The sequence below is a fragment of the Triticum aestivum genome, chromosome 2A, assembly GCF_018294505.1.
Source record: "Triticum aestivum cultivar Chinese Spring chromosome 2A, IWGSC CS RefSeq v2.1, whole genome shotgun sequence".
Taxonomy (NCBI): domain Eukaryota; kingdom Viridiplantae; phylum Streptophyta; class Magnoliopsida; order Poales; family Poaceae; genus Triticum; species Triticum aestivum.
The window spans coordinates 338995432-339067520 of NC_057797.1; the positions used below are offsets into that span (position 1 = coordinate 338995432).

The following is a 72089-nucleotide window of genomic DNA, read 5'->3' on the forward strand; positions in this document are numbered from 1 at the left end:
TTAGCGATTTTGCCGAGGATGTTGTAGTTGATCCGTGCATGCCATGTTATTGTTCTTGCCATGTCTAGCTTGTGTAATGTGTATTCTCGTTGGGTGTATGCTTAGATTGTCATGCCTTGCTCTGTAGTGAGTGCATCGAGCTCGTTAACATGCCTACTTGATATCTGTTTCAGCATGCTCCAGTTTTCACTAAGTCTGAGAACTGATTATGCTTTGTCATGTTCACATGCTTGCAAATGTATTTTCTGATCCCTTTTGGCTCAAGGTCACTAAGGGACTTTTGTTAAGCTCTTTTAGTAGCTCCATGCCATGCTTTACTTTGCCATGTTCAGGTCCTGTAGCATGTAGTTTTCATGCTCCAAAGAGTGCTATCTGATCTGAAATTCCAGACAAGTGTTAATTTCACTAAGTCTGAAATCTGTTTACCATATGCATTTTTGCCATGCTTGTTTGAACCTGTTAATGGATGAATTGGCCATAGCTCAGTGCTAGACTTTTGTTAAGCATCTTGAATGGATCCCTTCCATGTATTTTGTTGCCATGTTTGAGTGTTGTAGCATGTTCATCTTGTTGCATTTAGTTGGCTACTTGTTGTATATCGCAGAACGTGGTCATATTTGAATTGCTTGCCATTTCCAAACTGTAACTCCGATTCCGGTGTTCTTTATATCGTCTTCAAGCGATTTCATCTCATCTTTCCAGTGGCACACTTGGATTTCCCAGTTGAGGCCAGGTTCATGCATTCCCTGTCACATCATGCATATGCATCGCATACCGCATCCCGCATATCATACCATGTTCATGTGTTGGTTGTTTACTATGTTGTGTGCTTCTTTTCCGGTGTTTGCTTCTTCGGGTTGGTTCCGATAACGTCGCGTTGTGAGGACTCGTTTGTCTATGTTCCATTTGTCTTCTTCATGGACTTGTTCTTCTTCCTTGCGGGATTTCAGGCAAGATGACCATACCCTCGAAATCACTTCTATCTTTGCTTGATTAGTTGCTCGCTCTTTTGCTATGCCTATGCTGCGATACCTACCACTTGCTTTTCATGCCTCCCATATTGTTGAACCAAGCCTCTAACCCACCTTGTCCTAGCAAACCGTTGTTTGGCTATGTTACCGCTTTGCTCAGCCCCTCTTATAGCGTTGTTAGTTGCAGGTGAAGATTGAAGTTTGTTCCTTGTTGGAACATGGAGATGTTGTTCCTTGTTGGAACATGTTTACTTGTCGGGATATCACATTATATCTTATTTAATTAATGCATCTATATACTTGGTAAAGGGTGGAAGGCTCGGCCTTATGCCTGGTGTTTTGTTCCACTCTTACCGCCCTAGTTTCCGTCATATCGGTGTTATGTTCCCGGATTTTGCGTTCCTTACGCGGTTGGGTTATAATGGGAACCCCTTGACAGTTCGCTTTGAATAAAACTCCTCCAGCAAGGCCCAACCTTGGTTTTACCATTTGCCACCTAGCCTTTTTCCCTTGGGAGTCGCGCATCCCGAGGGTCATCTTTATTTTAACCCCCCCCCCCCCGGGCCAGTGCTTGTCTAAGTGTTGGTCCGAACTAGAGTCCTTTGCAACGAACGCCACCTCGGGGAAACTTGAGGGCTGGTTTTAGTTGTACGGAGCGCTCATCCGGTGTTGCCCTGAGAATGAGATATGTGCAGCTCCTATCAGGATGTCGGCGCATCGGGCGGTCTTGCTGGTCTTGTTTTACCATTGTCGAGGATGTCTTGTTGTACCGGCATACCGAGTCTGATCGGAATGTCTCGGGAGGAGGTCTATTCCTTCGTTGACCGTGAGAGCTTGTGATGGGCTAAATTGGGACACCCCTGCAGGGATTTGAACTTTCGAAAGCCATGCCCGCGGTTATGGGCAGATGGGAATTTGTTAATGTCCGGTTGTAGATAACTTGAACCTTAACTTAATTAAAATGAGTCAACTGCGTGTGTAACCGTGATGGTCTCTTTCCGGCGGAGTCCGGGAAGCGAACACGGTGTTGGAGTTATGTTTGACGTAGGTTGTTCTAGGATCACTTCTTGATCATAGTTTATCGATCGTGCTTTGCCTTCTCTTCTCGCTCTCTTTTGCGTATGTTAGCCACCATATATGCTAGTCGCTTGCTGCAGCTCCACCTCATACCTTTTACCTTACCCATAAGCGTAAATAGTCTTGATCGCAAGGGTGCGAGATTGCTGAGTCCCCGTGGCTCACAGATACTTCCAAAAACCAGCTTGCAGGTGCCGATGAGTCCGTGCAGATGACGCAACCAAGCTCAGGAGGAGCTCGTTGAAGATCTTGCCCTTTGTGTTGTTTTCCTCTAGTTGATCAGTAGTGGAGCCCAGTTGGGGTCGATCGGGGACCTTTGTCGCATTTGGGGTTCTTCTTTTATTTTGGTTCCGTAGTCGGACCTTGATTGTATCTGGATGATGTAATGATTTATTCATGTAATTGTGTGAAGTGGCGATTGTAAGCCAACTATGTATCTCTTTCCCTTATGTATTACATGGGTTGTGTGAAGATTACCTCACTTGCGACATTGCTTTCAATGCGGTTATGCCTCTAAGTCGTGCTTCGACACGTGGGAGATATAGCCGCATCGAGGGCGTTACAATAGATGTGCAAAAAACTATCAGGGCTAAGTTCATGATAAATTTAAGTCCAATTAATCATATTACTAAAGAACTCCCACTTAGATAGACATCCCTCTAGTCATCTAAATGATCACGTGATCCATATCAACTAAACCATGTCCGATCATCACGTGAGATGGAGTAGTTTTCAATGGTGAACATCTCTGTGTTGATCATATCTACTATATGATTCACGTTCGACCTTTCGGTCTCAGTGTTCCGAGGCCATATCTGCATATGCTAGGCTCATCAAGTTCAACCTGAGTATTCTGCACGCGCAAAACTGTCTTACACCCATTGTATGTGAATGTAGAGCTTATCACACCCGATCATCGCGTGGTGTCTCAGCACGACGAACTGTAGCAACGGTGCATACTCAGGGAGAACACTTATACCTTGAAATTTAGTGAGGAATCATCTTATAATGCTACCATCGTACTAAGAAAAATAAGATGCATAAAAAGATAAACATCACATGCAATCAAAATATGTGACATGATATGGCCATCATCATTTTGTGCCTTGGATCTCCATCTCCAAAGCACCGTCATGATCTCCATCGTCACCGGCTTGACACCTTGCTCTCCATCGTAGCGTCGTTGTCTTCTTGCCAACTATTGCTTCTACGACTATCGCTACCGCTTAGTGATAAAGTAAAGCAATTACATAGCGATTGAATGTCATACAATAAAGCGACAACCATAAGGCTCCTGCCAATTGCCGATAACTTTTAAAAAACATGATCATCTCATACAACAACTTATATCTCATCACGTCTTGACCATATCAAACCACAACATGCCCTGCAAAAACAAGTTAGATGTCATCTACTTTATTGTTGCAAGTTTTACGTGGCTGCTACGGGCTTCTAGCAAGAACCGTTCTTACCTACGCATCAAAACCACAACGATTTTTCGTTAAGTGTGATGTTTTAACCTTCAACAAGGACCAGTCATAGTCAAATTTGATTCAACTAAAGTTGGAGAATCAGACACCCGCCAGCCACCTTTATGGAAAACAAGTTGCATGTCTGTCGGTGGAACCGGTCTCATGAACATGGTCATGTAAGGTTGGTCCGGGCCACTTCATCTAACAATACCGCCGAATCAAAATAAGATGTTGGTGGTAAGCAGTATGACTATTATCACCCACAGCTATTTGTGTTCTACTCATGCATATCATCTACGCATAGACCTGGCTCTGATACCACTGTTGAGGAACGTAGCATGCAATTTCAAAAAAAATCCTACAGTCACGCAAGATCTATCTAGGAGATGCATAGCAATAAGAGGGGGAGAGTGTGTCCATGTACCCTCGTAGATCGAAAGCGTTAGGTTAACGCGGTTGATATAGTCGAACATCTTCGTGATCCAACCGATCAAGTACCGAACGTACGACACCTCCGAGTTCAACACACGTTCAGCTTGATGACGTCCCTCAAACTCTTGATCCAGCAGAGGGTGGAGGGAGAGTTCCGTCAGCACGACGGCGTGGTGATGGTGATGCGATCCGTGCAGGGCTTCGCCTAAGCACTACGACGCTATGATCAGAGGAATAAACTGTGGAGGGGGGCACCACACACGGCTAACAGACCAATTGATGTGCTATGGGGTGCCCCCTGCTCCCGTATATAAAGGAGGGGAGGAGGAGGCGGCCGGCCAGGAGGGGCGCGTCATAGGGGGAGTCCTACTAGGACTCCAATCCTAGTAGGATTCGCACCCCCCCCCTTTTTCCTTTCATGCCGGAGGGGAAAAGGAAGGAGAGGGAGAGGGAAAGGGGGAACCGCCCCCTCCCCTAATCCAATTTGGACTCCATGGGGGGGCGTCCACCCCTTGCAGCCTCCCCTCTCTCTCCACTAAGGCCCATGTAGGCCCAATAATTCCCTCGGGGGTTTCCCATAACCCCTCGGTACTCCGGTAAAATACCCGAACCACTTGAAACCATTCCAATGTCTGAATACTACCTTCCAATATATGAATCTTTACCTCTCTACCATTTGAGACTCCTCGTCTTGTCCGTGCTCTCATCCGGGAATCCGAACAAACTTCGGTCACCAAAACACATAACTCATAATACAAATCGTCATCGAACGTTTAAGCGTGCCGGCCCTACGGGTTCGAGAACTATGTAGACATGACCGAGACACATCTCCGGTAAATAACCAACAGCGGAACCTGGATGCCCATGTTGGTTCCTACATATTCTACACAGATCTTATCGGTCAAACCGCAATAACAACATATGGTATTCCCTTTGTCATCGGTATGTTACTTGCCCGAGATTCGACCGTCGGTATCATCATACCTAGTTCAATCTCGTTACCGGCAAGTCTCTTATCTCGTTCTGTAATGCATCATCCTGCAACTAACTCATTAGTCACATTGCTTGCAAGGCTTATAGTGATGTGCATTACCGAGAGGGCCCAGAGATACCTCTCCGATACTCGAAGTGACAAATCCTAATTTTGATCTATACCAACCCAACAAACACCTTCGGAGACACCTGTAGATCACATTTATAATCACCCGATTATGTTGTGACATTTGATAGCACACAAGGTGTTCCTCCGGTATTCGGAAGTTGCATAATCTCAGAGTCAGATGAATATGTATAAGTCATGAAGAAAGAAATAGCAGTAAAACTTAACGATCATTATGCTAAGCTAACGGATGGGTCTTGTCCATCAAATCATTCTCTAATGACGTGATCTCCTTCATCAAATGACAACACATGTCTACGGTCAGGAAACTTGACTATCTTTGATTAACGAGCTAGTCAAGTAGAGGCATACTAGGGACACTCTGTTTTGCCTATGTATTCACACATGTACTAAGTTTTCGGTTAATACAATTCTAGCATGTATAATAAACATTTATCATGATATAAGGAAATATAAATAACAACTTTATTATTGCCTCTAGGGCATATTTCCTTCACTGTTCTTAGAGTTCTTCAATACAATCTTCTCCTCGATGTTCTTGGAGTTCTATTCGATGTAATCTTCTTTTGCGGTGCGTTTTTTGAGATCTGATGAATTGTGATTTATGATCAGATTATTTATGAATATTATTTGAGTCTTCTCTGAACTCTTTTATGCATAATTAAGATAGCTTTGTATTTCTCTCCGATCTATTGATTTGGTTTAGCCAACTTGATTGATCTATTTTGCAATGGGGGGTGCTTTGTGATGGGCTCAATCTTGCGGTGTCCTCACCCAATGACAGTAGGGGTAGCGAGGCACGTATTGTATTGTTGCCATTAAGGGTAAAAATATGGGATTTTTACCATATTGATTGGATCTATCCCTCTACATCATGTCATCTAGCTTAAGGCGTTACTCCGTTCTTGTTAACTTAATACACTAGATGCTTGCTAGATAGCGGTCGATGTGTGGAGTAATAGTAGTAGATGCAGGCAGGAGTCGGTCTATTTGTCATGGATGTGATGCCTATATTCATGATCATTGCCTTAGATATTGTCATAACTTTGCACTTTTCTATCAGTTGCTCAACAGTAATTTGTTTACCCATCGTATGTGTTCTTTCAAGAGAGAAACCTCTAGCGAAAACTATGGCCCCGGTCTATTTCTCATTAGAGGTAATATCATTAGGAGTCATAGAACTTGCGCTGCATGTTCTGTTTGGTGCTAGAACTTTCAAAATACGATTTTATAGTCATCTAACTTGACTCAAGCGTGCAGATACAGTCACAATACACAATGCAGGCGTATTCATGTGTTTGGCCTCACTTGTGAGTGAAAGAAGGGCCATGTGTGATGTTTTGCACAAAATACCCTCATAAAATATTTATTTACAGACACAGTCAACCACAGCTATGAATTCTTGCACAAAACTACCTCACTTTTTTATTCACAAAAAAACTAGACAGCAGTTCTGAATATATATGCAAAAAAAATTAACAGCCAAGAAGAGGGTCCGTCAAGATTCAGACCCTCCCCTCTACCACCTACTGTAACATGAGACGCTCCGGCCAACTCAACAATTCAGCGAAGGATGTATAATATGAACTTACCTACACGTTTAAACGCGGACCCATGTGGAAATTAAATGGCTGCGGATACTGCGGCTCATTTGGCAGGCGCTATTTCTTTTAGATCTTTGTTAGACGTAGGTAGACTAAAAGAAATGTAAAACATAAGTAATAAAGTTTTGTCCACATATTTGTGTGTTAAGAAATTATGCATACTCTCGCAAAAAAACATATTATACATATATACGATGACTAGTAATAAAAAAATTCATAATAAACCTATGTATTATATATAATATTTAGTAAAACGTAAATAATAGTTTTATGGTCAATTATTTGTGTGTTAAAAATATTACACATACATACGATGATTAGTAAATAAATATAAACATGTGTATTATATGAAAAATATTTGGTAAACTACTTTATAAACCTGAGTAATATATAAATATATGTGTTTTATAAATGTGGGTACTACATATTTTTTCAAAATTAAAATTCAAAAATATTAATTTAATTATACAAGCATTTCAATAATTATACGCACATTTGTAGTACAATGTTTGTATAATCTAAAATTCAAACTGTTAATATGATAAATCATTGCTAAGTTTTAAATTATATAATTGTTTTGAATATAAGTGATGAGTAATAATTATACACAACTGAATATTCATATATATATATATATTTAGTACATGTTTGTATTCATCATTCTGTATAATTTAAATTTAAACACAAGTGTTTTTTTATTCAATAATCATGTTTATTTAATATAAAAAATTGGTGTCCGTATTAACTAAATATTTTTATATAATACGCATGTTTTTTTACTACTCATCGTTTGTATGTATAGTATACTTAACGCAAAAATATTTGCATAAGTTTATTACTTATGTTTTACCAAATATTTTATATATAATACACAGGTTTATATTACTTACGTTGTACTAAATGTTTTATATATAATACACTGATTTATATTTTAATATTTTTATTTATTAATAATTATCTGTATATGTAATATTGTTAACACACAAATATTTGAGCATAACTATATTACTTATATTGTACAGATATCTTTAAACAATAGGTCACGCAAAACGGGCCGCAGTATCCGCCGCCCAATTAAGCTCCACATGAGTCCTTCTTCAGTACACATACGTTCGTTATCTCTTCTAAAAAAGTATAAATTTGTTATCAATATTTTTCATCTAGAGGTCAAACATCTCTCGAAAAAAAATCTGGAGGTCAAACTACTATTGGCTAGTCCGTCGCACCTTAAAACAAGCCATACGGGTTCGAATCCTGGTGCACCCTTTTGGTGTTTATTTTCGATTATATATGTGCACGACTGTGGCCGCATTTTTGTTGTAAATAAAAAACTATTAGTGGGGTTCTATGCAAAACATTTGTCACTATGATTGACTTTTCTGCAAATAGAAAAAAATATGAGGGTGTTCTGTGTAAAAATATGACATACCCGACGCCATCACTCACTGACCAATGGGGCCTATGCATGCATACACACGCATACATGTATTGTGACTCTATCTGTACGCTTGAGACAAGTTAGATGACCACAAAACCGTATTTTTGAAGTTCTAGCATCAAACTGAACATGCGATGCAAGTTCTATGACTCTCGGTGATATTACCTCTTCTCATTATATATTTTCAGATCTATAAAACCAAAAATACAAAAATATCTTGCTGCAATTTATTTACCTTTACTTTATTTTGCCTTTTTATTTATCTTTTATACCTATCTCTATCAGATCTCATCCTTACAATTAACCGTGAAGGGATTGACAACCCCTTTTTCGCGTTGGCTGCAAGTATTTGTTTGTTTGTGTAGGTCAACTATTAGAGACTTGCGTGTACCTCCTACTGGATTGATACCTTGGTTCTTAACTAAGGGGAATACTTATCTCTACTTTGTTGCATCACTCTTTTCTTTTCAAGGGAAATCCAATGCAAGCTCAAGAAGTAGCAAGGTGCCCAGGAGCGCCTCTCTCCAAGAGCGTCTGGAGCCACCCTAATCTCCGTCGTCGTTGTCTCGCCTATCTTACGGCTCGGTGTGCGCGTCGCCGCAGCCCTGGGCCGTGAGGCGGGGCATGACACGTCGTCCGTCCGGTTGTCCATCTTCCACGCTACCGACCCACACCCTGACTCAATCCTTGGGAAGGGGTGATCGTCATCAGAGGATGAGGAGGGAGCCCGCTCTGTCCAAAGTGTGACGAGCGCGGAGAGAGCGGGGTCCAATCCTCCACCCTGTCCACGTGGAGCAGTAGATCGTAGCGCCGAACGCCCGATGACGGAGGGACGCGGCGATCCGGGGGGAGAAGCCGAGGATCTCGTCACTACTAGGAAAAGGGCTATAGATGAAATTGACACTAATGGCGCACCAGACATGTGGTGCGCCACTACTATATACTAATGGCGCACCATGTGTTGGTGCACCATTAGTGTCCAAATACTAATGGCCCACCACATCCACGGTGCGCCATTAGTAACAAGATTTTTTTGAAAACTAGTAATGGCGCACCAGGGAATAGTGCGCCATTACTAGTTAAACTAGTAGTGGCGCACCACATTCACGGTGCGCCATTAGTAAAAAAAATCAATTTTTTTCATTTTTTTTTTGAAAACTAGTAATGGCGCACCAGATCCACTGTGCGCCACTAGTAATTTTTTTACAAATTTTTTATATTTTTTGAAAACTAGTAATGGCGCACCGTGGGAGTGGTGCGCCATTACTAGTTCAACAAGTAATGGCGCGCCACCCCCACGGTGCGCCATTACTAACTTGGCCCAAAAATTCCCTCGCATGCAACCCCCCCTGTGGACCGCCTTTTCAGTTTTAAAAAAGTAAAAGAAAATGATGAAAATGTCAAAAAAAATATAAAAAATAAGTTTCACCTGTGATATGTGGTCTAGTTGTTGGGAAAATTTACAAATATGAATTTCGACTTTATTTGCAAAATCTCTCTGGAATTTGTAAAATGGGCATAACTTCTGCATACGAATTCGGATTAAAAAGTTTTCTATATGAAAAATCATCTACTCGAAAAGTTGCATCCGAATTTAACTGGGGAAACCCCGTTAAACATTTTCAAAATCCTCAAAAACCTAACAGAAAAAAAGTTACAGTGCTTTTAAGATCTGGAGGCAAAAAAATTCAAAAAAATTCAAACTTACTAGTGGCGCATCGTATGCTAGGTGCGCCACTAGTAACAGAAAAAAAATAGTTTTGATTTTTTTCGGGAATTCTTTTTCAAAATATGATACGTAATATGAACGGAAGTTTGAAATATTTTTTCAAAATTTCATCACACTCATGAACATGAACAAAGTCCTAAACATCAATAAGGTTTAATAGGATTGATATGCTAGATATATCTGAAGGAAATATGCCCTAGAGGCAATAATAAAGTTATTATTTATTTCCTTATATCATGATAAATGTTTATTATTCATGCTAGAATTGTATTAACCGAAAACATAATACATGTGTGAATACATAGACAAACAGAGTGTCACTAGTATGGCTCTACTTGACTAGCTCGTTAATCAAAGATGGTTATGTTTCCTAACCATGAACAAGGAGTTGTTATTTGATTAACGAGATCACATCATTAGGTGAATGATCTGATTGACATGACTCATTCCATTAGCTTAGCACCTGATCGTTTAGTATGTTGCTATTGCTTTCTTCATGACTTATACATATTCCTATGACTATGAGATTATGCAACTCCCGTTTGCCGGAGGAACACTTTGTGTGCTACCAAACGTCACAACGTAAATGGGTGATTATAAAGGTGCTCTACAGGTGTCTCCAAAGGTACATGTTGGGTTGGCGTATTTCGAGATTATGATTTGTCACTCCGATTGTCGGAGAGGTATCTCTGGGCCCTCTCGATAATGCACATCACATAAGCCTTGCAAGCATTGCAACTAATGAGTTAGTTGCGAGATGATGTATTACGAAACGAGTAAAGAGACTTGCCGGTAACGAGATTGAACTAGGTATTGAGATACCGACGATCGAATCTCGGGCAAGTAACATACCGATGATAAAGGGAACAACGTATGTTGTTATGCGGTCTGACCGATAAAGATCTTCGTAGAATATGTAGGAGCCAATATGAGCATCCAGGTTCCGCTATTGGTTATTGACCGGAGACGTGTCTCGGTCATGTCTACATTGTTCTCGAACCCGTAGGGTCCGCACGTTTAAGGTTTCGATGACAGTTATATTATGAGTTTATGAGTTGTGGTGTACCGAAGTTAGTTCGGAGTCCCAGATGTGATCACGGACATGACGAGGAGTCTCGAAATGGTCGAGACATAAAGATTGATATATTGGACGGCTATATTCGGACACCGGAAGTGTTCCGGGTGATTTCGGAGAAAACCGAAGAGTCGGAGGGTTACCGGACCCCCCCCCCCCCCCGGGAGAAGTAATGGGCCATATGGGCCTTAGTGGAGAGAGAGAGGGGCTGCCAGAGGTGGGACGTGCGCCTCCTCCCCCCTGGTCCGAATTGGACTAGGAGAGGGGGGGCGGCGCCCCCCTTTCCCTCTCCCTCCCCACTTCTTTCCCCCTCCTAGTAGGAGTCCTACTCCTACTAGGAGGAGGACTCCTCCTGGCGCGCCTATAGGGGCCGGCCGGCCTCCTCCCCTTGCTCCTTTATATATGGGGGTAGGGGGCACCCCTAGACACACAAGTTGATCTTCGTGATCGTTCCTTAGCCATGTGTGGTGCCCCCCTCCACCATATTACACCTCGGTCATATTGTAGCGGTGCTTAGGCTAAGCCCTGCGACGGTAGAACATCAAGATCGTCACCACGCCGTCGTGCTGACGGAACTCCTCCCCGACGCTTTGCTAGATCGAAGCCCGGGGATCGTCATCGAGCTGAACGTGTGCTAGAAGTCGGAGGTGCCGTAGTTTCGGTGCTTGATCGGTCCGGCCGTGGAGACGTACGACTACATCAACCAAACGCTTCCGTTGTTGATCTACAAGGGTACGTAGATCACACTCTCCCCTCTTGTTGCTATGCATCACCATGATCTTGCATGTGCGTAGGAAATTTTTTGAAATTACTACGTTCCCCAACAGTGGCATCCGAGCCTAGGTTTTATATGTTGATGTTATATGCACGAGTAGAACACAAGTGAGTTGTGGGCGATATAAGTCATACTGCTTACCAGCATATCATACTTTGGTTCGGCGGTATTGTTGGACGAAGCGGCCCGGACCGACATTACGCGTACGCTTACGCGAGACCGGTTCTCCCGACGTGCTTTGCACATAGGTGGCTTGCGGGTGACAGTTTCTCCAACTTTAGTTGAACCGAGTGTGGCTACGCCCGGTCCTTGCGAAGGTTAAAACAGCACCAACTTGACAAACTATCGTTGTGGTTTTGATGCGTAGGTAAGATTGGTTCTTGCTTAAGCCCGTAGCAGCCACATAAAACTTGTAACAACAAAGTAGAGGACGTCTAACTTGTTTTTTCAGGGCATGTTGTGATGTGATATGGTCAAGACATGATGCTAAATTTTATTGTATGAGATGATCATGTTTTGTAACCGAGTTATCGGCAACTGGCAGGAGCCATATGGTTGCCGCTTTATTGTATGCAATGCAATCGCGTTGTAATGCTTTACTTTATCACTAAACGGTAGCGATAGTCGTGGAAGCATAAGATTGTCGTGACGACAATGACGCTACGATGGAGATCAAGGTGTCGCGCCGGTGACGATGGTGATCACGATGGTGCTTCGATGGAGATCACAAGCACAAGATGATGATGGCCATATCATATCACTTATATTGATTGCATGTGATGTTTATCTTTTATGCATCTTATCTTGCTTTGATTGACGGTAGCATTATAAGATGATCTCTCACTAATTATCAAGAAGTGTTCTCCCTGAGTATGCACCGTTGCGAAAGTTCTTCGTGCTGAGACACCACGTGATGATTGGGTGTGATAGGCTCTACGTTCAAATACAACGGGTGCAAAACAGTTGCACACGCGGAATACTCAGGTTATACTTGACGAGCCAAGCATATACAGATATGGCCTCGGAACACGGAGACCGAAAGGTCGAGCGTGAATCATATAGTAGATATGATCAACATAGTGATGTTCACCAATGAAACTACTCCATCTCACGTGATGATCGGACATGGTTTAGTTGATTTGGGTCACGTAATCACTTAGAGGATTAGAGGGATGTCTATCTAAGTGGGAGTTCTTTAAGTAAATTAATTGAACCTAAATTTATCATGAAACTTAGTACATGATAGTATCTTGCTTGTTTATGCTTGATTGTAGATAGATGGCTCGTGATGTTGTTCTGTTGAATTTTAATGCGTTCCTTGAGAAAGCAAAGTTGAAAGATGATGGTAGCAATTACACGGACTGGGTCCGTAACTTGAGGATTATCCTCATTGCTGCACAGAAGAATTACGTGGTGGAAGCACCGCTGGGTGCCAGGCCTGCTGCTGGAGCAACACAAATGTTATGAACGTCTGGCAGAGCAAAGCTGATGACTACTCGATAGTTCAGTGTGCCATGCTTTACGGCTTAGAATCAGGACTTCAACGACGTTTTGAATGTCATGGAGCATATGAGATGTTCCAGGAGTTGAAGTTAATATTTCAAGCAAATGCCCGGATTGAGAGATATGAAGTCTCCAATAAGTTCTATAGCTGCAAGATGGAGGAGAACAGTTCTGTCAGTGAGCATATACTCAAAATGTCTGGGTATAATAATCACTTGATTCAATTGGGAGTTAATCTTCCAGATGATTGCGTCATCGACAGAATTCTCCAATCACTGCCACCAAGCTACAAGAGCTTCGTGATGAACTATAATATGCAAGGGATGAATAAGACTATTCCCGAACTCTTCGCAATGCTGAAAGCTGCGGAGGTAGAAATCAAGAAGGAGCATCAAGTGTTGATGGTCAACAAGACCACTAGTTTCAAGAAAAAGGGCAAAGGGAAGAAGAAGGGGAACTTCAAAAAGAACGGCAAGCAAGTTGCTACTTAAGAGAAGAAACCCAAACCTGGACCTAAGCCTGAAACTGAGTGCTTGTACTACAAGCAGACTGGTCACTGGAAGCGGAACTGCCCCAAGTATTTGGTGGATAAGAAGGATGGCAAGGTGAACAAAGGTATATGTGATATACATGTTATTGATGTGTACCTTACTAATGCTCGCAGTAGCACCTGGGTATTTGATACTGGTTCTGTTGCTAATATTTGCAACTCGAAATAGGGACTACGGATTAAGCGAAGATTGGCTAAGGACGAGGTGATGATGCGCGTGGGAAACGGTTCCAAAGTCGATGTGATCGCAGTCGGCACGCTACCTCTACATCTACCTTCGGGATTAATATTAGACCTAAATAATTGTTATTTGGTGCCAGCGTTAAGCATGAACATTTTATCTGGATCTTTTTTGATGTGAGACGGTTATTCATTTAAATCTGAGAATAATGGTTGTTCTATTTATATGAGTAATATCTTTTATGGTCATGCACCCTTAAAGAGTGATCTATTTTTGATGAATCTCGATAGTAGTGACACACATATTCATAGCGTTGAAGCCAAAAGATGCAGAGTTAATAATGATAGTGCAACTTATTTGTGGCACTGCCGTTTAGGTCATATCGGTGTAAAGCGCATGAAGAAACTCCATACTGATGGACTTTTGGAACCACCTTGATTATGAATCACTTGGTACTTGCGAACCGTGCCTCATGGGCAAGATGACTAAAACACCGTTCTCCGGTACTATGGAGAGAGCAACAGATTTGTTGGAAATCATACATACAGATGTATGTGGTCCGATGAATATTGAGGCTCGTGGAGGATATCATTATTTTCTCACCTTCACACATGACTTAAGAAGATATGGGTATATCTACTTAATGAAACACAAGTCTGAAACATTTGAAAAGTTCAAAGAATTTTAGAGTGAAGTAGAAAATCATCGTAACAAGAAAATAAAATTCCTACGATCTGATCGTGGAGGAGAATATTTGAGTTACGAGTTTGGTGTACATTTGAAAAATTGTGGAATAGTTTCGCAACTCACGCCACCCGGAACACCACAGCGTAATGGTGTGTCCGAACGTCGTAATAGTACTTTACTAGATATGGTGCGATCTATGATGTCTCTTACTGATTTACCGATATCGTTTTGGGGATACGCTCTAGAGACGGCCGCATTCACGTTAAATAGGGCACCATCAAAATCCGTTGAGACGACGCCTTATGAACTGTGGTTTGGCAAGAAACCAAAGTTGTCGTTTCTGAAAGTTTGGGGTTGCGATGCTTATGTGAAAAAGCTTCAACCTGATAAGCTCGAACCCAAATCGGAGAAATGTGTCTTCATAGGATATCCAAAGGAAACTATTGGATACACCTTCTATCACAGATCCGAAGGCAAGCCTTTTGTTGCTAAGTTCGGAAACTTTCTAGAGAAGGAGTTTCTCTCGAAAGAAGTGAGTGGGAGGAAAGTAGAACTTGACGAGGTAACTGTACCTGCTCCCTTATTGGAAAGTAGTGCATCACAGAAAACTGTTTCTGTGACACCTACACCAGTTAGTGAGGAAGCTAATGATGATGATCATGAAACTTCAGAACAAGATACTACTGAACCTCGTAGATCAACCAGAGTGAGATCCGCGCTAGAGTGGTACGGTAATCATGCTCTGGAAGTCATGCTACTAGATCATGATGAACCTATGAACTATGAAGAAGCGATGGTGAGCCCAGATTTCGCAAAATGGCTTGAAGCCATGAAATCTGAGATGGGATCCATGTATGAGAACAAAGTATGGACTTTGGTTGACTTGCCCGATGATCGGCAAGCAATTGAGAATAAATGGATCTTCAAGAAGAAGACTGACGCTAACGGTAATATTACTGTCTACAAAGCTCGACTTGTCGCAAAAGGTTTTTGGCAAGTTCAAGGGATTGACTACGATGAGACCTTCTCACCCGTAGCGATGCTTAAGTCTGTCCGAATCATGTTAGCAATTGCCGTATTTTATGATTATGAAATTTGGCAGATGGATGTCAAAACTGCATTCCTGAATGGATTTCTGGAAGAAGAGTTGTATATGATGCAACCAGAAGGTTTTGTCGATCCAGAGGGAGCTAACAAAGTGTGCAAGCTCCAGCGATCCATTTATGGACTGGTGCAAGCCTCTCGGAGTTGGAATAAACGCTTTGATAGTGTGATCAAAGCATTTGGTTTTATACAAACTTTTGGAGCAGCCTATATTTACAAGAAAGTGAGTGGGAGCTCTGTAGCATTTCTGATATTATATGTGGATGACATATTACTAACTGGAAATGATATAGAATTTCTGGATAGCATAAAGGGATACTTGAATAAGAGTTTTTCAATGAAAGACCTCGGTGAAGCTGCTTACATATTAGGCATTAAGATCTATAGAGATAGATCAAGACACTTAATTGGACTTTCACAAAGCACATACCTTGACAAAGTTTTGAAGAAGTTCAAAATGGATCAGGCAAAGAAAGGGTTCTTGCCTGTGTTACAAGGTGTGAAGTTGAGTAAGACTCAATGCCCGACCACTGCAGAAGATAGAGAGAATATGAAAGATGTTCCCTATGCTTCAGCCATAGGCTCTATCATGTATGCAATGCTGTGTACCAGACCTGATGCGTGCCTTGCTATAAGTCTAGCAGGGAGGTACCAAAGTAATCCAGGAGTGGATCACTGGACAGCGGTCAAGAACATCCTGAAATACCTGAAAAGGACTAAGGATATGTTTCTCATATATGGAGGTGACAAAGAGCTCATCGTAAAAGGTTACGTTGATGCAAGCTTTGACACTGATCCGGACGATTCTAAATCGCAAACCGGATACGTGTTTACATTAAACGGTGGAGCTGTCAGTTGGTGCAGTTCTAAACAAAGCGTTGTAGCGGGATCTACATGTGAAGCGGAGTACATAGCTGCTTCGGAAGCAGCAAATGAAGGAGTCTGGATGAAGGAGTTCATATCCGATCTAGGTGTCATACCTAGTGCATCGGGTCCAATGAAAATCTTTTGTGACAATACTGGTGCAATTGCCTTGGCAAAGGAATCCAGATTTCACAAGAGAACCAAGCACATCAAAAGACGCTTCAATTCCATCCGGGATCTAGTCCAGGTGGGAGACATAGAGATTTGCAAGATACATACGGATCTGAATGTTGCAGACCCATTGACTAAGCCTCTTCCACGAGCAAAACATGATCAGCACCAAGGCTCCATGGGTGTTAGAATCATTACTGTGTAATCTAGATTATTGACTCTAGTGCAAGTGGGAGACTGAAGGAAATATGCCCTAGAGGCAATAATAAAGTTATTATTTATTTCCTTCTATCATGATAAATGTTTATTATTCATGCTAGAATTGTATTAACCGGAAACATAATACATGTGTGAATACATAGACAAACAGAGTGTCACTAGTATGCCTCTACTTGACTAGCTCGTTAATCAAAGATGGTTATGTTTCCTAACCATGAACAAGGAGTTGTTATTTGATTAACGAGATCACGTCATTAGGTGAATGATCTGATTGACATGACCCATTCCATTAGCTTAGCACCCGATCGTTTAGTATGTTGCTATTGCTTTTTTCATGACTTATACATGTTCCTATGACTATGAGATTATGCAACTCCCGTTTGCCGAAGGAACACTTTGTGTGCTACCAAACGTCACAACATAAATGGGTGATTATAAAGGTGCTCTACAGGTGTCTCCAAAGGTACATGTTGGGTTGGCGTATTTTGAGATTAGGATTTGTCACTCCGACTGTCGGAGAGGTATCTCTGGGCCCTCTCGGTAATGCACATCACATAAGCCTTGCAAGCATTGCAACTAATGAGTTAGTTGCGAGATGATGTATTACGAAACGAGTAAAGAGACTTGCCGGTAACGAGATTGAACTAGGTATTGAGATACCGACTATCGAATCTCGAGCAAGTAACATACCGATGACAAAGGGAACAACGTATGTTGTTATGCGGTCTGACCGATAAAGATCTTCGTAGAATATGTAGGAGCCAATATGAGCATCCAGGTTCCGCTATTGGTTATTGACCGGAGACGTGTCTCGGTCATGTCTACATTGTTCTCAAACCCGTAGGGTCCGCACGCTTAAGGTTTCGATGACAGTTATATTATGAGTTTATGAGTTTTGATGTACCGAAGTTAGTTCGGAGTCCCGAATGTGATCACGGACATGACGAGGAGTCTCGAAATGGTCGAGACGTAAAGATTGATATATTGGACGGCTATATTCGGACACCGGAAGTGTTCCGGGTGATTTCGGAGAAAATTGGAGAGCCGGAGGGTTACCGGAACCCCCCCCCCCCCCCCCCCCGGGAGAAGTAATGGGCCATATGGGCCTTAGTGGAGAGAGAGAGGGGCTGCCAGAGGTGGGCCGCGCGCCTCCTCCCCCTGGTCCGAATTGGACTAGGAGAGGGGGGCGGCGCCCCCCTTTCCCTCTCCCTCCCCACTTCTTTCCCCCTCCTAGTAGGAGTCCTACTCCTACTAGGAGGAGGACTCCTCCTGGCGCGCCTATAGGGGCCGGCCGGCCTCCTCCCCTTGCTCCTTTATATACGGGGGCAGGGGGGCACCCCTAGACACACAAGTTGATCTTCTTGATCGTTCCTTAGCCGTGTGCGGTGCCCCCCTCCACCATATTCCACCTCGGTCATATTGTAGCGGTGCTTAGGCGAAGCCCTGCGACGGTAGAACATCAAGACCGTCACCACACCGTCGTGCTGACGGAACTCCTCCCCGACGCTTTGCTGGATCGGAGCCCGGGGATCGTCATCGAGCTGAACGTGTGCTAGAACTCGGAGGTGTCGTAGTTTCGGTGCTTGATCGGTCGGGCCGTGGAGACGTACGACTACATCAACCAAACGCTTCTGTTGTTGATCTACAAGGGTATGTAGATCACACTCTCCCCTCTCGTTGCTATGCATCACCATGATCTTGCGTGTGCGTAGGAAATTTTTTGAAATTACTACGTTCCCCAACAATATCAACAAGTGTCTGTGAAGTGAGCTGGTGCTGGGGTTGGATAGAACTCTGAAGTTAAGCGTGCTTGGGCTGGAGTAGTGTGAGGATGGGTGACCTTAGTAAAAAATAATAGTGACGTGGTACTAGTGGCGCACCAGTAGTCCGCCATTAGTAGGCAAAACTGGTGCGCCACTAGTAGGCCTTTTTCTAGTAGTGCGTCGATGCACCCTGCCCCCCCCCCCCGCATGAGCACCCATATCACCGGTGTGGTCAGGATGTGGGCAACGTCCCGCACCCACAGCCGGAAAGCGAAAGTCTTGGTGTGCCTTCTCTCTCCAGGGTGCGGCTGTCCAGACGGTCGGCACAGCCGAAATCTCCGGAGGCCTCGTCCGCCCCCTCCAGCTACCAGAATTGCATCGGCAGGTTCACCATGACAACATGAATGTGGAGCGGGGGCTTCATGAGCGATGCATGGTCATTCCCGTGCCATGCCCTGATGAAGAATCGGGCGCCATCCACCTTGATGATGTTGTGGCAGACCGCGTTGTCGCGGTGCGCCGGCAGGTCAAAGTACACAAGGAAGCCTCGGGGTGGTGGAGGGGGCGTGCCGAGCTGTGCCTCGATGGCCTTCCCCACTGCAATGGGCTTGGTGGCGTGGACCTGGTCTGTGGCGGAGAGGGAAACCGCGTGCTGGTGCAGAATGTGCTCTTCGTGCTCGAGGGCAGGGGATGTCACCACCATCTTGTTGCTGACCCGAGGGCGCCGTGTCGGATCGCAGTGGAGGAAGCACTACATGGCTGGGCGGAGGGGGGGCGGGAAGCACAGACGTTGATGGACCAGGGCCCTGGGCAGCGCCAGACAGAGAAGGTCACGCGCGGCGCCTCCCGGGACACCGTTCCTTGGATTTTGTGGACACTCGCGACCGAAATGGCCTTGGAGCTCTGTAACATCTCAATTTTCCATTTGGATGTTATACATAGGTCATCATATGCATATCATATTTTCGTTTGCATTTGGTTGTGATCCTAGAAATCTTAAGCAACTCAATGACCCAAGGAGAGAGTTGGAGATTTCATTTATTTTCATATTTGAATTTTCTCAAATTTGAAAAGAGGATCATTTTGATTTTAATAATTTTCTCTCCAAAATATTTCCAATATTAAAATAAATGAGAGGAGATAGAAGGACTTCTCCAAAATAAGAGGGGAATATTGGAGGAAAAATGTTAAAATCAAATAAATATTTTATTTGGAATTTTATTGCTATTTTATTTAAATTAGAAAAATATGCATTTTTCAAAAATTACATTTTTAGGCCAGAAAAATGTTCACCTTATTCTAAATATTTTATTTAGACGACGAAAATTATTTTTGGCATTTTTAGAAAAAAAATATTAGGATTTTTGTTTTCGGCGGAATTTAAAAAAAAAATCCCGCCCGACTGGGCCGAAGGCCCAGCCGAGCAGGCGACCCGCCTGCGCTGCGCCGCTGTGCCGCCGGCGGACTCTAACAGCAGTCCGAGCCGGACTCCTCTCGCCGCCGCCCCTTGCCCAAGTCGCCCCCCCCCCCAAGGTTTAAAAGCCAGACCCCCCCCCCCCGGCCCCTCTTCCCTCACCACCGCCGCCCGCCGCCTCCACAGCAGCAGCAGCAGCCGCAGTCACCGCCGCCGCGCCATCGCCCCACCCCGCCGACCCCGCCACCGGAGCCCCGCCCGCCGGATCTCATCGCCGCGCTGCCGCCAGTCTTGTTCGAAGAACCGGTAAAAACCGTCGTCGTCGCCCGGTTTTTTTTGGTTTTTCATTTTGGATCGGATAGATCGGTTTTTTTCGGTTCCGCTATTTAGCGAATGTTCGCCCGAACGCTTTTGTTCACGAACGCGCTCGTTCGTCTATGATAACGTCGTTCGTTAGTCTTTTCTTTTTATTTTATTTTCGGCCAAGGACCTATCCGCGATTATTTTTATCGTAGATTAGCCCCTGATCTTAAATCCCTCTTAACTTTTTAACCGTTCATCCAAATCCAGTGAAACCAACGCCAAAATCTTCGTCTAGAACCCCTTTTTCCAGTTAACCAACTTGAACATGATTTTGACAATTTAAAATTTGGTATCAAGCAGATTTGATTTTGAACTTCTTTTGATCATGGTTTGAGTTTCGTAGCTTCGATTTTATTGGTTCTTTTTTCAAATCGAAGCACTTCAGTTGAACTTTCCGTTTGGACTTTCTCATCTGAGTTTTACCCTTGCATCTATGCCTGAGTGCTTATGTATGCTATTGTTTGTTTGCGATAGAATTTCCGGAGTGCGGAGCGTGCTACTACGAGTCTCTAGGGTTTGCAGATCGTCAGCAAGGCAAGTAACACTTTGATCATATTTTTTATACCCAGTTTTTATGCATTTGTTTCAATCCTCAAACACTGCATGGTTAGGATTCATAACATGTGGGTATTGGGAAGTAGTTGATGAGGTAGAACACATTGTCCTTTATTTAAACCCTGGGAGTTCTACATTATGCTTATACTACTATGCTATGCTCGTAGACGTGGTTTGGTTTGAGAGATTCATGACAGTTGTGAGAATTATTATGAACTAAGGGTTTATATAAGGTGGCTACTTTAACACACATCTGGGTGGATTGTTTGTGGGCACTTGGGGAATCCATTGTTGTCCAAGGAGATCACAGGGAATCCGTGTGATCATCATATGGTTCGCCACCCAGGCTCAAAGGGATCATAAGATCATTCATGCTAGAAACTTCCGTGTGCAGCCACAAGCCATTATGGGCTCTGGCATAGTTGAGTAAGTTGTGGGAATCCTTTCCATGATGGGCTAGCAGATGTAGGGGATTGTAGGTGTACCGGCCTATCTATCGGTTAAGGGGACCTCTTCGGAAAGACTGTGTCTCGGTCATCCATTTCTCAAACACCATGTAGTGCGAGAAATACAACGAAGGAGATCGAGTCTTGTGGGGAAAAATGCGCAAACCTCTGCAGAGTGTATAAACTAATCATGGTTAGCCGGTTATGGACATCTTGAGTATCTGGTTCTTGGATTATTGATGTGATCTCAACACTCTTAATTTATTTTGTTGGGTTGATAATTACTATTTAATTGGGATTGAGATGGGGTTTCCATTCTCAATGTTTATCAACCAACTTCGTAGTTAAATAAAATTTATTTCTTTGTTGTAGAAAAAACTGACTTTTTGCAAAAACATTAACTTTAGAGCCTCCACCAGCCATATATGCATGTAGTGTTAGCATTTACCTTGTTCATTGCTTTACAATATTTTTTGCCGGCATATTCCATGCGCTGACCCGTTTCGGGCTGCAACGTAATATGTTGCAGACTTTTCAGACGAAGAGTAAGATGCGCTAGGTCGTTGTCGTGCACTCAGCTATGTCGTTGGAGTTGATGGACTCACTTTACCTTCGAAGCCTTCCGCTGTTATCTTATTTAGATGGCGTTAAGCCATATTATTATAATAAGTTCTCTTTTGAGACATTCGATGTAATAAGTGTGTGATTACACTATGTTATAAATCCTTTAAGTACTGTGTGTGTCAGCATTATCGTTTCAGGGATGACACTTATGCATAGAGATTTGACCGTATGAGATCGGACCGTTACAAGCTCGCAGATGATGCAGCGGAGAGGATCTCTGCAGTCTACACGGCGATGAAGCTTGCTAAGGCACCAGAAGCACTTCCCTTGAAGCGGCTTAAGAAAGCCTTGTGCCCGCGTGAGGCATTAACCTCACCGCGACGGTCTGAATGCGGCAGCCTACGGTGCTGCCCAGCGTCCACAGGACTGGCGACAACCCTCATGGCTTTGCGGGATGAGACCTCGACCCATCCATCCTCGTAGTCCGAACGGGAAAGGCCAGCAACGGGGAAGGTGCGACAACCAAGGATTTAAGACGTGGCTACCAAAGGGGGGGGGGGGGCGGGGGCAAGATCCGTCGGGGTTAGTTGAACCCCAACGCCATGCTGGAGGACCCGTGCCGCCGCAGGATCCACGGCGTCGAGGCTGGATCTGACCCGGCGACCGTTGACGCAAGCGAGCCTGGGGGGAGGAGGGGCAGGGGCGTCGATGGACCACGCACTGCCAACGGACCGCCGTGTAGAAGGGTGGGTGCGGCCAGGGCCGTCACCATGGGGCTCGAGAGGGAACTGGCAGGCCACAACGGCCGGATCTGTGGCCGGAGTGGCCAACAGCGCGGGGTTGGGAGGCTCGGCCGAAGGTTTACTTCTAGTTTCCCCTAACAAGGATATTTGACTGTATAAATTCTAACGCGATACTACCGGTGGACTGGTCGAGCAGATGAGCCGTGGAAGGATTAGCAGCGCTAGCTCGTCCCAATCGCTCTAAAATTCAACCTTCCCCAAGCATGAGCTCCGCCAGTGATATTTCTGCTATTGATAAGCGAAAGGCTCAAGGAACTAAGGTTGGTGTCTCACTTCACGGCGTGTTACAGAGGGAAAATATCACTTTACATGTACCATTTTTTCTTTTACATGTACCACTTGATACAAGCAAACCAAACAAATAATACAAAAGCATAGATCAAGCGATTCCCATACTAATCCTAGATAATACGCAGTACATGAGTTCATCAGGCTAGGAACTGCAGCACATTATTATTGTCGCGGTTGAGTTCTCAGGTCCGTCTAAATACAAGAACATACGAATAAATTGCAAACGCTACAGCAGTGTCTCGTTTTGGCCAGAACAGCACAGCTAGGGATTCATGCCTCTTATGGTACGTTCATCACCTGGATGGACTGCAGCATGTCGGAGAGGGCGATCACCAGGTCACCGGACTTGATCATGCCTCTCGCCTTGAGCAGGGAGAAAGTACGGTTCAGGTTGCTCTCCATGTCATCGGAGAAAGTGAGGCGGAAGGGGATGAGGCCCCATTGGAGGTTCAGTCGTCTCCTCACGGACGTCGAGTTCGTGAAGGCGAAGATTGGGCAGTCAGGGCGGCACCGTGAAAGCAGGGAGGCCATATGGCCACCCTTCGTGTAGACGAAAACGGCATCCACTTCCAACTTGTTAGCTGCAAGTCAAATTGGTTAGATATTATAGACCAAGTAAGTGAAAGGGCCAATTGACAGCAATATTTACCCATTTTAGCAGCAGAAATGCAGATCTCTTCTGATATTTTGTCAGAGAAAGAAGACGAAACGTCCTCAAGTTCTAGTGGCTCATGGTGCTTCTCCTCCCTCCACCATCTTTCAATCCTTAAGCTAACACTACTGAGGACAATGAGTGCCTTATCTGGATATCTACCCATTGCTGACTCGCCAGAAAGCATCAGAGCATCCGCACGTTGGTGGACTGCTTCAGAAACATCAGCAACTTCGGCCCTGGTGGGTATAGGATACTCGATCATCGATTCGAGAAGCTGGGAAGCAACAATGACTGGCTTGTTTAGCTGCCTGCACAGTTTAACTATCTTTTGTTGTATTGAAGGGACCTGCTCCAAGGGAATTTGTGCCCCTAAGTCCCCTCTGGCTACCATGGCACCATCTGATGCACGGATGATCTCCTCCAAGTTTGTCAAAGAGTCAATGCTCTCGATCTTTGCAATGACCGCTATATCACTGATCATAGACAACGAAATAATAATGATCAGGATGGAACAATTTGAGTCAATGTTTCAGAAACACAGCATGTGGCTCGTTTCTATTCATAATGCATAATCTATGCTGGCCTTTTCAGAAAATAAGGCGCATAGATCAAATTCAGAAAGACTACAAAATACCAACAGAGTGACAGCTATTTTCTTTTGCCATTCAGCTTCATGCAATTCTTTACCATGCCCATCCATTTAGCCACAAACAAAATACACACGGAATGAGTAGAAGTTACGAATTAAGGGGTTCAAATTTAAACAAAGATTCATGCAGCCCCAACAGTATGGTACATGAGAAACCTAGCTAATCTTCAAAAAAATCTCACACTCTAGCTAATCTTCACATTTGAAAGCTCAAATATTCCTGTAGGCATGGTTCGCTTAATTGTCCTCTGGAATTAATAATGAAAAAGTGGACAAAGCTAGCCATACACAGCTGGTTCCCGAATTTGGTGAAAGGGGCCGAGCTGCAGCAAGTTATAGCTGACTGCACCATTCAGATGATCCATTTGGATGTACCGTAAGTCTGCAACTGCGACATAACATTATTTGTAATTCCTTCTCTGTTTTTGTGAAAAGGTGATCAAAGGTCGCTGATTTGCCCTATTATCTCTAGTAACTACCAAGAATCAGTGCGTTCATTGGTTCATTCTGGTTGTTTAGGCCATAAAAGGTATGTTTTGTGTATTAATATACTAACAGAGGTCAAATAAAATAGTTTTCTTTCATTTGACAACAACGTAGGCTAGCTGGGTTGGTTGCTGGGCCAGACCTTAGGCTACGGCCTGTTTGTTGGGCGACCTGGGTTCGTTTCCTCCCCGGCACAATCCTTTTTTTGCTTCATGCAAAGGCCGCATTCTCCCATGATTCGGTTAAACCGCTCGGTTTTACTCCTGGTTTACCCCAAAAACCGGCCGATTCGCCTGTTTCGCTCCGGTCCGATGGCAGGGCGGTCCACACGGTGCTTAAGAAACCGTGAGTGCCACCGGTTCCAGTTTTTTCCGGTTCGACCGCCGGTCCGGTCCGATTTTTAAAACTATACCTGGGGGTATAAGAGTTGCTAAAGCTCTAGAAATAGTAGTCATGCATATTGTATTGTCAAGTATGCAGACCATTGAGAAAATAAAATTCAACTCTAACTAATTAACTAAATATCTGTGTTACCATCATGGATTGAAAAACATGAAGATCCTTATGTGCTAAATCTCTTGAAACAAAAGACAGTGAATTATTTATATAGGAATGAGGTGCCTGTATATTGCAGCGGAATACAGGTTTGCTACATCTACAGCATATCGCATGCAACTGCCGGCGTAGTGGCAATGGGCATGCTTCGTCAGTGGCATTACTTGCAGACACACTCATCTTTGCAAGCGACACTCACAAGCAATCTTAGCATTACCCAAGGAGGCTCTTACTGGAGAAAAGATGTGATCAACCTTACTCATTTGGTCTTGAGCCTGCTTCTGGTTCCATCAAGCCCTGTCTCCGCCACTACAACATGTCTGATCTATTAACCGGCCTTCAGACACTGGAGTCTAGGCATAGCTGCTTCCATTACCCTCTTCACAACACGGGGGCAGATCAAAGAGACGATTGGAGAGTGGAGAATATCATTGAGATGCATGATATAAATCAAGTTATCCAGTAGCAGGGTGAGGATGTAGTGTGGATCAGCGATGAGGGCAGCACACAATGACAGAGCCATTGCTGCTGAGATTGGAGCAGAAGCACCAGGGTAGAAGGGGGCCTCTGACCAGTAAGAACAGATGATGATGCGGGGAGGAAAACTGGATCTCACACTCATTTAAATTACGGCGATATAATAAACACTGTTTATTTTTGCAAAATTAATAAACACTATTACACTTGAGGATTACAATCTAAGAGGTCAAGATATGTGCGCACATGGGTATGAGTCATGGCGAGATAATAGGGCAGTCGAGGAACCAACTTTAGCTTACTCCCTCCATTTCATACTTTAAGAAGTATTTGCAACCAGTGTGAACTGAAGATTAAGGTGAGCCAAAAGCAAGAGAGTATTGAGTAGAAAAACTTATGTAGCCTTGCACCGAGGTTATTGCATTAGTGAATTATTTTCCAATATGCAGCGATGAATGGATGTATTTCAGCTTTCCTAGGAGACTTGGATGGCTGGCAACTCTCCGTCGCTCTAGCGGTGGATGGAGGAAGAAAAGTAACATAGGGGTAGTGTAGGAAGATGTGACTTGATTCCAGCTTTGTTACCAGCATACGCCTTATAAAGTAAGAAAAGAAATTATACGCCCTAAAATATGAAATGGAGAGAGTTAAGGACGGCAATCTTGTCCGGTAACCTGCGCACATGTTCCGAGTTTTCTCCCCGCAGGCATCCTCGTGGGTGCAAAGTAACGCCCAATAAGTGGTCAAGAGCATATGTAACCTGTGCTGGGTCCACCCGTTTACAAAACTAAACCCTGTCTAATTCAATGGAATCAATTGTTGTACGTGGACCTTCTTTGGGACTGAGATAGCATCGTCGTCTGAACTTGGTAGCTCCATGTGCTACTGACCGATGGGCGTCAGGCACATGAGCATACCCATGGGTGTCGGGCAATAGCCGGTGACGGGTATGTGCAAGGTTGTGTGCCTGTCATGAGTGGTCCTCATGGGCGCGAAAATGTGTGGCAGGGACGGCATGGGTGACCCTTAAACGGACCCGTCACGCCTGATTGACATCCATAGAGGAAATACAAAAATCGATATGCGAACAGCAGTGGAGGAGAACTAGAAAGGGTTATAGCCGTTTTTTTTTCTCAAACACGCAAGACAGCTGTGTAACATTTCATTAGGAAGAAATATGTACAACTGAGGGAGAAAACTCACTCAATCCAACATGCCTGACCCACCCTCGGAACACAACCCTTGAAAGAAAAGAAAAAGTTGCCTTGCCTCACACAAAAAGGGTCAGTGCTGTTATGACCGAGTCTCTTTTCTTTTGGGCGGGGTGGGGGGAAGGGGGTCTGTTAGTGATATTGTACATGGGATGTTGGGAGCTGTAGGACCAAAAAACATGATACTTGTCTGCGCGACTGACATGTGCACCTTGTACAGCTCAGGCATTAGTTTGCATGTGCGTATGTTAGCTGAGCTCAGATCTCCATGACAATATTATTTCATCCAATGGATGTGTAAAGTGATGCCACAGCTCCATGGACAGAAGGATGGGAAAGAACGCATCAGACGGCATTAAACAATTCTTTTCAACTAGTTAAGAACTTGAGAGAAATATTACCTGCCACGACTCCTTGCTGCTATGTAGCTCTTTAGATGGTTAATAACCTCAGCTGACTTAACAAATGAAACTGCAATAAAATCTACACCTACAGCAATTCCAAAGTCTATGTCGAGCCAATCCTGCAAAAGGCGTCACAAGAAAAAGGGGATTATTATCGATAACTACCAAATCCCTTTTTCAGCAAAAAACAAACCACCCAGGTAGCAATCTAAGAAACAGATGACAGACTATTCCAGGAAATTCTTCAGTGTTACAATGCAGTGATATTTATGGAGTAAATAGGACATTTCCAATTGAAAAGATTTCATGATTCAGACAACAAAAGGAAATGCTGACAATCCAAGGTGTTCACACAGAATACTACAGATTCATAGCAACAGCTTATCACGATAGTAAAGTCACCTTAGATGTAATTGTCGGAAGCATGGCATTCTTCGCGCGGACAACACTGCCATCCCGCCAAAATGTAAGATTGGCACGTGGCAACAGCAAACCAGGATCTGTGCAACGGCACTTCACATCCGGTCCTAGTTTCTCAACGACCTCAAACCGAGCCATTCCACCATCCACAAGAAGATCATCACCAACTCTCACATCTTCGTAGGAATCAGAAATACAATTAAGCAGCGACAAAAACTATAGAGGGTAATGAAGAGGTATACTAACCTTCAGCGAAGCCTTCGTAGTTCACATGAACAGTTAGTTCTGGGAGAGGTGCCTCAAAAGATCTAACACTGAATGTCCAGATTTCTCCATCCTGTGAAATCCACCAAAATAGAGTGTGACCAAACTTATAATGGTACTAAGGCAATTCTCTGAAAAAGATAGCAAATAAAATTCCTAGTGATGACCACAGAAACACTTGCACCCAAGGCTCAAATCAGAAATTGCACAGTAAACGATATAGCTGAGCATATCAGGGATTCTCATTAAATATGAGTATAGATGAGTTGGGTTAGGTAGTTGGCTACTCTTCAATCTTACGTCCAGCTCTTGTTATATGATGTTTTCACAAAGAGGATGTCAGAATCTCATTTTTCAGAGTAGTGCATCAATTACCTATAGTTGTTGATTAAACTTTAGTCTGAATTTTTTACAGATTATATTCATAACATGTAGTATGAAATAGACCGTATCATGCCACCACTAGTTACCATCAAATTTTCAACTGTTATATATGGAAAACTAGTAGATAACCCACGCGTTGCCGCGGGATGGTAGGCTGAAAACATGGATAATTAGATTAATGACATGAATAATTGTGAGAATTAATTTTGATGTGATGTGATGGCAATGATTTGGCAGCCATGCATGATTTGTTGATGTGAAAGGGTTGCATGCATGGGGAAAATAGTTTGGGATGGTAGATTAAAGACGTGGAGGACATGCATGGTTTGTTCATGTGGAGGCTCTGCATGCTTAGAATAGATAGTGGGTTGCAGCTATTTAAGAACAGAAGATAAGATTAAATTTGAAAAGTAACCCAGCTTTCATAAAAGGCTGCATTAGCTTGAACATGCATATCTTTAATTTTTATTATGATTACACTAGTCTTTTCTTGGAAGGGGAGCCTTGGCGCAGTGGTAAAGCTGCTGCCTTGTGACCATGAGGTCATGGGTTCAAGTCCTGGAAACAGCCTCTTACAGAAATGTAGGGAAAGGCTGCGTACTATAGACCCAAAGTGGTCGGACCCTTCCCTGGACCCTGCGCAAGCGGGAGCTACATGCACCAGGTTGCCCTTTTTTTTTTTTTACACTAGTCTTTTCTTGATCGTAGAACTTGGCGACTGCATGCCAAAATGCGTTTCTCCTTTGAGTTACTCGATTTTATTGAATTTTTCTTACCATTGTATTTCCATTGACAAAGGTGATCCGCAAAGTTCAGACTCCACTAATCACGAAGATTTTGCTAAGCCTGCCTATAAAGAGGGGAAAAGATTCAAGAAATTTGTGGGTTTTAAGTATACAAGTTTTTTCTGGTTTTCGCCTGGTTTTCCCTAATGAACTGGGCAACTCTATTCTTACAATCAATTGCCCTAACCTTTCAAGGATTCTCCGAAAATATATATATATATATATATATATATATATATATATATATATATATATATATATATATATATACATGTTTTCAAAACACGGTCTCAAGCACTATTAACTTCCAAGTATTTAAAGAAGCAATAACAACATCTTAGAAGAAAAGAAAACTCATGCCCAAATCCTATTGATAAGTTAACCAAAGACAACATGCCCAACCGTGTCACATATCAGTCATGTTGGGTCATTGGGAGTTCAACCCAAATGGCCAAAAAGTGACTACAGATTAGATTTTAAAAAATCATACTAAATTCCTAACAACTAAATCTGTTACAACCAATCCACTGAAGTCACTCAAATCAGAATACCTTTTTTGTTTCGAGAGCTGCTAAAAGCAAGACCTGAAGGATGCTTCATACGATTATTCAAGTGTTGGACCCTAGACCATGACATACCTTCAGAAGCTCATTGCTCATCACTTCTTAACTTCTTAGCTATCTAGAATCTAGAATTTTTTCATGTAACTACCCAGTACCAAACATATGACAAAGATACGCAAAAACAAATATCTGAAACGAGATAATTGCTATAATATCCCTTGTTTCAGCTATTTTACTGGCCCCTGCATTCAAGAAATTAAATTAGAAATGCTACCAGCATTTTAAAAACGGGATACCTCTACTATTAAAGGGAAGTTGGTGTTTGTAGGTCATTAATTTTTGTTTCGTCCTCCCTCGTTCGGTTGGGCCTTGCCCACGCTCCAAAAGCAAAACAAAGCCACCGAAAAGACCGCGTCTACTTGGGACTTCGCCTGTATATTTCAGCGAAAAACTTGGTGGCCGGCTGGCCGCGTACACTTGGGCTTTGAAAAAAACAGCTTGCAGCGAACAGGAATTTTATGCCCACGCGAGCGGCTTGGCCATACGGAGATGGGATTCAAACACGTGACTTGCGGTTTAGTTCTATCTGTTGTAACCAACTCAGCCAAATAGGCCGGTGGAAGCATACAAGTTATCCTTTCTTTTCAATCAACGGGCGCAAAGCTTCCCCCCTAGATTTTCCTCGGTTGTCCATCTCGCACATGAAACAGGAACACAAGAGTCTAGCTCACGTACACCAGTACGGCTGGGCTATCTCCTAATCCTTCTGTTCGAATTAACCACAAGTCATAGTCCAGGTCAGACCCGAAACAATCACTGTATAGATATTACCTAGCTACCTTTTGCTGCTTTATATATCTATACATGTAACTCTACGTGTAATCAATCAGATCAAAGAAAGGCAAGCTTCTGAGGCAACCAAATCGATGTACGTGTCATGTGCGCTGCGTGTGTGTTAAGCCAGCCTTCAATACTTCCCTTTCTTTCCAGGGTTTGTATTAAAAATGCAACACCCTGTTCTGACCATATTGCCCTATGTATCATCATTCGATAAACCGAGAAATGCTTCTTCTCTCTGATTCAAGTAGAAATACAAATGGAAAAATTCGAAGGGTATTCAGAAAACATAAATCTCGTCAACAATACTTTGTCTACCCACTTCTCTTTCAGGAATATATTTATGCATTTGCCCACCATTATGGATTAAATGGTTCTGAACCTGTGGAAATAGTTGTTAGTTGTAATAACAAGAAATTTAGTTCACTACTTGTGAAACGTTTAATTATTCAAAAAGTAGGAATCGATCAAGGTAGCTCGTACGTGTGCACAGCTGTACCGGCGTACCTCAGCCGAGTCCCTAATGTGTTCGATAAGAACTCCTCGAATTTTTCTATTATGTTAGTTGGAGGATGGAGAATTTTCGCTCGATCTCACCGGACACGAACGACACTCCACTACCCAATTCCTCAGCCAAACCAACCCTGATTCATGACAGCTGGTGTTTGCTCCGTAGCGAAGCACATATTGTCTGATGTGCATGAGAATTCGTAAGGAAAATGAAAAGGGAAGAGCAGCTGCCGAGCCAAAACCCAGCGCAAACCTCACCTCTGCCTTGGCCGCTGGCGCGCCGCCGAGGTCCCCCATGTGGATCTCGCTCCCCTCGGTGTCCATCATGACGGCAACAGCATACCCCTTCTCCTCGTTGAGCCTCCGCACGGAGCTGATGACCTTCTGGTGCCACTCGCGGTCCCCGTGGCACATGTTGAGACGCGCGACGTTCATCCCCCCCACGGCCAGCGCCTCCAGCTCCGAGGGGCCGCAGGTGGCGGGGCCCACGGTGCAGACGAGCTTGGTGCGGCGCGTACTCCGGGACCCGTTCTCCCGCAGCTCGGCCTCCGTGGCCACGTCAATGTCGATGGGCGCTGCCGCAGCGGGCTCGGCCACCAGGAGGCCGTTTGGGTTGGGGAAGGCGGCGAGGTCAGGGTGGGCTGAGCTACAGGACGTGACCAGGCGCTGAGGCCGGCGGGAGGGCAGCAGGCGGAGGTGGGCGGCGCCGGCCGGCGAGAGGGTGGACGTTGGGGCGACGGACTTGGGCGCCGCGAGGTGGAGGAGGGAGTGCGCGGCGGGCATAGCGGCGTCGGCGGTGGAGATGCGCGCTTGCGGAGAGTAGTGAGTAAGGGGTTTTGGCTCTCGGTGGGGGGTTGTGGGGGGGGGGGGGGGGGCGGAGATTGCGAGGATGATGCTTTGGGGAGATGCCGCCGGTTCGGTTGGAGGTGGAAAGAAGTCCACATACCACCTTAGTAGGGCTGCAAACGAGTCGAGCTCGAGCGAATTGGAATTGGCTCAGCTCAAATCATATGAAAATTCGAGCGAGCTCAAATTAAGTGAAGCTTATAATCGAGCTGTAGAACATAACTCGTGCTCAGCTTGTAACGATCTTGAGTTGATCTTGAGCTAATTTCGAGCTAAATGAGATGGTAAAAATTATAAATCTATAATTGAAAAACAAAAAAATTAAGGTGAATATGCTCGGAACCTTTGCCAAAAATATAGGATATTTAACACATAGTCGACCACATGCCATAATTAGGCCTAAATCTTCTCTGGACTTAATTAAGTTTCCATATTCGTTGGTAAATAAAATGAAGATAAAATATGGACAACATATATGGTAATAAATCATCTTATTTTCATTTAATATATGGCATGATCATTTGACATAATGATATTGTATCGAGCTATCGAGCTAAAATCGAGCGAGCCAACATTGGCTCAAGATCGGGTCGTTTCTCGATCGAGCTACATAAAGTGTTCAAACTCGACTTATTTCTTTTCGAGTCGATCTCGAGTCGAGTCAAAAAACGAGTCGATCTCGAGCGGCTCACGAGCCTCGAGCTTTTCTTGCAGCCCTACCCCTGAGCTGTCAGATTTCGAGCAGATCAACCCCCCCACTCACCCACACACACAGCTGCAAGAACCGGCTTCTTAATTCTCTGGACTGACAAATACCAGGCAAATCACCCCGTGAGCCCAGTTTGGTGGGTTTAATCCCCGGTTTTGCGTATGTGGCGGATTTTTTGCTAGATAGGGTCGACCGAGGTGCCTCTTTTGCGCTGGAATCGGCTCTAGGAGGTTCTGTTTCGCGTGGGAAGAATAAATCCCCCCCTTTGGAGCTGAGCTGCTAAGTGTCAACTTTACTAGTATATTCAATTTGACTGAACTTTTTCTATTGTAGATTATAGCAAATTTTGTGTAAATCTGAAAGTGATCACTTGGCACAATGCAGAAGAGCACTGTTAAAACAGACAAATGTATATGACCACTTGTCCAAATTTTCAATATGTGATTATATGTCCGAAACTGACAACATGAACACTGTAAAAACAGAGGAAGACACTGAAGATGCCAAAAACAGAGCCAGTTTCATGAAAATCAACAGTTGAAATTGTAGTAACCCAGCACAGGAAATCAACAATACTAAAACACAAAAATATGCACCAGGATTTGACCATAACATATTGTTCTTCCATTCAAATAGCTCTAGAATAAAGTTTAACATCACCAAAAGCCCATAATGCAGCAGTTCTGCACAATCATTCATCATCCATCATAACTAAGTTTTACATGACCAAAAGCACATCATTTAAGATGATGTTTTGCATAACAAAAGCTCAAGCTTATCACTGATGCTACACTTCACCAATGATGCATATGCAAACTATCCCCTCCTTCTTGTTAGAAGCCACTCGAACCTCTCATCACCATAAGCTGGAACTTTTGATGAAGATGAGCTTGGCTGAGAGTTTGAAGCCCTTGGTGCCCTAAATGGCCTTGGTACTGTTGGAGCTATTGGAGCCCTTGTAGCTGTTGGTGCCCTTGGAGCTGGTGGAGCACTTGAAGTTGTTGGTGCCCTTGGAGCTGGTCGTGAACTCTGTGTTGGCTGGGTTGTGTGTGGTTGTGAACTGATTGCTTGCTGAGAGCATGGTCCTTCTTGCTGGTTGTTTTTTCCCTTTTTGCTAGCTTTCATGCTTGTCCTTTCTGGTTGGTCCTACATAACAACAACAATGCAATGGTCTTTTGAGTGAATATGTCCATAGTGCAACATGAAAATATGGAAAGGTATTTATCATTATAAAAAATGGGATGGGTCCTAGAATTACGACAAGACCGTTGAGACCATCCGACACATTTATCATTATAAAAATGGGATGGGTCCTAGAATTATGACAAGACCGTCGAGACCGTCTGACACATTTATCATTATTAAAATGGGATGGGTCCTAGCATTACGGCAAGACCGTCGAGACCATCCGACAACGTCTCCGACACATTTATCATTATAAAAATGGGATGGGTCCTAGAATTATGACAAGACCGTCGAGACCATCCGACAACATCTCCGACACATTTATCAATATTAAAATGGAATGGTTCCTACCATTAAAATGGAATGGGGCCTAGATAGAAAATTACCTGAGCCATGCCTGCAGCTTGTGTCCTTTTCCTGCTTCTCTTAGCTGCCTTTACATAGCTGTTGTCCTAAGGGTTTTCTGAATGCTTCCTCTTGTTGTGTTGTGTACTGATACGTCTCCAACGTATCTATAATTTTTGATTGCTCCATGCTATATTATCTACTGTTTTGGGCAATATTGGGCTTTATTATCCACTTTTATATTATTTTTGGGACTAACCTATTAACCGGAGGCCTAGCCCAGATTTGTTGTTTTATGCCTATTTCAGTGTTTTGAAGAAAAGGAATATCAGACAGAGTCGAAACGGAACGAAATCAACTGGAGAAGTTATTTTTGGAAGGAAACACACATGATAGACTTGGACCCCACGTCAGAAGATACGGGAGCTGCCCACGAGGGTGGGGGGCGTGCCCACCCTCCTGGGGCGCGCCCCCTGCCTCGTGGGGCCCCCGTGGCTCCCCTGACGTACCTCCTGCACCCATATATACCTACGTGACCTAAAACTTCCAGAACACAAGATAGATCGGGAGTTCTGCCGCCAGAAGCCTCCGTAGCCACCAAAAATCAATCGGGACCCTGTTCCGGCACCCTATCGGAGGAGGAAATCCCTCTTTGATGGCCATCTTCATCATCCTGGTGCTCTCCATGACAAGGAGGGAGTAGTTCTCCCTCGGGGCTGAGGGTATGTACCAGTAGCTATGTGTTTGATCTCTCTCTCTCGTGTTCTTGAGGTGATATGATCTTGATGTATCGCGAGCTTTGCTATTATATTTGGATCCTATGATGTTTCTTCCCCCCTCTACTCTCTTGTAATGAATTGAGTTTCCCCTTTGAAGTAATCTTACCGGATTGAGTCTTTAAAGACTTGAGAACACTTGATCTATGTCTTGCCGTGGATATCTATGGTGACAATGGGATACCACGTGGCACTTGATGTATGTTAAGGTGACCAACTTGCGGGATTCGTGACATTGGGAACCTATGCATAGGGGTTGGCACACGTTTTCATCGTGATTCTCCGGTAGAACTATGGGGCACTCTTTGAGGTCCTTTGTGTTAGTTGAATAGATGAATCTGAGATTGTGTGATGCATATCGTATAATCATACCCACGGATACTTGAGGTGACATTGGAGTATCTAGGTGACATTAGGGTTTTGGTTGATTTGTGTCTTAAGGTGTTATTCTAGTACGAACTCTAGGGCTATTTGTGACACCTATAGGAATAGCCCACCGGATTGATTGAAAAGAATAACTTTGAGGTGGTTTCGTACCCTACCATAATCTCTTCGTTCGTTCTCCACTATTAGTGACTTTGGAGTGACTCTTTGTTGCATGTTGAGGGATAGTTATGTGATCCAATTATGTTAGCATTGTTGAGGGAACTTGCACTAGCGAAAGTATGAACCCTAGGCCTTATTTTCACACATTGCAATACCGTTTACGCTCACTTTTATCATTCGCTACCTTGCAGTTTTTATTATTTCAGATTACAAAAACTATTATCTACCATCCATATACCACTTGTATCATCATCTCTTCACCGAACTAGTGCACCTATACAATTTACCATTGTATTGGGTGTGTTGGAGACACAAGAGACTCTTTGTTATTTGGTTGCAGGGTTGCTTGAGAGAGACCATCTTCATCCTACGCCTCCTACGGATTGATAAACCTTAGGTCATCCACTTGAGGGAAATTTGCTACTGTCCTACAAACCTCTGCACTTGGAGGCCCAACAACGTCTACAAGAAGGTTGTGTAGTAGACATCAAGCTCTTTTCTGGCGCCGTTGCCGGGGAGGTTAGCGCTTGAAGGTATATCTTTAGATCTTGCAATCGAGTCTTTTAGTTTCTTGTTTTATCACTAGTTTAGTTTATAAAATAAAACTATAAAAAATGGAATTAAGTTTGTCTCATATGCTTCACCTTTTTAATATCTTTCGTGAGTATGATGGAAAGGATAATTGTACTCAAGTGCTAGAAGAAGAAATCTATAAAATGTTTGGCACTAAATATTTGAATGATGAGCATGATTGCAATGTTGGTAGCATGAACTCCTTGAATATCCATGATGCTAATGATATGCAAAGCCACAAGCTTGGGGAAGCTATGTTCGATGAAGATGATATTTTTTGTCCTTCAAGTTTTGATGAGCAAATTTATTATGATGAAAGCATGCCTCCTATCTATGATGATTATTTGATGTCATGTATTCTTTAAAGAATAATGATAACCATGAAACTTGTCATCTTGATCTTAATTTTTAATCACATGATAGTTATCTTGTTGAGTTTGCTCCCACTATTGTTCATGAGAAGAATTTTGCTTATGTGGAGAGTAGTAAATTTTCTATGCTTGTAGATCATGAAAAGAATGCTTTAGGTGCTGGTTATATTGTTGAATTCATTCATGATGCTATTGAAAATTATTATGAGGGAGGAACATATGCTTGTAGGAATTGCAATAATATCAAGTTTCCTCTCTATGTGCTTAAAGCTTTGAAGTTATGCTTGTTTTACCCTCCTATGCTAGTTGATTATTGTTCCCATAAGTTGTTTGCTCACAAAATCCCTATGCATAGGAAGTGGGTTAGACTTAAATGTGCTAGTCATATTCTTCATGATGCTCTATTTATGTTTCAATTCTTATCCTTTATGTGAGCATCATTAAAATCATCATGCTTATCTAGGGGCATTAAACGATAGCGCTTGTTGGGAGGCAACCCAATTTTATTTTAGTTCCTTGCTTTTTGTTCCTGTTTAGTAATAAATAATTTATATAGCCTCTGTTTAGATATGGTTTTATGTGTTTAATTAGTGTTTGTGCCAAGTAGAACCTTTGGGAAGACTTGGGTACTGTCTTGTTGATCATGCTGTAGAAAACAGAAACTTTAGCGCTCACGAGAATTGCTGCCATTTTTATTTGGAGATTGATATTTAGTTAATTATTTTTGCAGATGATTAATAGATAAATTACTCAGGTCCAGAAATTTATTTGAGAATTTTATGAGCTCCAAAAGTATACGTTTGATACAGATTACTACAGACTGTTCTGTTCTTGACAGATTCTGTTTTTCATGTGTTGTTTACTTATTTTGATGAATTTATGGCTAGTAAAATAGTTTATAAAGCATAGAGAAGTTGGAATACAGTAGATTTAACACCATTATAAATAAAGAATAAGTTCATTACAGTACCTTGAAGTCGTGATTTATTTTCTTATACTAACGGAGCTCACGAGTTTTCTACTTTAAGTTTTGTGTTGTGAAGTTTTCAAGTTTTGGGTAAAGATTCGATGGGCTATGGAATAAGGAGTGGCAAGAGCCTAAGCTTGGGGATGCCCAAGGCACCCCAGGTAATATTCAAGGACAACCAAGAGCCTAAGCTTGGGGATGCCCCGGAAGGCATCCCCTCTTTCGTCTTCGTTCATCGGTAACTTTACTTGGAGCTATATTTTTATTCGCCACATGATATGTGTTTTGCTTGGAGCGTCAATTTATTTTGTTAGTATTTGCTTGCTGTTATTTAGAACAATGTTTTGAATCTTTTATTTCAATAAAAATGGCATTGATAGCCTTTACTATGCCTATTTTAGAAGTATACATGTTGCTGTTTGAAAACAGAAAGTTTACCGCTGTTGCAATAATTCCCTAGAAAAGTCAGAATGTGATAAAATGTTGAAACCTTTTGCATATGAAGCTCTAACAAATTTACTACAGTGGGAATTTTCTTTCATAATTTTTGGAGCTAGGGAAGTATAGATGTTGCAGCATTCTTTACAGACTATCCTGTTTAGGCAGATTGCTGTTATATTTGCATTGTTTGCATATGTTTGTTTCTTTAATGATTCTATTTGAGGATAGGACTATTAAATATGCAGAGACATTTAGTATTCAATGTTGAATAATAATTTTAGTGATTTTCTACAGTAGAGTATGATAAGGTTTTGCAATGGTTTATACTAACTTATCTCACGAGTCCTTATTGAGTTTTGTGTGGATAAAGCTTTTGAGATTTAGGGAGACCGTGATATGAGAGGAATTAAGGAGACACAAAAGCTCAATCTTGAGGATGCCCAAGGCATCCCAAGATAATATTTTAATAAGTCTCAAGCATCTAAGCTTGGGGATGCCCCGGTTGGCATCCCACCTTTCTTCTTCAACAACTATCGGTTAGTATCGGTTGATCCTAAGTTTTTGCTTCTTCACATGATGTTTGCTATTCTTAGATGTCATTTTATTCTGATTTGCTTTCTGTTTGAATAGAATACCAAGATCTTAAATTATTAAATGTTAGAGAGTCTTCACATAGTTGCATAATTATTCGACTACTCATTGATCTTCACTTATATCTTTCGGAGTAGTTTGTCATTTGCTCTAGTGCTTCATTTATATCTTTTAGAGCATGGTGGTAGTTTTATTTTGAAGAAATAGATGAACTCTCATGCGTCACTTAGATTATTTTGAGAGTCTTAAATAGCATGGTAATTTGCTTAAAATCCTAATATGCTAGGTATTCAAGAATAACAAATTTCTCTTATGAGTGTGTTGAATACTATGAGAAGTTTGATACTTGATAATTGTTTTGATATATGGAGATGGTGATATTAGAGTCATGCTAGTTGAGTAGTTGTGAATTTGAGAGATACTTGTGTTGAAGTTTGTGATTCCCGTAGCATGCACGTATGGTGAACCGTTATGTAACGAAGTCGGAGCATGATTTATTTATTGATTGTCTTCCTTATGAGTGGCGGTCGGGGATGAGCGATGGTCTTTTCCTACCAATCTATCCTCCTAGGAGCATGCACATAGTACTTTGTTTCGATAACTAACTTTGTTTCGATAACTAATAGATTTTTGCAATAAGTATGTGAGTTCTTTATGACTAATGTTGAGTACATGGATTATACACACTCTCACTCTTCCACCATTGCTAGCCTCTCTAGTACTGCGCACCTTTCACCGGTACCATAAACCCACCATATACCTTCCTCAAAACAGCCACCATACCTACCTATTATGGCATTTCCATAGCCATTCCGAGATATATTGCCATGCAACTTTCCACCATCTAGTTCATCATGACACATCCATCATTGTCATATTGCTTAGCATGATCATGTAGTTGACATCGTATTTGTGGCAAAGCCACCGTTCATAATTCTTTCATACATGTCACTCATGCATCATTACACATCTCGGTACACCGCCGGAGGCAGTCATATAGAGTCATATCTTGTTCTAGTATCGAGTTGTAATCATTGAGTTGTAAAAAAATAGAAGTGTGATGATCATCATTCAATAGAGCATTGTCCCCCCCCCCAAAAAAAGAAAGGCCAAATAAAAAAAGAAAGGCCAAATAAAAAAGGAAAGGCCAAAAAAAGGGACAATGCTACTATCCTATGCTGTCACTTTCATATACTAGTGGGAATCTTTCATTATAGAACTTAGCTTGTATATTCCAATGATGGGCTTCCTCAAAATGCCCTAGGTCTTCGTGAGCAAGCAAGTTGGATGCACACCCACTAGTTTCTTTTGTTGAGCTTTCATACATTTATAGCTCTAGTGCATCCGTTGCATGGCAATCCCTACTCACTCACATTGATATCTATTGATGGGCATCTCCATAACCCGTTGATACACCTAGTTGATGTGAGACCATCTTCTCCTTTTTGTCTTCTCCACAACCACCATTCTATTCCACCTATAGTACTATGTCCATGACTCACGCTCATGTATTGCGTGAAGATTGAAAAAGTTTGAGAACATCAAAAGTATGAAACAATTGCTTGGCTCGTCATCGGGGTTGTGCATGATTTAAATATGTTGTGTGGTGAAGATGGAGCATAGCCAGACTATATGATTTTGTAGGGATAACTTCCTTTGGCCATGTTATTTTGAGAAGACATGATTGCTTTGTTAGTATGCTTGAAGTATTATTATTTTTATGTCAATATGAACTTTTGTCTTGAATCTTTCGGATCTGAATATTCATATCACAAGTGAGAAGAATTACATTGAAATTATGCCAACTAGCATTCCACATCAAAAATTATCTTGTTATCATTTACCTACTCGAGGACGAGCAGGAATTAAGCTTGGGGGTGCTTGATACGTCTCCAACGTATCTATAATTTTTGATTGCTCCATGCTATATTATCTATTGTTTTGGGAAATATTGGGCTTTATTATCCACTTTTATATTATTTTTGGGACTAACCTATTAACCAGAGGCCTAGCCCAGATTTGTTGTTTTATGCCTATTTCAGTGTTTTGAAGAAAAGGAATATCAGACGGAGTCGAAACGGAACGAAATCAACTAGAGAAGTTATTTTTGGAAGGAAACACACCTGATAGACTTGGACCCCACGTCAGAAGATACGGGAGCTGCCCATGAGGGTGGGGGCGTGCCCACCCCCCTGGGGCGCGCCCCCCTGCCTCGTGGGGCCCTCGTGGCTCCCCTGACGTACCTCCTGCACCCATATATACCTACGTGACCTAAAACTTCCAGAACGCAAGATAGATCGGGAGTTCCGCCGCCAGAAGCCTCCGTAGCCATCAAAATTCAATCGGGACCCTGTTCCGGCACCCTGCCGGAGGGGGAAATCCCTCTCCGGTGGCCATCTTCATCATCCCGGTGCTCTCCATGACGAGGAGGGAGTAGTTCTCCCTCGGGGCTGAGGGTATGTACCAGTAGCTATGTGTTTGATCTCTCTCTCTCTCTCTCGTGTTCTTGAGGTGATACGATCTTGATGTATCGCAGATTTGCTATTATATTTGGATCCTATGATGTTTCTTCCCCCCTCTACTCTCTTGTAATGAATTGAGTTTCCCCTTTGAAGTAATCTTATCGGATTGAGTCTTTAAAAACTTGAGAACACTTGATGTATGTCTTGCCGTGGATATCTGTGGTGACAATGGGTTACCACGTGCCACTTGATGTATGTTAAGGTGACCAACTTGTGGGTTTCGTGACATAGGGAACCTATGCATAGGGGTTGGCACACGTTTTCGTCGTGATTCTCTGGTAGAACTATGGGGCACTCTTTGAGGTCCTTTGTGTTGGTTGAATAGATGAATCTGAGATTGTGTGATGCATATCGTATAATCATACCCACGGATACTTGAGGTGACATTGGAGTATCTAGGTGACATTAGGGTTTTGGTTGATTTGTGTCTTAAGGTGTTATTCTAGTACGAACTCTAGGGCTGTTTGTGACACCTATAGGAATAGCCCACCGGATTGATTGGAAAGAATAACTTTGAGGTGGTTTCGTACCCTACCATAATCTCTTCGTTTGTTCTCCGCTATTAGTGACTTTGGAGTGACTCTTTGTTGCATGTTGAGGGATAGTTATGTGATCCAATTATGTTAGTATTGTTGAGGGAACTTGCACTAGCGAAAGTATGAACCCTAGGCCTTATTTTCACACATTGCAATACCGTTTACGCTCACTTTTATCATTCGCTACCTTGCTGTTTTTATTATTTCAGATTACAAAAACTATTATCTACCATCCATATACCACTTGTATCACCATCTCTTCGCCGAACTAGTGCACCTATACAATTTACCATTGTATTGGGTGTCTTGGGGACACAAGAGACTCTTTGTTATTTGGTTGCAGGGTTGCTTGAGAGAGACCATCTTCATCCTACGCCTCCTACGGATTGATAAACCTTAGGTCATCCACTTGAGGGAAATTTGCTACTGTCCTACAAACCTCTGTACTTGGAGGCCCAACAATGTCTACAAGAAGAAGGTTGTGTAGTAGACATCATGTACTACCACATACTGAACATCTCATCTTGACTCCTTTCCTTGAAATTTGCTGCTTTTGGGCTTCTCTTGCTCCTCTCTAGTTCTTTCAGTCTTCTTCCTCCCAGGTTTATTATTAACCCTGATAGGAGGATGTGGTCTAGGGTTGTCAGAAATAAGCCAATTCTCTTTGCCCTCCACTGGTTGCAGCACATGGTCATATATTTTGTTGTATGTGTTGATGGAGTAACAATCTGCTATGAAATCATCAAGTTTCAAACCACATGTGTATATTGAACTGATTGCATGAGCACAAGGCAGTCCAGAGAGCTCCCAATATCTGCAAGAACATGTCCATTTCTCCAGATCAACTGTGAACCTTCTATACTCACCCTCTTGCACTTCAAACCCATCTTTGCCATTCCATAACACTCTGCATCTTCCTGGTCTCTTTATGTTGAGCTGCAGCTTCTTGAACACATTAGGGCATATAGTTCCACTCCACTTTGCAGGCTTTGCTCTGTTCTCTTGAATTCTAGCCATAACCTTCTTTCTTATGATCTCATGACTAGTAATTACAAGATAAAATCTTGCTCTCATGATGGAATTGTTGAAGGACTCACACATATTGTTTTCTAAAGAATCACAATATGAGCCAAGTTTGAAAAAAGCCCTGCTCCAATGTTCAGGATTGGTTTTCATTATATCTTTTGCCCCTTCTTCTGTTTTTTGAGCAAGCTTTGCTCTATGATAGTAGAATCATGTTCTGTCAGAAGCTTTTGCACATGCCCAAAATATTTTCTGATATATCTTCTCCCTGTGTTTCTTTCTCCAATTTGCATAGATGTGCCTAGCGCACATTCTATGTTCTGCTTCTGGACAAATCTCATTCACTACTCTTATGAGACCCTTCTGCTGATCAGAGATGAAAACCCAGCCCTCACCATTGTTGTTTATCTGAATGTCCTTCTAAAGAAATGATAGAAACCAGTGCCAGATGTCATAGCTCTCAACCTCAACAGTTGCCCATGCAATTGGGTACATCTGGTTGTTGGCATCTCTCCCAATTGTAGATAATATTTGTCCATGTACTGCACCTTTCAAGAAACAACCATGTAACCCAACAACTCTCCTACATCCAGCCATAAACCCCTTCTTGCATCCATCTAGACAAACATACATCCTTTTAAACACATTTTGCTCATGCTCCTCAGGATCCAATGTAACTGCAACAGTACTACCAGGATTACTCCTAACTAAGATAAGGTGGTAGTCAAATACTCTAGAATATTCACCCTTAGTTGAATCTATGAGTTTGTCCATCACAAGCTTCTTTGCCCTCTTGCATTTGGATATGCTAACATCAGCTAGCAAATCTTCTAGTACAGATTCCTGCATCTTCTTCACCCTCCATGTTGGATTGTCTTTGATCTGTCTGAAATACTTCTTTGCAATGATAGTACTGGTCACAAGTTTATTATCTCTCCTAGGCACACATGTATGGACATTGTTGTACCTTTGCACCACCAACCAGTCATACTTGCTATTAATAGACCCATAAATGATCCATTGGCAGCCAGTCCAGCTGCACTTGGCACTTACTCTTTTTTTCTCATCCTTGGGAAATAACAAGTGATGGAAACTCTTCAGTCCATATTTCACTAGCGCATTTTTGAATTGCCTGCTGTCAGTAAAAGCCTGGCCAACTTCAAATTTTGGTGCATCTGTACTATCATCATACACTTTATGAGTGGTCTTTCTCCTTCTAACATCATTGACCTCTCCATCACTAGCCTCATCATAGGAAAGATCATCATCACTTTCAAAGTAAGGGGTATCATCTGCATCATCATCCAACTTACATGTTTCTGGTACAATGAAATCCTCAGTTACATTGCAAGCTTGTGCTTCTTCCTCCCCTAACATTTTTTTCTCTTTTTCTCCTTGAATTCTTTGGCATCTTTTATGTGCTCAAGGATTTCTTCATCTTCAGCAGAACTGTTGCTCTCTGCAGGAGGCACAACATAGTCACTATCACTGTCAGAGCCATCTGAAGTATGCATCTATTCATTTACAACACTTTTTCCTCTATCAGACAATGACCTTGCAGATCTGAAAACAGGCATTTTGGCCCTGAATTGTACCTCATCTGCATTTCTTCTCTCTGCCTGCACCTCCTCTGCATGCCCTAACTCTATATGAACTTGCTCCGAAAATTCAAACTGCCAATCATTGCTTTCAGGACTTTCACCAGGAGGAATGAATGCATATATGTCAATAAGACCAGCATCAGTCACATGCTTAGCCATCATCTCCACTGAAATCTGATCATTTAGTACAAGCAAAGCATTTGCCATATCACCACCTGGATATTTCCAATGCAGTGTAGTCTTTTCTAGAGCTTTATTAGAGCATAGAACATAATCCGCAAGGTTCTTCTTCAGCTCAGATACTGACAACTTTGCAAATTCAATTGTGAACAACGCAGATTTTCCTCCCACATAAGTCCAATCATTCCCATCATGCCCAAAGTCACCTCTGTAGTGAAATCTAACAGTAAGGTAGTCCAGTGGATCCATGGCTATATCCTAAAAAAATGATAGAAAATTAACAATCATAAGTCAGTGAATCGTCAGTTCAATGTACTGAACTTTTCTAAAAAACTGTCTATTTCCTTAGATCAAGAAAACCCTAGATCATCTAATCATATAAGAGCATATGCACACTGATTTGAACTCCAGAATGCCCTTAAACACGCCATCTAATAACCGCTTCCAACATTCTCTCAAAAAAACTGGACTAAACCCTAGCCCCCAAATCAAATCCCCTGAAAATCCCAAACTGACAAGCCTACTCTAGGCAAAAAAAAACTAGATTCTCAGCACAAGGTTTGGGCGCACTGACCTGATCGTCGCCGCCGGTCCCGCTATTCACAGCAGGCCGCAGATCATCGCCCGCGCCGCCGTGGTCGCCATAATCGTCGCTGTTTCGTCAGAGACAGAGGAGAGGGGAGCAGGAGGTGAAAATATGACTCAGAGCGCTCGAGGCAAGGTCAGGGGGTGCAGTAGACGAAACACCTCCGCCACGTACGCAAAACCGGGGATTAAACCCACCAAACTGACCTCGGGGGGTGATTTGCCTGGTATTTGTAAGTCCAGGGGATTAAGAAGCTGGTTTTGCAGTTAGGGGGCGTGATCTGCTCGAAATCTGACAGTTCAGGGGGGGGGTATGTGGACTTGTTTCGTTGGGAGCGTCGCCCTATGAGCTTGTGACATCATCTTGTCCTTACGAGTGCTTCACGCTATATAGGCACAATATGAATGCCGCGTAGTCAAAAAACTGACTTACAAAGCAACTAAAGAGAAAAGAATGTTATGATGATCTAAAAAGAAATTGTGTTAATCACATGGACCTATGCAAAATGTTCACCAACAAATGCATAAAAGAGTTTGGTTATTAAACAATTAAATGTGAGAAGCTTAGCTTAAAAAATTAAGCTTTTCTATCTCATAATTTTGAGATGAAAGGCCTGGATGTGGCTGGTGTTATCTTGAACATCAAGATGCTGACAGATAGTGAGGGTAGGATTACACTTCTGCAATCTCACTATGTTGAGAAGATTTCGAGTCGCTTTGTGTATTTAGATTGCAAACCTTCTCCAACACCATATAATCATAACATGTCGATTCGAAAGTTCGAAGGCACGGACATAGATCAAATGAGATACTCTTAAGTGATTGGTTCACTCATGTACCTAGTTTGCGCTACAAGGCCTAACATCGGATTTGTTGTGAGCATAGTGAGCCGGTTTGTTTCCAATCCAAGCAATATACATTGATGTGATGTTGAAAGAGTTATGCGCTATCTAAGAGGTATTGTGAGCCATGGACTTCACTTTACTGAATACCCGATGGTACTTGAAGGGTATAATGATGCGAATATGATCTCTAATATTGATGAGACGAAAGCCACAAGTGAATATGTGTTCATACTTGGTGGTGGTGGTGTTTCCTGGGGGTCTTGCATGCAGACTATCTTAACGAAGCTAACAATGGAAGCTGAACTCACAACATTAGACAAATCATGTGTCGAAGCAGAATGACTTCGAGAGCTTTTGATGGACTTGTCGGTGGTTGAAAAGCCAATTCCGGCTATTCTTATGAATTGTGATAATTAGATAGTAACTGCGAAGGCAAAGAGGTCAAGGGATAATATCTAATCCACAAAGCATATAACGAGATTGAAATATGTTAGGCATATAAGAAACTCCGAAGTAGTGTCGTTGGATTACATCCAATGGGCTAAGAACCTGGCGGAACCTTTATGGAAGGGTTATCATGAATTATGATAAAAAATGCATCAAGTGAGATGGGTATGAGATGCACATGAGTTGCCATACGGTAGTAACCTAACTTATGTGATTGGAGATCCCGTGAAATAGGAGCTGAGAAAACAAGCTACTAGTTAACTAAGGAGAGTAACCTTACCAACCCACTCTGTTGGAGACGCGGTACTCTCGTAATCTTTAAGGCATGTTGATGTTTGTCTTAATATGTTTTAAAACTTGTAAAAGCAAGATGTTATACTACAGAGCAATCTTTGGAAGAACACATCTATGTGAGCCTGACTGCTGGTCATAACCTATGAGATAGGCTAATCTCTAGCAAGGTCATGAAAAGGTCAGGAGTGTGACTAATATGCTCCAACCGTGAGGTTAGCCTTCGGTAGCCTAGTACTAGTAAGCCAATTGGTGAACTTCTAAAGCCAAACTAAAAGGCATGGTCCATTGTTTAGTTGTGAAGAAGTCTAGCTCTTTGCTCTAGGTGAATGTTCAACCTTAACTGGTCCCCGAAAAAATTATGATATATCAAAACATTGTTTGAAACAAAGGACAACATAATGTGCCTCGAGATCTAGTGGGGGATTTTTTATAACTAAGTGGGGGATTGTTGAATTATACATGGGTCTTGGGCATATAAAAAATAATTTCGGGTCAATTTCTATGTCCCATATGAGATGGCATGACATGATGAAGTTTAGTACCATACCATTAGTGAAGAGAGTTAAGGCATGTTCATAAGGGATTCTCTTCTAGTTACTATTGGAGCGTGAGAAGAGGAGTGGTACACGCGCTCCTCCTCCACCCCCACCCCTCGCCTTGCGACACCACACCCACGCATTCATCGTGTTTCGTGATCGCTGATCTCAGACCTATGTCATGTATGCGCTTTTTTATTGGTCATGAATGGTTAATTAATCCAAGATTAATTACAAGTCACTAATATATGTACCACTGTCCGAGATGTTGGTCCGTGGGCTGCTTACCAACTCGGGCATGGGCCTAAGCCTAGGCCCACAAATCCTACTACAAACTATATATTGGAGGTGTTGGCCACTCCAATGAAAACACTAAGTTCCTCTTTGCGCATAACCCTAGCTATCACATATTGTTTCACTCACTATTGTTACTTCCCGTGATCCCATCTCGTTGACCGCATGCACAACCATTCGGGAGAGTAAGCCTTTGAAACCCCGCCCTTGGCGATCCTGCATCGAGAGAAGGGTGATAAGGTTTTTGGGGAGCGCCTCAGCGTGACTGCCCCCTCTTTGTGTTCTTCTTTGCTCTCTACTTTGACTACTTTCCCGACCCGATGGCCACCGCCTCCACCAATAAGAAGGTTGCGGAGGAAGCCGTAGCCGCCGTCGTGACCTTAGGAAGGGTATGAAATTTTCATCCCCTATTTACTCATTTATATGCTAGCCGTAGTTACCATGTGCATGGGTGTTTCGATTCTATGTTTGATACCTACTCACATGTTTAGATATCAACGAGCTTCCTCCTATTAATGCCATGTTCATCATTTATTTAGGAATTACATCAATCGAAAGTTGTTAATAATTACAACACCTTTTCCCTTATATTTAAGTCAAGACGTTAAACATCTACCTCAAAAAGAACAAGAAAAAGACACTGAAAGCATCAACAGTGTTTCTTATAATGTTCAAATTGTTTTGTACAATTTTTTTTTAATTCTTTCTCTTGACCTATGGAAAATTCATAACATTTTTTGTCTTTCAAACATGACAATTTTAGTTTTATTTTCTAACGCTCATGTGGCAAAGTTTAGGAATTTTTATCACTTTATTCATGGCAATTTGGGAAATGTTTTTCTACTTTCTCACATGACAATTTTTATTTTCAATAACATGGCAATTTTATTATTAAGAGCGTGCATTTTTTAATAACATGGGGATTTTAGTATTAAGAGCATGGCAAAAAAGAATAATAACATGGGATTTTATTATTAAGAGCATGGCGATTTTTTTAGTAACATGGCATTTTTACTTTTAATGGCATGGCAATTTTATTAAATTTTTATATTGGAAATTTCTTGTGTGCAGATTATTATTTTTAAATGAAAATATAAAGCATGGAAATTCCTTGTACTCTCTCTGTTCACAAAAAAATGATCTAAATGGTCTTATATTAGTTTATAGAGGGAGTACCATTTTTTGTTTAATATGCAGTTTTTTCATGTATGGTCTTTCTTCTTGCATTTTTGGAGCATGGTATTTTTTTGTTGGTTTCTTTTCTAGATTTACCATGTCCTTTTTACCATGTTGTGTTTTTTGGTAGGCTACCATGGCAATTTTTAGTATGTGTTCTATAGTTCATTATGGAAATTTTTATTTATTTTTAGAGCATGATGATTTTTGTTTGTGCTTTTGTTATGTACATCATGGCAATTTTGTGTTTTTTAGCTATTCAAAATGATGTCTTGCATACATCATAGCAAATCTTCCTTTTTAATTATTATTTTTGTACAAGGTAATGCTAAGTGGGCCTAAAACCCTGGTAAAAGTAGTTCGTGCGGGGGGCTCCTGGTGGTGAATGAAAATGTTCATTGGGGGAGGCCTCTCATAGAAAACCAGTATTTCGCTGGAGGGGCGCTCCAATGTTGGTGGTTGCTCATTATTGGGGTGTCTCCGTGAATCTCACGGGATTCGTTCAATGTTGGTCTTCGATGTATCTGATAATCGTTTGGGTTTTTATAGGTTTGATCTTTCGATCTACAATTCTATTCATCGATGATGGTTGCCGCTCTGATGCACTTGTCTTGTGGGCCTTAGCACCATGACCTCTCGTTTGTTTACTACAACAAGATTTCCTTGATCGGTAATGGAGGGGCGATGACGGCGGTGCGCCTTTGGCTCAATTCAATGCTTGTAGTCGTTGCTAGTGTTGGAAATATACCCTAAAGGCAATAATATTTGTATTATTATATTTCCATATTCATAATTATATAGTTTATATTCTATGCTATAACTGCTATAATCATGGAATACGTGATTTAATGGAAAACTCATATGCATGTGTGGAATGATAAGTAGTTAAATAAAAGGTTCCTAGTCTTGTCTCTAGGATTAGCTCAAGTGTTGTCATTGATCATGTTCTCCGGATCTTAGGATATCATTGAGTGTAACGATATCCTAAAACAACATTGAGATTATGACGTTGGAAGAATGATCATATTGAACCGACCCAAACTTGTTTGTTATGAATTGAGATAATATCATCTATAATCAATTGTAATAATACGGAGTGTTAACATGTGATTTTGCTCCTTAGACCATGAGAGTATCATGGTCACTTCTTACCGTATGGTGGACTTTGGGGTTGCTCAAACGTCACCTGTAACACTGTGATCATAACGACAACTTACATGCTCGTCGTAAAGTTTGACAAGTGGTCGGATAGCTTAGGAGTGGGATTTGCTCATCTGACGATGAAGAGATATTATTAGGGCCCTCTCGGTGTGATGGAATCCATCATCGTCTGGCTAGACATAGGTGACTACATCACGAGGATCCCGAACACAATAACGAGAAAAAAGAACAAAATCGGTAACGAGGATTTCTGTATAGTGGGCGTAGTGATGACTCAGGAGGATACCAATGCATCTCGGGTTTTGTGAAGTATCGCAAAGCAAAGGGACATCACATGATGACCAAAGGTTCATTCGAATATCATTTGTGCGCTCATAGGGATCGATATGGACGTCCAAGGTCCTGCTATCGGTCATTGAACAAATGGTTTCATTCATGTATTTGAGTTGCCGAACCTACGGGGTCACAAGCTTAAGGCAATCATGATTTGTTGAGTGTTAGTAGGATGGGAGTGATGATATATATTTGTGGAACTATTTCATTAATGTTCGGAATAGTTTCGAGAGGATCCGAAAGCATTTCGGGGTCACTAGAAGGGTTTCGATGAATATCGGGTAATACCGGGTATTACCGATAAATATATATATATATATATATATATATATATAGGTGGAAAATGTTTTTGGGGATGTTAAATTATACATAAAATGATCTCAAAGTATTTAGAATAATTTTGTATTTAATTTTATATCAAGAGGCCTAAAAAGGCCAAGAGGTGGAAGGCAACTTGGGCCACAAAGGCCCAAGTGGGAAGGCGCCTCCCTTTCCTAAGGTAGGAGGCCGAATAGGAGTGGGGGAGGAGTCCAACTCCTCCTCCCCTTGACCGGCGCCCCAAGGAGGCTTTCCCTCCTTGGTGGCAGTCCTCACTCTCCTCTCTAATCTATATATACTTGAGGATTTGTGCTCTTTTGTCATATAAGTTTTAGAGCCTCCTCTAGATCTTCTAGTTCTAGTTCTAGTTGGTCCTAGTTGACTAATTAGAGCTAGGCTAATCCTCTTGTCCTCATAATTAGAAGCCCCATGTGGTTCTAATCTCCTCCTTCTAATTCTCCGGCGATGATTAGCTCTGGATAGCAAAGAGGTGTCGGATCATGAAGGCTGCATGCTTGCAACCAAATAGAGAGGTCGTGCTTTCAGTCTTCGGTTCGAGGGACTGTTCATGAGCGGCACAAGGATCGTTCATCGATTGTTCGAGGGACTCCAAGTACGATCTACACCGACATGTTATTCTTCTAATGCAACTCGGTGACAGTAACGATCGTGACCCTAACCCGTTATGCATCTTCATATTGATCTTGGGTGTGCGTATGCACAACTTTTTTTTGTTTTCTACTACGTTTCCCAACATTGGCATCATGAGTATTTATATGAGTAGGTGTAGGTTGCGATCTAGATCACGTGTGATTGTGAGGGTTGATGTTCTTGCTATGTGTAGCGCCCAAGATGCGCTCGTTACACTATGCTTCCCTCGAGTTTTGATTTAGTTCAATTCATCGACGACATGGTGTCTCTTTATACATGGTTTTGACAATCGATCGTCTCTGGTTGTCGACGATCTACTAATAGTTCCTTGGGCTTCACCATAGTTGAGAATAGTGAAGCACCACGTACATAATAGGGTGCCAAAGATGGATGATCTTCTAGGGGGTCATGCGTATTAGACGAAGTTTAGTGTGGGGACAAGACTTTTGATTAAGTCTCTTCCTTCACACACCCCAAAACTTAATCTAGCATCAAGAATCATCGCCTAAATTATGGACGTAGGTAGCTAGTATTACTTGTTAAAACTGGTTGACCGCGTAACTAAAGTTTTGCTAAAACCGATTAGAGGACGTCTAACTTGGTTTTGCAGGGTATGCATGTGATGTGGTATAGCCTTCGTCATGATAATGAGTTTATGTATGAGATGGTTATATGTTGTAATGTTAAGTGGCATGTGTGTCACGGCACGATGGCTGGAGCCACGAGATTGCCACGTTAATGCAAATATAGTAGAGATAGCCTACATGTTATAGGTGATGATGGCAACCATACACGGAGGACCCCGACAAGGAGAAGGTCTGCTAAGCGCGGGACGAGGAGCTATAATTTTGTTCCACGCCAAAATTTCTGAATTCGGTGCCACAACGACGTTTTCTGAAATAGTAGACACGACAACATTTTCTGAAATTGCTGCCACGGCGACGTTTTTGAAAAGGTTGCCACGACAACGAAATATTGGTTGTCATGATGCTTCAACTAGAGATTGAAGATGGTCACAGAAATTCCCGGCGCCCAGGGCTATACCATATCATGCTTTTATGAATTGCCTGAGATGTTTTATCCCTTTGTTGTTTGCACCCTCTGAATGCGCAATAGCCAATTATTTGGGTGATCTCTCACAGTAAATATCAAGTTAAAAGGTGCCCTTCCTAGTGTTTCAACCGTCTATGACATGCTGACATCTCGGAGTACGTCATGTCCACATGAGTTCAAATGAGATGAGGGATGTAAGACGGAGATGGTCAGACCATGTGTGCAGATGGCACTTTGTTATCTTGAAGTTCTAGAAGAATTGTTTTGAGCTCGAAGCACAAAGCATCAAAAGATGAACAAGAGTCATATGGTGATATGATCGGCAATAGTTTGCCCACCGGTCAAAATTCTCGTCATTAGTGATGTCCACATCAATGGCTGATAACTAGATTTGGATCTTGAATCACTCACTATCAATTATGAGAGATATTGATTTGAGTGGGAGCACAGTTATTTATTAATTTAGTTTAGTTACTATTGCAAATTAATTATGAACAATGTCTAAGTGTAGTTTCCACTATAGTTGTAGAATTATGGCTCACAGTTCCACCCTTGTTGCGAAATTGATTGACTGTTGTTTATCTGGTTGATCTTTTATGATTGAAAGGATTATCCTCTAAAAGTTCCAAGAAGGATTTTTTCTACTGCATTCTTTCAATGCTCTCCTGCTAATGATCCAGAAGAACACCAGTCATGAGTTGATGGTGAGAACTTAAAGAGAAAGAACAAAACCAAATGATGTAATCATACTTAGATGCCTAGGGAAGTTCCGGGCTCATGCCACTCTTAAAAGTTAAATGATTCTTTATTGAGTGGGAGAAATATTGAAAGTAAAACTATAAGTTTAGAGGCGGAAAGTAAAGAAGACTGGAATGTCTAGCTCAGGTATGAATGTCGTACAAGTAATAAGATGTTAAGAAAGTCGGTCAAGTAAAGTGTGATTTTTTAGAAGTGTGATCAAATTGTTAAACACTAAATTCTTCGGGGAATTGTGGTTAAAAGTTGATCACAAGGATACTGACTCGGTTGCATGTTGTTGCGAATCGATGCAAGAATAACTATGGCCTAATGACCAACAAATTAATGAGGTTAAAACATGTGTTGAAAAATTTGTAAAAGTTATGGTAGTTTTTCATCAACATATTACCTCTGAATTTATAGTTATAATTCATTTTAGAGTTTTGTACACTCTAGCCCATTGCATAGAAGTTGCAAGGAGGTTGTTCATAAGAGAACAATAATTGATTGAAGTGATGAACAAAAGGGCTATATTTCTATTATGAATAGGATGTAAGTTATTAATATTGATGACTGAACATCCATAACATTGATGCTAAATGTCGTAAGACTAAAAGAATACCACATATGTATGTCATTGCATTTAGTCACATTGGAGAAACCCGCATGGAGAAATTTCATAGTGATGGATTTGGGAGTCATATGATTAAGAATCATCTGACACTCGCAAGTTTCGTCCAAATTGTGAAGTAAACTAAAATACCGTTCATAGGCCATAAAGAATGAGCAACAAAATAAATGGAAATGTGAATATTGATGTATGTAGTCCAATAAGTATTGTTGCAAGTAGTTGATTTATCTATCTTCAAGGATGACTCAAGTAGATATCTATATTTATTAATTGACAATGTCCTGGATAAGGGGGTACTAACCTAGTCGGCCCGTTCTCGTCGAGTTGGGCCAACGAGCCTTCATTCATGATCAAGATGGACTCCGGAGGCCGTACACAGGAGGCATGCGATGGTAGCCCGAATCTGCGTTGGTATTTCCCCAAAGAGGAAGGGATGATGCAACACAGCTACGGTAAGTAGTTTCCTCAGTTATGAAACCAAGGTTATCAATTCAGTAGGAGAACCAAGCAACACTATGTAAACGGTACTTGCACACAAAGAATAATACTTGCAACTCAACATGCAAGAGGGGTTGTCAATCCCTCTACGGTAGAAAGATAGATTAAATTGCATGAGATTGGATAAATAGGTATAGTAAAAACACAAAATAAAATAAGTAAAGAAAAAGTGCAACAAGGTATTTTTGGGTTTTTGGAATAATAGATGTGAAAACAATATGATACAAGATAGACCCGGGGGCCGTAGATTTCACTAGTGGCTTCTCTCGAGAAAATAACATATGGTGGGTAAACAAATTACTGTTGGGCAATTAATAGAAGGAAAATTTAATTATAATGATATCCAAGGCAATGATCATGTATATAGGCATCACATCAAAGATTAGTAGACCGACTCTTGCCTGCATCTACTACTATTACTCTACAGATCGACTGCTATCCAGCATGCATCTAGTGTATTAAGTTCATGGAGAAATGCAGTAATGCAATAAGAACGATGACATGATGTAGACAAGATCTATTCATGTAGGAATAGGCCCCATCTTTTTATCCTTAATAGCAACTATACATGCGTGCCTCGCTACCCCTTCTGTCACTGGTTGAGGACACCGCAAGATCGAACCCATCACAAAGCACCTCTTCCCGTTGCAAGAAAAATCAATCTAGTTAGCCTAACTAAACCAAAGATTCGGAGAAGAAATATGAGGCTATAACAATCATGCATATAAGAGATCAAAGAAAACTCAAATAATATTCATAGATAGATCTGATCATAAACTCGCACTTCATCGGATCCCAACATACACACCACAAAAAGTCATTACATCAAATAGATCTCCAAGAACATCGAGGAGAACATTGTATTGAGAATCAAAAAGAGAGAATAAGCCATCTATCTACTGCCTACGGACCCGTAGGTCTATGGTGAACTACCCATGCATCATCAGAGGAGCACCAATGAGGATGATGAACCGCTCTGTGATCATGTCCCCCTCGGGCAGAGTGCCGGAATAGGGCTCTAGATTGGATCTCGTGGTTCTGGAACTTGCAGCGGCTGGAATTGTGTTTCGATCACTCTCCTAGGGTTTTTGGAATATTTGGCAATGTATAGAGCTGAGAGGTGGTGGAAAGGACTCCCGTGGGCCTCACCACCCACCTAGGGCGCGCCAGGGCCTCTAGCGCGCCCTCGTGGGTTGTGGGCCCCACGGGCCTCCCCTCTGGTGCTTCCTTGGCTCCCAAGTTGTCTTTTGGTCCAAAAAAAGTTTCACTGTATTTGAACTCCGTTTGATATGGATATTTTGCGAAGTAAAAAACAAGCAAAAAACAACAACTGGCACTGGGCACTGTGTCAATAGGTTAGTCCCAAAAAATGATATAAAGTTGATATAAAATGAATGTAAAACATCCAAGAATGATAATATAAAAACATGGAAAAATAAAAAATTATAGGTATGTTGGAGACATATTAGCATCACCAAGCTTAATTCCTGCTCGTCCTTGAGTAGGTAAATGGTAAAAACAGAATTTTTGATGTGCAATGTTGCCTAACATGTTCATCCATATTCTTTTCTTTTGTAGCATGGACGTTTGGACTTTTAGATGGTTCAAAGCAATAGTCTATATTTGACATGAAAACTTCAATACTCAAGCATATCAACAAGCAACCATGTCTTTCAAAATATCAACACTAAAGAAATTTATCCCTAGCCCATCATGCTCAATCATTGATCCATTCACTTAACACACTTGAATATTAACTACATCCAATGCACAAGTATGATCATAGTGCTCCCTAGTTTGTGCTTTATAAGATAAGATGGAGACTCAAATAATTTTTTTTTGCATAAAAGTAAATAGATAGGCCCTTCGCAGAGGGAAGCAGAGATTTGTAGAGGTGCCAGAGCTGAAAGCTTAAACTGAGAGATACAATATTTTGAGAAGCATGCTGTTCCCGTCAATGAAAATGACTGAGTAGTTCATAATAATTTCCATGCTAGGTACATCATAGGCGGTTCCCAAACATAAAATAAAGTTTATTCCTTTTTCCACCATTATTTCATAATCCATGGCTAGCCTTATCCACGGATGCCTTCCATACCAACACTTTCCAAGGAATTTATTATTTGACAACATAAAGTAAATTTCTTTTTCATTTAGGGATTGGGCATCCCTATTACCGCCACACTCTCGTGCAATGACAAGTGAATAAACACTCATCTTGAGAATAACACATCTACAATGGAAAAATATTGGCCACCCCCTGTGATACTTCTCCAACGTATCTATAATTTTTGATTGTTCCATGCTATTATATTATCTGTTTTGGATGTTTAGTGGGCTTTATTATGCACTTCTATATCATTGTTGGGACTAACCTATTAACCGAAGGCCCAGTGCAAATTGTTGTTTTTTTGCCTATTTCAGTGTTTCACATAAAAGGAATATCAAACGGAATCCAAAGGGAATGAAACCTTCACGAGGATCTTTTTTGGAACAAACACAATCCAGGAGACTTGGAGTGGAGGTCAAGGAAGCAACGAGGCGGCCACGAGGTAGGGCGGCGCGCCCCCACCCTCGTGGGCCCCTCGTAGCTCCACCGACCTACTTCTTTCGCCTATATATACGCTTATACCCTGAAAACATCCAGGGGAGCCACGAAAACACTTTTCCACCGCCGCAACCTTCTGTACCTGTGAGATCCCATCTGGGGACCTTTTCCGGCGATCTTCCGGAGGGGGATTCGATCACGGAGGGCTTCTACATCAACACCATAGCCTTTCCGATGATGTGTGAGTAGTTTACCACAGACCTTCGGGTCCATAGTTATTAGCTAGATGGCTTCTTCTCTCTCTTTGATCTTCAAAACAAAGTTCTCCTCGATGTTCTTGGAGATTGATATGTCTCCAACGTATCTATAATTTTTTATTGCTCCATGCTATTATATTATCTATTGTGGATGTTAATGGGCTTATTTATACACCTTTATATTATTTTTGGGACTAACCTACTAACCCAAGGCCCAGTGCAAATTGCTGTTTTTTGCCTATTTCAGTGTTTCACAGAAAAGGAATATCAAACGGAATGAAACCTTCTGGAGAGTTATTTTTGGAACAAACGTGATCCAGGGGACTTGGAGTGGACGTCAAGAAACCAACGAGGAGGCCACGAGGCAGGGGGCGCGCCTACCCCCCTGGGCGCGCCCTACACCCTTGTGGCCCCCTCGTGGCTCCACCGACCTACTTCTTCCTTCTATATATATACATATACCCCGAAAACATCTAGGAGCACCATGAAACCCTATTTCCACCACCGCAACCTTCTGTACCCAAGAGATTCCATCTTGGGGACTTTTCCGGAGCTCCGCCGGAGGGGGAATCAATCACGGAGGGCCTCTACATCAACTCCATGGCCTCTCCGATGATGTGTGAGTAGTTTACCTCAGACCTTCGGGTCCATAGTTATTAGCTAGATGGCTTCTTCTCTCTCTTTGGATCTCAATACAAAGTTCTCCTCGATCTTCTTGGAGATCTATTCGATGTAACTCTTTTTGCGGTGTGTTTGTCGAGATCCGATGAATTGTGGGTTTATGATCAAGTTTATCTATGAACAATATTTGATTCTTCTCTAAAATCTTTTATGTATGATTGGTTATCTTTGCAAGTCTCTTCGAATTATCAGTTTGGTTTGGCCTACTAGATTGATCTTTCTTGCAATGGGAGAAGTGCTTAGCTTTGGGTCCAATCTTGCGGTGTCCTTTCCCAGTGACAGCAGGGGCAGCAAGGCACATATTGTATTGTTGCCATCGAGGATAAAAAGATGGGGTTTATATCATATTGGTTGAGTTTATCCCTCTACATCATGTCATCTTGCCTAATGCGTTACTCTGTTCTTATGAACTTAATACTCTAGATGCATGCTGGATAGCGGTCGATGTGTGGAGTAATAGTAGTAGATGCAGAATCGTTTTGGTCTACTTGTCGCGGACGTGATGCCTATATACATGATCATGCCTAGATATTCTCATAATTATGCACTTTTCTATCAATTGCTCGGGAGTAATTTGTTCACCCAATGTAATACTTATTCTATCTTGAGAGAAGCCACTAGTGAAACCTATGGCCCCCGGGTCTATCATTTATCATATAAGTTTCCAATCTATTTTACTTTGCGATCTTTACTTTCAATCTATATCATCAAAATACCAAAAGTATTTATCTTATTATTATTATCTCTATCAGATCTCACTCTCGTAAGTGACCGTGAAGGGCTTGACAACCCCTTCATCGCGTTGGTTGCGAGGTTCTTATTTGTTTGTGTAGGTACGAGGGACTTGCGTGTAGTCTCCTACTGGATTGATACCTTGGTTCTCAAAAACTGAGGGAAATACTTACGCTACTTTGCTACATCACCCTTTCCTCTTCAAGGTAAAACCAACACAGTGCTCAAGAGGTAGCAAGAAGGATTTTTGGCGCCGTTGCCGGGGAGATCTACGCACAAGTCAAGACATACCAAGTACCCATCACAAAATCTTATCCCTCACATTACATTATTTGCCATTTGCCTCTCGTTTTCCTCTCCCCCACTTCACCCTTGTCGTTTTATTCGCCCTCTTTTCCGTTCCCCTTCTCTTTTCTAGTTCATCTCTTTTTCTCTTGCTCCTTGTGTTGCCATGTGTCATCATGGTTAGTCCTTCTATCATTGTTAGTACTCCCGATCATGAAGTTCTTAATTTTAAACAAAGGGAGGGAGAAAATCTAAAAGATGCTTGGCATAGAATTTGCAATGCTCGGAATATATCTACTAGGAAGCATTCCACTTCTGTTCTTCTTCTCAATTTTTATGTAGGCATCACTCCTTGGAACAGATATATTCTTGATACCATTACCAGAGGGAATTTCTTGGGTAGCCATACTTTTGATTCTTATAATGCTATGATAGATTTGTTTGGCCCACCACCTCTTTTGGTTAATGGAACTGGTTTAACTTTGGAACATGTGATGCAAAGGCTTGAAATTATTGAAAATAAAGTTGCCTCTGTGGATTATCTAAGGTAGGGGTTACTCTGAATTTTTTTAAAGAAAAAGAACCTATAGTTAACGAAAGAACAGATCTAGATTCCACAAGAATAGGTAAACTTGAGGATATCATTACTAATTTAGGGTCTGCCTTTTCATCCATAAAAAGCACTCAAAATCCTCCTACTACCAAGATTGCTAAATTAATGTATGTTCCTAAAAATAAGGGTGAATCTTCTAGTAAGGAAAATGCAGATCTCAAATCAATAAGTGTTCACCCCAACTTCTTCAACATAATTAAGGAACCTTTTGCTACAAATGAATTTCTTGATTTCTTGGCTAGGAGTTTGATAATTAATAAAAAGAAGGAAACTTCCAAGGGTTATAAGTGTTCCATTGAAGAATTGCATACCAAAGATGATAATACCTAGATCTATTCTTGTTTTTATGCCTAACTAGGGGCGTTAAACGATAGCGCTTGTTGGGAGGCAACCCAATTTTATTTTTGTTTATTGATTTTTGGTTCTATTTAGTAATAAATAATTCATCTAGCCTCTGTTTAGATGTGGTTTTATGCTTTTAATTAGTTTTTGTGCCAAGTAGAACCTTTGAGAAGACTTGGGGAAAGTCTTTGCGATCTTGCTGTAAAAAATAGAAACTTTAGCGCTCACGAGATTTGCTGCCATTTTTTACTAGAGAGTGCGATTAGGTTGATTCTTTTTGAAGACGATTAATAGATAAATTCATCACGTCCAGCAATTTAATTTAGAATTTTTGGGGTTACAGAAGTATTCGAAACCTACATATTACTACAGACTGTTCTGTTTTTGATAGATTCTGTTTTTCGTGTGTTGTTTGCTTATTTTGATGAATCTATGGCTAGTATCAGAGGTTATGAACCATAGAGAAGTTGGAATACAGTAGGTTTAACACCAATATAAATAAAGAATGAGTTCATTACAGTACCTAAAGTGGTGGTTTGTTTTCTTATACTAACAGAGCTCATGAGATTTTCTGTTTAAGTTTTGTGTTGTGAAGTTTTCAAGTTTTGGGTAAAGATTTGATGGATTATGGAACAAGGAGTGGAAAGAGCCTAAGCTTGGGGATTCCCAAGTCACCCCAAGGTAAAATTCAAGTACAACCAAAAGCCTAAGCTTGGGTATGCCCCGGATGGCATCCCCTCTTTCGTCTTCTTTCATCAGTAACTTTACTTGAGGCTATATTTTTATTCACCACATGATATGTGTTTTGCTTGGAGCGTATTGTATGATTTGAGTCTTTGCTTTTTAGTTTACCACAATCATCCTGGCTGTACACACCTTTTGGGATAGACACACATGAATTGGAATTTATTAGAATACTCTATGTGCTTCACTTATATCTTTTGAGCTAGATAATTTTGCTCTAGTGCTTCACTTCTAGCTTTTAGAGCACAGTGGTGGTTTTATTTTATAGAAATTATTTATCTCTCATGCTTCACTTATATTATTTTGAGAGTCCTTTAGAATAACATGGTAATTTTCTTTGGTCATGAAATTAGTCCTAATATGATATGCATCCAAGATGGGTATAATAAAAACTATCATAGAAAGTGCATTGAATACTATGAGAAGTTTGATACTTGGTAATTGTTTTGAGATATAAAGGTGGTTATATTAGGGTGTGCTAGTTGAGTAGTTGTTAATTTGAGAAATACTTGTGTTGAAGATTGCAAGTCCCGTAGCATGCACATATGGTAACCGTTGTGTAACAAATTTGAAACATGAGGTGTTCTTTGATTGTCTTCCTTATGAGTGGCGGTTGGGGACGAGCGATGGTCTTTTCCTACCAATCTATCCCCCTAGGAGCATGCGCGTAGTGCTTGGTTTTTGATGACTTGTAGATTTTTGCAATAAGTATGTGAGTTCTTTATGACTAATGTTGAGTCCATGGATTATACGCACTCTCACCTTTCCATCATTGCTAGCCTCTTCGGTACTATGCATTGACCTTTCTCACCTTGAGAGTTGGTGCAAACTTCGCCGGTGCATCCAAACCCCGTGATATGATACGCTCTATCACACATAAACCTCCTTATATCTTCCTCAAAACAGTCACCATACCTACCTATTATGGCATTTCCATAGCCATTCCGAGATATATTGCCATGCAACTTTCCACCGTTTCATTCATGACACGCTTCATCATTGTCATACTGCTTTGCATGATCATGTAGTTGACATGGTATTTGTAGCAAAGCCATCATGCATAATTTATCATACATGTCACTCTTGATTCATTGCCCTTCCCGGTACACCGTCGGAGGCATTCATATAGAGTCATATTTTGTTCTAGTATCGAGTTGTAATCATTGAGTTGTAAATAAATAGAAGTGTGATGATCATCATTAAATAGAGCATTGTCCGAAAAAGAGAAAAAAAGAGAAAGTCCCAAAAAAAGAAAGGCCCCCCAAAAAAGAAAAGAAATAAAAAGGGGCAATGTTACTATCCTTTTTCCACACTTGTGCTTCAAAGTAGCACCATGATCTTTATGATAGAGAGTCTCTTGTTTTGTCACTTTCATATACTAGTGGGAGTTTTTCATTATAGAACTTGTCTTGTATATTCCAACAATGGGCTTCCTCAAATGCCCTAGGTCTTCGTGAGCAAGCAAGTTGGATGCACACCCACTTAGTTTCTTTTGTTGAGCTTTCATACATTTATAGCTCTAGTGCATCCGTTGCATGGCAATCCCAACTCGTTGCATTGAGATCAATTGATGGGCATCTCCCTAGCCCGTTGATTAGCCTCGTCGATGTGAGACTTTCTCCTTTTTTGTCTTCTCCACATAACCCCCTATCATTATTCTATTCCACCCATAGTGCTATATCCATGGCTCACTCTCATGTATTGTGTGAAAGTTGAAAAAAGTTTGAGATTACTAAAGTACGAAACAATTGCTTGGCTTGTCATCGGGGTTGTACATGATGAGAGCATTCTTGTGTGACGAAAATGGAGCGTGACTGTCGGTGTCAAAACCGGCGTATCTCGGGTAGGGGGTCCCAAACTGTGCATCTAGGCGGATGGTAACAGGAGGCATGGGACACGAAGTTTTACCCAGGTTCGGGCCCTCTTGATGGAGGTAAAACCCTACGTCCTGCTTGATTAATATTGATGATATGGGTAGTACAAGAGTAGATCTACCATGAGATCAGAGAGGCCAAACCCTAGAAGCTAGCCTATGGTATGATTGTGTGTTGTCCTACGGACTAAAACCCTCTGGTTTATATAGACACCGGAGAGGGCTAGGGTTACATAAGGTCGGTTACAAAGGAGGAGATATTCATATCCGTATTGCCTAGCTTGCCTTCCACGCCAAGTAGAGTCCCATCCGGACACGAGACGAAGTCTTCAATCTTGTATCTTCATAGTCTAACAGTCCGTCCAAAGAATATAGTCCGGCTGTCCGGAGACCCCCTAATCCAGGACTCCCTCAGTAGCCCCTGAACCAGGCTTCAATGATGATGAGTCCGGCACGTAGTATTTTCTTCGGCATTGCAAGGCGGGTTCCTCCTCCGAATACATCAAGGAAGAATTTGAATACAAGGATAGTGTCCGACCCTGCAAAATAAGTTCCACATACCACCATAGAGAGAATAATATTTCCACAAATCTAATTTGCTGACTTGTTTTGGCAACATGACCTTATGCCATGGCCTGGTGATTATTCGAACCGTTTCCTTTAACTAGCCCCGCACATAACGCGAGACAGTTTTTTGACACGTCTTGTCAAAGCAGAGATCATGTCCCCTTATCACGGGATTCTCATCAATACGGGCGTGGGTAACCCAACCGCGCCATCGATTCCGTCACTTGGGGGATAAGCGAGTTTTACCAGGCTAGTGGGGGCGCATAGTTTCGGCTGCCCATATAAAAGGATAAGGATTCACCTATTCATCCACGCCTTCTTCCTCCTTTGCTCATCCACTTTCGCACACTCGAGCTCCAGCGCCCAAGTCCGCATTTCCCACCTCGACCTTCTCCAACCATGTCCGGAGCGGGAGGCAGGTGGATGGTGTCCTCCGTCACGAAGGGACACATCAAGAAGCTGAGGAGAGCCGGATACCTGCCCGACGACATCGCGCACCGCTCCCAGATGAGGGGCGGCTCATCCTCACCCCCAGGCCCCATGAGAGGGTAGTGTTCCTTACCCACTTCCTCCGCGAACTGGGATTCCCTCTCCACCCATTCGTCCGGGGGCTCATATTCTACTACGGCCTGGATTTCCACGATCTGGCCCCGAACTTCATCCTCAACATCTCGGCGTTTATCGTTGTTTGCGAGGCCTTCCTCCGCATCAAGCCCCACTTCGGCTTATGGTTGAAGACCTTCAAAGTCAAGCCGAAGGTAGTGAGCGGCCGCCAGGCGGAGTGCGGAGGCGCCATGGTGGGCAAGATGCCCAACGTCACATGGCTCGAGGGCTCCTTCGTGGAGACCATAAAGGGGTGGCAATCGGGGTGGTTCTACATCACCGAGCCACATGACCCTAAATGAGCAGCAGCTCCCGAGTTCCGATCTGGCTTCCCCATGCAGCTCACCTCCTGGCAAGAGAAGGGCCAGTCCTGGGGTAGTTCGGGAGAGCTGACCGGATTCCAAACATGTATTCAAAACATGGTGAACAAGAAGCTCAAACTCGTCAATGTAGTCCAGGTCATGCTCATCCGCCGGATCCTCCCGTGCCAACAACGGGCTTTCAACTTGTGGGAGTTCGACCCAGCCCAGCACCGAACTCTAAACAGGCTCTTCGACACAACTCACGAAGAAGCCTGGAAGGTGCTATTCAAGAGTGCCAAGGTTCCCCCTCCCACTACCGAGGACCGCGGATTCTGCGCGAAGCGCCAAGCCAGAGCGGTAAGCTGTTTTACCTCTCACAGGATACTTGTTTTTCATAGTTTGACTCTATGCGGGATCTAAGCTCCTGTACCTTTGACAGGACTGGCAGGAGACGGCCGGACAGATCGACTGTCCGGCTCCTTTGCCCGAAGGCCCAGCAGACGCTTTCCTGGCGAAGATGCTGACTCCGGCTCCTTACACGGTGCCGGAGAAGACCAAGAAGGCCAAGGGAACCCGAAAGAGTTCCCGATGCCAGGCGTCATCGGACTCACCGTTTGATGACTCTGCGGCACACTCCTCCCCCGAAGATGAGGAGGAAGAAGAAGATGCTCCCCCTCCAGGCGAGGGAGACAAGAAAAGGAAGGCCGCCCCAACTAGGGGGGGCGAAGGGTCCAAGAAGGGAAGGACTCTCCTTCCGGACAGTTCCACCGCCACCGCCGAAGGCGAAGACGAGTGGTTGCCCAGTGTCAAGCCCCTGGGGAGGTCGTAAGTATTCGGATACCAGAGTAACTCATAGCATTCCTTTGTCGCACTGCTTTCCCTAATGTCGAATATGATTATGCAGGCCGCCACGAGCCCGTATCGATGTATCGTCGAATGGCTCCCTGGGCTCGTCGGATATGGATAGCGACCCACTTCCGACCGCCACCTCCCCTTGTCCTGTGGACGACGCTGAGGTATTGTCTCAAGAGGCACAGGGTCGAGGGGAGACAGTCCCGGAGGCGCCTCAAGGCGACTTTCCAGACTCCGGGAGCAGAGGGGACAAGGCCCCTGAGGGCTCCGAGTTCGGCCCTCAGCCGAACACCGCGCCGGAACCTCCAGTGGTTCCGGACTCGGGCAGGCGGCTTCCTTCCAAGAGGGGCGAGACGCCTATGCCGGTGACCTCTGTCCATCCAGAGGCGCCAGACAATCTGTTGGGAGCGCTTCGCAGCGCTTCCATCGACGAGGAGCACCGTACTATTATGAGTGCGGTGGTCTAGAAGGTTCTGTCCGCCAAGAGCAGATTGACTGAAGCCTGTGCCATCCTTCTAACAGGCTTTGAGGTATGTGTTTAAAATATAGGAAAAATATTACCGCATAGACAGTAGCCCCCGATGCTCTGTTCGGTGTTCACAAAGAAAAGCCGAACAGAGGATCAAACAACATTGCAGGAGTCTAATATAAGTATGTCAATATGCATATGCAGGCTTCGCTGCTGGCATCTGCCCCACCGACTACGGAGGTCGCCGCACTGAAGCAGGACCTTAAAGTGTCCAAGGACGAGCTCGGCCTTGCCAAGAGGCAGCTCGAGGAGAACAAAGGTAAGTAATACCTAGTTTATGGATACATATAAAAAGAATGCGATTGCAAAATGACAGGGTCATCATGAATTTGCCAGGGGCCACGACCGAAGTGGCGACCCTAAGGCAAGCGCTGTCCGAGGCCGAAGATAAAGCGGCCAAGGAGCGCACCGAGCGGGAAAGGCAAGAGGCTCGGGTGGGCGAGGTGCGGCAAGAGGTCCAGGCTTTCGTGACGAAGCACAAGGCGTTGGAGCTTGACTCGAAGACGCGAGAGTCTGAGCTTGCCGCGGCCCTTGAGAGCACAAAATGTGCCAAGGCCGAAGCCCAAAAGGCCCTCCAGGAGATTGATGCGATGAAGAAAATAGCGGCGGGTAAGGCATTCTATATGCAAAGCAAGCATGTGAAAGTAAATTACCTATTACTTACCCGAATCCGGAGCTCTCCAGGGGCATTCACAGATTTGCCCCGCAGCGTGTTGGATGCCGCATAGTTTTACCAGGCTGAGGAGGGAAGCTCAACGGATAAGCTGTTCTGGTCTCAGTATACTGGGACCGAACACCCGGTGCCTATGAGTGACCAGCTGAAGCAGCTGGTCGAGCTGCACAAAGCAGCCGAACATGCCATGAAGGGCTTTATAGTCCGGCTGTGGCCTGATGACGCCCTTCCGAACAGCTACTTTGGCCTGGTGAGGCGGCTTGTGGATGCCTGCCCACGGCTAGAGGTCGTCAAGCGGTCTGTCTGCATCGAAGGTGCACGCCGAGATTTCGCCCGCGTGAAGGTGCAATGGGCCAAGCTAGACGTCGTGAAGCTGATCAAGGAGGGACCACCGCAGGGCAAGGAGCATCGCACCCCCGAAATTTATTATGAGGGTGTCCTGAAGGGTGCCCGTCTTGTAGCGGACGAATGTTCAAAGGATGTATTTGAGTAAACTTGCTCGTGCGATCCTGTATGATGAAAACTTGTTTCATATGCGCTATGCAACACTTGTTTGAATTTAAAATATTACCTTTTGTTTGGCTGTTTATCCAATCTGAGAGATGGCTGGTCCTCGGCTTCTGCCCCCATGCCACGAGTGCTGGTGTGTTTGGGATAAACCTAAGCACTCTTGTTCCCATTTTTGGGTCCTTCGAGGGAGGTGCTCAGCACAGCGAACAAGGCAACCGGACTAATAATGCTTTATCACTCTCACTTAGCCATAGAATTCTATAATTTTAAATTTCGGCGAAGCCCCTGGTATCCGGAAGGCCGAATTCAGGGCGCGATACACGCCTTTAAGCCGGACAGGACCGGCTCCTCGCTCTAAGCGACATAAGTCTTTAGGGACTCGAAACCTCGCCGAACAGCGACCAGTCTCTCGCCTTATCATGATAGTCAATTTTAGCTTTCTCTACTGAGGTGCTTAGCCCAGCAGAATCGGGGCACAATCGCAGTAGTTCTCCTAGCGCTACCTTAGCTGATAGAGCAGAACGTAAGGTACCAAAACATAGGAGCCGGGCAAACCCAACATTTGACCAAAGACATGATTCGGAGCTGATGCATATAATGCTATAAGTTTGGGGAAAGTGTTCGGACTTCTCACACAATATTGTGGGGGTACTTAAGCCCCTGGTATGTTGGCCGTACCAAAGTGTACGGTTGCAAGGCGTCATTAATGAACACATATATATAAAACAAGAATGCAATAATAGTCGTAATGTTATGCGTTGTTTATTCAAAGAGGTGCGTTAAAGCAGAATGATATAGATAGTGCGATAAGCAAAAAGTAGGACTATGTCCCTTCCAAGGGCAAGCTGAGGAATAGTATTAAAGAAAATATTTCACTCGTTATCGTAATCCACCTGGGAGTTCCATGGTGTGACGTAGCTTTCTGCCTCTCTTGGTTGCTGCATCATGTGTTCGGCAATTATGCTGCCGGACAAGGTTTCCAGAGATTAAAGTCCTGAAAGAGAAAAATAACAAAGCGGGAAGCCCCTAGTGCGGTTTAGGCCGCGTCTTGGAGTGTGCCGTAGTTGTGCCCCCTCCCCACCTATGCCCATGGTATTTTTAATGCGTAATTATGTACGCATGGCATGAATTTTGCCATTTGGCTTGGGCCGGGGTGGGGGCCGCATTGCTACGCGAGCTCAGACCGTGCCAGGCGGTCTAGTTGCCGATTACTCCGAGCGTGTTTGAAGATGTCCGGGTCTTGAAACGCCGAACTGGTGGATTGCCTTAAGAGGCTGCTTTGTGCTTCTGCTGCGAGGGCCGCAGTGTGCTCCTCCGTGCGGAGAGAGCGCTCTATGTTTCCGTTAACTGTGATGACCCCCCGGGGTCCTGGCATCTTGAGCTTGAGGTATGCATAATGCGGTACCACATTGAATCTCGCAAATGTGGTTCGCCCGAGCAGTGCATGATAGCCACTGCGGAACAGGACTATATCAAAGATTAATTCTTCGCTTCAGAAGTTATCCGGGGATCCGAAGACCACTTCCAGTGTAATTGAGCCTGTGCAATGGGCCTCTACACCTGGAATGACGCCTTTAAAGGTCGTTTTTGTGGGTTTGATCCTTGAGGGGTCTATACCCATTTTGCGCACTGTGTCCTGGTAAAGCAGGTTCAGGCTGCTGCCGCCATCCATAAGGACTCAAGTGAGGTGAAATCCGGCAATGATTGGGTCTAAGACCAGTGCGGCGAATCCGCCGTGACGGATACTAGTGGGGTGGTCCCTACGATCGAAGTTGATCGGGCAGGAGGACCATGGGTTGAACTTTGTGGCGACTGGCTCCAACGCATATACGTCCATGAGCGCACGCTTCCGCTCCCTCTTGGGGATGTGGGTTGCGTATATCATGTTCACCGTCCGCACTTGTGGGGGGAACCTCTTCTGTCCTTGGTGTTCGGCTGCCGGGGCTCCTCTTCGTCATCGCTGTGTGACCCCTTATCTTTGTCTTCGGCAATTAACTCGCCGGCCTGCTTGAACACCCAGCATTCCCTGTTGGTGTGGTTGGCTGGCTTGTCAGGGGTACCGTGTATTTGACATGAGCGATCGAGTATGCGGTCCAAACTGGACGGGCCCAGAGTGCTTCTTTTAAATGGCTTTTTCCGCTGACCGGGTTTAGAGCCTTTGAATCCGGCATTGACTACCGTATCCTCAGTATTATCGCTGTTAATGCGGCGCTTATGTTTGTTGCGACGTGACCTGCTATTGCCGTCCTTGGTATCCAAAGTACCATGGTTTTTTGATATGTTATTACTGTGAGCCAGCCAGCTGTCTTCTCCCGCACAAAAGCAGGTTATGAGTGTCGTGAGGGCTGCCATAGATTTCGGCTTTTCCTGTCCAAGGTGCCGGGCAAGCCACTCGTCGCGGATGTTATGCTTGAAAGCTGCTAGGTCCTCTGCATCCGGACAGTCGACGATTTGATTTTTCTTTGGTAGGAACCGTGTCCAGAATTGCCTGGCCGATTCTTCTGGCTGCTGAATTATGTGGCTCAAGTCATCGGCGTCTGGTGGTCGCACATAAGTGCCCTGAAAGTTGTGAAGGAATGCGGCTTCCAGATCTTCCCAACAACTAATGGACTCTGCTGGCAAGCTGTTAAGCCAATGCCGCGCTGGTCCTTTGGGCTTTAGTGGGAGGTATTTGATGGCGTGTAAGTCATCGCCGCGGGCCATGTGGATGTGGAGGAGGAAATCCTCGATCCATACCGCATGATCTGTTGTGCCGTCGTATGATTCAATATTTACGGGTTTGAAACCCTCTGGGATTTGATGGTCCATTACTTCGTCTGTGAAGCATAGGGGGTGTGCGGCGCCTCTGTATTGGGCTATATCGCGACGCAGCTCGAATGGGTCTTGCCCGCTGTGTTTGGCCCGACCAGATTGACTTTTACTGTATCCGGCGTGACGTTTATCGTCTCGCATAGTGGCGCGCCCTCGTGATCTGTAGATCGATCTTGCATGTTTTGCTTTGTCCTCCAATATGTCTCGCAGGTCTGGCGTATTTCCCCATGCCTTTTTATTTGAATGGCGTCGGGGTGGGGGCTGAGTTTTTGGCTGGAATGCCTCTCTATCGTGGCCACGAGGTGGCCGATCAGCCGCGTCATACGCTTCTTCCTCCAGTCGGGGTAGCAACCTGCATTTTGGGTAACTCTTGGAGGGGCGCTCGGGTTTATATTCCTCGGCCGCGAGGACTTCAGTCCATCTGTCAGCTAGCAGATCTCGATCAGCTTGAAGCTGTTGCTGCTTTTTCTTAAGGCTATTTGCCGTGGCTATAAGCCGGCGCTTGAAGCGCTCTTGTTCGACGGGATCCTCTGGCACGACGAATTTGTCATCGCCGAGGCTTGCCTTGTCTTCGGAGGGGGGCATGTAATTATCATCCTCCGCTTCTCCATCTGCCACTCTCTTAGGAGGGCTGGCTTCTCCATCCTCCTGCTCTAAATCTTGCTGGAGGGGATTGTTGTTGTCTTTGGCGCACTATCCGGAGTGTTATTATCTCCTGTGCCGGTATCACCACTTTTGCTTTGGCGGGACTTAGAGCGGCGCCGCTGACGTCGGCGCTTGGGTTGCTTCTTGGAGGGGTCATCCTCTGCCGTCTCGTCGCCATTGCCTTCTTTGGGTGTCTCCACCATGTATATATCGTATGATGAGGTGGCTGTCCAGTGCCCTATGGGCAGTGGTTCATCTTCGTCTCCCGCATCGTCGTCCATACCGCCGATGTATTCAGAGTCAAAGTCGAGCATGTCGGTTAAGTCATCGACAGTGGCTACTAAGTGGGTGGTGGGCGGGCCGCGAATTTCTTCATCATCCGCATCCCAATCCTGCCGGACATAGTTCGGCCAGGATCCTCCTGACAAGGAGAGAGACCTTAACGAGTTCAGTATGTTGCCAAAGGGCGAGTGCTGAAAAATATCTGCGGAGGTAAACTCCATGATCGGAGCCCAATCGGATTCGCTAGGAACAGGCGCAGGCGGTTCAGAGTCCGTGGCCGGAGAGAGATCCGGCAGTTTGTCAACACGGCTCTCGTGCAGAGTAAGGTTGATGTTTGGCTCGATCGCCGATGAGGGTAAGGCCTCCGTGGTGGGGTCCATCTACCCGTCCATGGACGGCGCAACTGGCTCCGAATTGAGGGTCGGAGCGGCTGCCGGTGCGATCTCCTGAACACTGTCTGATGGTAGAGCTAAATCGTACTCATCATGACCGCGTGACGCACAAGGTAGAGGCTCGAATCCGTGGAAGATCAAGTCTTCGCGGACATCGGCCCTATAGTTTAAGCTTCCAAACCTGACCTGATGGCCAGGGGCGTAGCTTTCAATATGCTCTAGATGGCCAAGCGAATTGGCCCGCAGTGTAAAGCCACTGAATACAAAAATCTGTCCGGGGAAAAAAAGTCTCACCCTAGACTACATCGCTATTGATGATCATAGGAGCCATCAAGCCTAACGGCGACGACACAGAGGAACTCTCAATGAAAGCACCAATGTCGGTGTTAAAACTGGCGGATCTCGGGTAGGGGGTCCCGAACTGTGCGTCTAGGCGGATGGTAACAGGAGGCAGGGGACATGAAGTTTTACCTAGGTTCGGGCCCTCTTGATGGAGGTAAAACCCTACGTCCTGCTTGATTAATATTGATGATATGGGTAGTACAAGAGTAGATCTACCACGAGATCAGAGAGGCCAAACCCTAGAAGCTAGCCTATGGTATGATTGTGTGTTGTCCTACGGACTAAAACCCTCCGGTTTATATAGACACCAGAGAGGGCTAGGGTTACACAAGGTCGGTTACAAAGGAGGAGATATTCATATTCGTATTGCCTTGCTTGCCTTCCACGCCAAGTAGAGTCCCATCCAGACACGAGACGAAGTCTTCAATCTTGTATCTTCATAGTCTAGCAGTCCGGCCAAAGAATATAGTCCGGCTGTCCGGAGACCCCCTAATCCAGGACTCCCTCAGTGACCAAACTATGTGATTTTGTAGGGATGAACTTTCTTTTGCCATGATATTTTTAGAAGACATGATTGCTTAGTTAGTATGCTTGAAGTATTATTATTTTTATGTCAATATTAAACTTTTGTATTGAATCTTTCGGATCTGAACATTCATGCCACAATAAAGAAAATTACATTGAGAATTATGCTAGGTAGCATTCCACATCAAAAATTCTGTTTTTTTATCATTTACCTACTCGAGGACGAGCATGAATTAAGCTTGGGGATGCTTGATAGGTTTCCAATGTATCTATAATTTTTGATTGTTCCATGCTATTACATTATTTGTTTTGGATGTTAATGGGCTTATTTATACACTTTTATATTATTTTTGGGACTAACCTACTAACCTAAGGCCGAGTGTGAATTGCTGTTTTTTTGCCTATTTCAGTGTTTCGCAGAAAAGGAATATCAAACGGAATCCAAACCGAATGAAACCTTCGGGAGAGTTATTTTTGGAACAAACGTGATCTAGGGGACTTGGAGTGGATGTCAAGAAACCAACGAGGAGGCCACGAGGCAGGGGGCGCGCCTACCCCCGGGCGCGCCCTCCACCCTCGTGGGCCCCTCGTGGCTCCACCGACCTACTTCTTCCTCCTATATATACATATACCCCGAAAACATCTAGGAGCACCACGAAACCCTATTTCCACTGCCGCAACCTTCTGTACCCAAGAGATCCTATCTTGGGGACTTTTTCGGAGCTCCGCCGGAGGGGGAATCAATCACGGAGGGCCTCTACATCAACTCCATGGCCTCTCCAATGATGTGTGAGTAGTTTACCTCAGACCTTCGGGTCCATAGTTATTAGCTAGATGG

General features: G+C 43.2%; 1 protein-coding gene across 1 annotated transcript; it reads right to left on the minus strand.

Moving 5' to 3' along the window:
- Positions 1-23164: 23164 nt before the first annotated feature.
- LOC123188631 (pyruvate kinase isozyme A, chloroplastic) lies at positions 23165-32228 on the minus strand. Its single transcript, XM_044600821.1, has 6 exons — positions 31630-32228; positions 28275-28365; positions 28011-28204; positions 27606-27727; positions 23821-24299; positions 23165-23752 (listed from the first exon to the last, which is right to left on the minus strand). Exons 1-6 carry the CDS (start codon positions 32152-32154, stop codon positions 23451-23453), a joined length of 1713 nt encoding a protein of 570 aa, XP_044456756.1. The 5' UTR covers positions 32155-32228; the 3' UTR covers positions 23165-23450.
- Positions 32229-72089: the final 39861 nt, after the last annotated feature.

Coding starts and splice junctions, on each gene's coding strand:
- LOC123188631 (XM_044600821.1), bottom strand. CDS start 32,154: ATGCCCGCCGCGCACTCCCTCCTCCACCTCGCGGCGCCCAAGTCCGTC. Junction 28,366..31,629: donor CGCCAGCGGCCAAGGCAGAG/GTGAGGTTTGCG, acceptor TGGATTTCACAG/GATGGAGAAATCTGGACATT. Junction 23,753..23,820: donor CATTTCTGCTGCTAAAATGG/GTAAATATTGCT, acceptor TTTGACTTGCAG/CTAACAAGTTGGAAGTGGAT.